At 38.0% G+C, this 72,089-nt stretch overlaps 4 protein-coding genes across 4 annotated transcripts; 2 read left to right on the forward strand and 2 right to left on the reverse strand.

Moving 5' to 3' along the window:
- Nucleotides 1-28,684: 28,684 nt before the first annotated feature.
- Nucleotides 28,685-29,604, reverse strand: LOC130470725 (uncharacterized). The gene is made up of 2 exons (XM_056841245.1): nucleotides 28,998-29,604; nucleotides 28,685-28,908 (listed from the first exon to the last, which is right to left on the reverse strand). The coding sequence occupies exons 1-2, from the start codon at nucleotides 29,602-29,604 to the stop codon at nucleotides 28,892-28,894; spliced, it is 624 nt and encodes a 207-aa protein (XP_056697223.1). The 3' UTR covers nucleotides 28,685-28,891.
- Nucleotides 29,605-39,410: 9,806 nt separating this feature from the next.
- On the forward strand, nucleotides 39,411-48,994 carry LOC110791187 (uncharacterized). Its single transcript, XM_021995936.2, has 10 exons — nucleotides 39,411-39,838; nucleotides 40,708-40,769; nucleotides 43,397-43,451; nucleotides 44,113-44,211; nucleotides 44,500-44,586; nucleotides 45,922-46,038; nucleotides 47,067-47,159; nucleotides 47,671-47,701; nucleotides 48,282-48,468; nucleotides 48,591-48,994. Exons 1-9 carry the CDS (start codon nucleotides 39,743-39,745, stop codon nucleotides 48,458-48,460), a joined length of 819 nt encoding a protein of 272 aa, XP_021851628.2. The 5' UTR covers nucleotides 39,411-39,742; the 3' UTR covers nucleotides 48,461-48,468; nucleotides 48,591-48,994.
- Nucleotides 48,995-50,625: 1,631 nt separating this feature from the next.
- LOC110791176 (uncharacterized) lies at nucleotides 50,626-50,961 on the forward strand. The gene has a single exon (XM_021995924.2). It carries the CDS (start codon nucleotides 50,626-50,628, stop codon nucleotides 50,959-50,961), a length of 336 nt encoding a protein of 111 aa, XP_021851616.2.
- A 13,378-nt stretch (nucleotides 50,962-64,339) lies between these two features.
- On the reverse strand, nucleotides 64,340-66,935 carry LOC110791177 (nudix hydrolase 1). Its single transcript, XM_021995925.2, has 2 exons — nucleotides 66,671-66,935; nucleotides 64,340-64,798 (listed from the first exon to the last, which is right to left on the reverse strand). Exons 1-2 carry the CDS (start codon nucleotides 66,831-66,833, stop codon nucleotides 64,491-64,493), a joined length of 471 nt encoding a protein of 156 aa, XP_021851617.2. The 5' UTR covers nucleotides 66,834-66,935; the 3' UTR covers nucleotides 64,340-64,490.
- Between the last annotated feature and the right edge of the window lie 5,154 nt (nucleotides 66,936-72,089).

Consider the following 72,089-nt stretch of genomic DNA (forward strand, 5'->3'; position numbering starts at 1 on the left):
TAAAGTACATTTATACAAGATTATCAAGCCACCAGGTACAAGTTGTTAAGCAGAAAAACAAAAAAAACAAAAAAAAACATTAAAACTTAGTGCTTTTGAGTTTTATAAATCGCCAGTTCCAGTACATCAAATTTGAAAAAACATTAGACTTTGTACCAGTTGCAGTCTTTTTGACAATGAAAAATCTGCTTCAATCACATTGAACTTTAGTCCTTTCAGAACCTCTAGGAACTTGTTAATACAACTGCTTCTCTCAAGGTCTCTCTCTTAACGTACTTCCCTAGAAATCGCACTTTCCTCCAATAGTTTAGAAACTTCCTACGAAGTAAGAGAAGCAGTATAAGATAAGGACATAACACTTATCTTTGAAAAGAATTAAGCTAAATCAACTAAATTGAAACCACGTACTGATCAACATATCGTCTTTCCAAAAATAGGAGGAATAAAAACTTCTAACCTGGATTTGATCATCAAGAGATTCTGCTTTACCTTAACTGCCATTTTCACCATCTGAATGTTGAGCTTTCTAACAACAATCACAGTTCATGTCAATGTTGAATAACAAGTCACTATGGATAAGAAAATTGACAAAAGAAATACAAACCTTTAGCTCATCAAATTGGCATGAAAGAAGAAAGCATAGTGACCCCCTCAATTGATCATAAAAATATGTATAAGTTTGCAATTCTGGTAAGATCTCAGATTGTTTCTGGAGCAATATTCACCAGAATAGCAGTGGTCAACTACTCTCCAACTCCATTTTCTAATTCCGAGCCTTTAAATTCCCAGGAACCGTCATCCCAGTCTTTATCTACTTCCAATGAATTTGTACCGTTACTTGGGTGGGAATACTCCTCATTTTCAGCAGGTTTAACAGCAGAATCAACTGAAGATGTGTGCTGCGCTTGACTACAAATTTGATATTAGACCGTTAATAAATATTGCTGAACCTTGAAGCTATTTGTAGGACTAAGGATAGGAAAATGTACCACCTCATTATGAAGATTCAAGCAATCTTTGGATTTCTCTGTACCATCACTGAAGAGGGACAGGGGCAAGGCTCCTTTTGAATGTCCTGTTTGGGTTTGCTTCTCCTATAAATTGTCATAATATATAACTGATAAGAAGAAATTATATTCTAGGCAAAGTTTACAAACCAAGTTTATTATGTTAGATGGTCAGTTAGAAAGTAACGAATGCCATCACAAAATCAAACATGAAACAAAGAGAAATCTTCAGCAAAATAGAGAATGCATTCAAGCTAATAAACCATTAAATTCTACCTAACACCGACATTCCTCACTTGTATTCACGTAGCAAGAGAATTTAATATGAGCACAAAAAGGTGATGTTAGTGGTTAAATGAACGATAGTTGGAAATAAATTAGAAACTTAAATTATTTATGGTGCCAAAAAGGTGTACGTACTTCATACATGAAAGTGCTGATCATATGTTTGTTGCTATTAGTAATGACAATTTGATTGCATTACGTGTTCAAATTTCCTTGCGTTACATGTTCAAATTTCATTCTTTCATTGAGGTTCGTTGATCTGTTGAAGAAAATGTTTGAGCACCGACTGACCTTAATCTTGATCATGATTCCCTCCGACTTCCTTGGTTTGACTGAAAAAGGGCTACGAGCCCTGATCGAGTTCAAACTATGTTTTGTCTTCTTTTCTTAGTGTTGATATCTCTTTAGAGTTAGACACAAGGTTAAAATTGTTCATGATGCTATTACAGGTTTCCCACCTTTCTTCCTATCTCCTGGGGGGTCAGACGGTTCTTTTACGCATTTCTCACGGGAAAGTGTAATGTTCATCAATGATTAGGTTTAAGACTTGATATATGCACCTACCTACATCTTGGTAATTTCAAGTTTAACGCTGTGATTTTGTACTTAACATTGGACATAGAAGGTCACTGATTAACTATCACAACAAAGTTGTGAATAAAATGAAGATGGATCCGCAATTGACTGAAGGCAATTGGACCATAAAGGCAACACTAAAAATTGACCTAAAACAGCAAAATCATGAGCATAACCACCGTAAAGGAACCAATTGTGCTGAATACGAAAATCAAACTTCCCAATCAAACAAAAAATTGAAAAACAACCAATATTACAAATGCAAATTAAAAGCTGCCAAACCCATCAAATCTATCAAATTAAAACGTATTAATTCCAAAATAACTAATAATTAACAAACAAAGTTAAACTCAAAACCCTAACTTCAAAATGAGATTAAAACCCTAACTTCAAATTGATTAACTCACCTCATTGCGAAGCCAGAGGAAGACGAAGACTGCATAAATTAACAACAGAATAATGGAGGATTTAATGCACCTTGAGAAGTGATTTCTGGGGAGAGCTTGAGAAGTGATTTTTGGGGAGAGCAAGGGCGGAGAGAGAGCCCCGATCGAACAACAAAAGTAAAAGGAAAACAAAGGTAAGAGCAGGGAAAGGAAAAGAGGAAGCAGGGGGTTAATTCGTATTTACACTATCTGTAAGGAAGATGACAACAAAATTGTGCATGAAAATTGGGGCAATCCGATAATTACACTATTACGTGAATAGTAAATGCAAGTTCTCTCTTTTATAAGTGTTAGGATCGATCTATCTCATTTCAGACCTTAGGGGTGATAAAATCTTTAAAATTTATATTTTCTTGAATTTCATTCTCAATCTATGGCTTATGTGGCGCTAAATTGTATTTTAGTCCACATGTAATCTTTTTTCAATGTGATTCCTGAAAAATGGGTGAATGCATGTCTATGGTATATTAGCATGTTAATACTTTTTTGGAGAATCCGGGAGCAAATTGAGTAGTTGAATTTTGAAGGTTAAAACTTGTATAAATATGAAAAGTTACTCATACATATAAAAGTTTTGATTTAAGTTTTAAATTCTCACCGAGATGCATTCTTATGCAAATTTAGTATATATGCATGTGGCCACAAGTATTATAATGGACAATAAAAATTTGAGGGTTAAAAGTGAAACATTAAACATACTAAATACGGAGTAGTAAGTAAATCTAAAGTTTGATAATTTTTTTATGAAAACAAACCTTGATTGTATGGAGAATTATATCTGCACGTAATTTATTACTTAACAATGAACGAAAAAATGATACGGAGTACTAATTTTTTTGGAATTTGCTAAAAAGACCTTTTATAGTCCTTTGCGAGAACGAATCTTTTAAATTTTTTTTTTTGTGAAAACACACCTTAACGTAAAAATTATTTGCGAAAGACAAAAAAATGAGACTTCCGGCGTTGACTCATCTTTTCCGGTGGTTGACTATCACGTGAGCATCACGTGTTCCATCTGATTGCTATATACACCCATTCCCCTCAAAAATTGGAGGCTTTAAACACCAAACCTTAAAAAAACCGGACATTTCTTTCTTCCCCCCTCTGTTCTTCTTCCTCCCCAAACCCAACACTCGAAAAAATTTAGATTCCCTCTGCAAATTAAATTGAACAGGGAATCACTATAATCAACGTAATTATAATTCGAGTCTGCTCGCGAAGTATTGGGTAAGATTTTGTTGTAATTTTGTTGAATTTAAATGTCAAAAAATTAGGGGTCCCCCCCCCCAGTTTTGTGATTCAATTGAATTGGATGTTATTTATTACTTGTTGCAGTAACTATGACTCGAATGAAAGAAGTGAAATGTGGATGTGGGTTTCTTGTTGCCAAGAGGACTGCTTGGACTCATGAAATCCCGGGAAGAAAGTTCATTGCGTGTAAATTCTACAATCCTGAAACTGGGCAAAGGGGGTGCAAAAAATTTGATTGGTATGATGAAGGTATAGTTGATTGGGAAAGAGATGTTACTAATGTGCTTTTAGCAGAAAAACATAGGTTGTCCACTGATCTTGCCATTATGAGGAACAAATTTGCTTGCATTAAGCTAAAAGAAGATTAGGCGATATATTAACGAAGAACAAGGGCATAATGAAGGATGCTTGGGGGTCTGAGAAGGCTGACTTGGGTCAGAATAAACTAATGGGGATGATTTGTGTGTGTGTGCAATTGTGTATGTGTTATTCAGTTTCAATGTAATCAAGCTATTTGGGTAGATGGTAGGATGAAATTAATAGGTGTGTTAGGCAACTGAGAAGTTAGGTTGGGTTTAATTCTTTGTTGTAATGCCTTTAGGTTTAATTCCTTCGTTGTAATCAAACCATTGTGGTTTAGAATGAATGGAAAATTTGCCCCGTTATTTTTGCCAAAATGAGTCGGACTTGTAAATGTTGTCATTTTTTTTGAAGGAAATGTTGTCGTGTTTTATTGATGCTACATTTTAATAAACGTTGTCCTGTTTTATTAATACTTTAGTTAACGTGATGTTTATTTTGGTAGTTCTCGATTTTAATATATTGTGTCGTGTTTAAGGGAATCTGTTTCGTTTCTAAAACATGCTCGTTTTCACAAGTGAACAAGTATAAATAAGATATCTTAGCGCGATCTTCCAAAATAAATCGACTAAATTGGAGAGAAACAAACTTATATAAGATGCCAAATTGACTGAAATTTACAAAAGTTGTCAAAATGACTAATGTTGACTTACACATGCCAAAGTTGACTTCGGTTTTATGAGAAAAATAAAAGAATCAGACAAGCAGCCACTGCATTCATTAAACTGCAGACAACAAAATAATCAGTAACATAACTAACAAGCTAATCTTGCTTCTGACTTGGGTTAACTTGAGGAGCATTTTGGGAAAATTGAACCACAATAAGTTCTTGAGTTGAAGACCAACAACATTCTGAACCACATCAGAGGTTAAAGTGGCTATGGTTTCACCAGGTAGTGCAAGCATATGACACTTAGGTTTGTAATGTCCAAAACCACCACATCCGCTGCACTTGTTCTGCCTCTTTGCTCTCTTGACAGACTGCTTGTCTTCATCCTTTCCAACTCCCTTTTTTCTCTTGTGTTTGCTTTGCCTATCAGGTATTTTTCTATAACGAGGTGGCAATGGATCTGGGTATGGTGTTTGATCCCATTAGTGCTGACAGGGCATACCTTTGAATGGTGGGGCATAAGACTTAGCAGGTTTGAACATGATAGTGAAGGAAATAATTCCCTTCGTCCAAGTTTACATTTAATGAGCTTAATGCTAAGTCTAATAAATGCGGTTCATTATTAATTAACAAGTTAATAATTCAGTGAGATCAAGTGATATCAATGCCTAGCTAGAGGCTACTTCAGTTGAAGTGGAATTAATTTATAATATTAATCCACAACTTACTCTTGATTGAACCCGTATGGTCACACAAATAGTGCGTAAACGGATCAAGTATTTAAATGAATATAATATTCATTAAGTACTCTATTTATGGTCATTCGGAAATGATGGATCTTGGCTCCGGTGGGAGCTAAAATCATCATAAGGCAAATAAAGGATATTTGCCGGAAATGAAGATATTATCGGAAACGGAAATATGGTTCATAAAGGAAATATAAATATTATCCAAGACGAAGATATTACCGGAAACGGAAATATGGTTTGTATCGGAAAATATTGTCGGATATAAAAATATTGCCGGAATCGGAAATATTGATGGAAACAGAAATATTACCGGAATCGGAAATATTACCGGAAACGTAAATATTGTTCGAATCGGAAATAAATTCCGGAATTGGAAAACTAATCGGAAGCACGACGAGCGACTTCTTGACAAGCAAGGCCCAGCGCAAGCGCCAGGCCCAGCGCCCAACAGGATTGCGCGCGCCAAGCAGCGCCCAACGATGGGCCTGCGCATGCGTGCAGTGCATGGGTGTACGCTGCGAGCAGCAACGTGGGCCTCAAGCCACGCGTGTTGCATCGCTCCCCAGCCCGTGCACTTGGCTTGTACACCAAGTAAACTTAGGCTCCGAGTCTACTTGCACGGCAAGTAGCTTGGGCCTTAAGCCTTTGTTTTTCTAATCCTACGATTGTTGGAATTCTAGTGTAAGTAGGGTTTAATTATTTCTAGAATTCTAAAGAGTTTGCGTTCAACGAAAAACCTAAAAGCTTTAGATATTCGATTCCTAGTAGGATTGCAATTCTCTATTTCCACCCTATAAATATACGGTTCATGATCACAATTTATATAACACAATACAACATTGAATACATTTAATTAAGCACATAATTCATAATCTTTGCCTATCACATTTGTGAGTTTCCCGAGTGCATAAAACCTTAGAGAATATAATTTCCAGTTGGTTGAATCTAAGGCGGATCCGGACGTGTTGTGGACTTTCTACGAAGGGGCGACATTTGGAGTCCTTTACTTGTTCTTGTTCGGTTCGGGAGCAGCTAGGGAAGGTACACATCACACCATATGTATACTAAATTATGCTAATATATTTATGTGGCAATTAATTTGGATTCCTAGCTTTATTGTTTTTCCGCATGAATTATATTGTTCATAACCTTACAGTGGTATCACGAGCCTCTAATTAATTCTATAATCAATTATAGTTAACATGGATTAAATTTTATAAATTTGCAAAGAATTAAAGGGGTAATTAATTCCGTGGATGTAATTAATTGCAAATTCGTGCGATTATTTAATTATATGTTTGCAGGATTTTCGGCAGTTTTGTCAATAATGGTCGAAATCTTATGTTTTTATAATGAATTTCGCATGTAAACGACGTTTTAAAATTTTGACAAAAATCCAAGATTTATGGCCGAACCATAATTCCCAAATTCGAAGCCTAACTATGATTTTTTTGGAGGTTTTAGTTTTTCGGATGCAAAATTTGTAACTTTTATGATGTTAAATTAAATTTGTGAATCTTGTATGTAAATCTTGAATTTATAATTGAACTAATGCATATGTTTAACAATTTTAAGGTCTAAATTTGTTAATTATGCAACCTAATTTGTAATTATAATTAATTTGTTGAATTTCAAATAAATTGGGATTCGTTTTGATTTTCATAATTAATTGATAATTTAATTAGGATCCTATGATTAAAAACCACCATAAATTTGTTAAAGTTTGGAAAACTTAAAATTTTATGATCTAGATTTTGATCCCAAGAAATCATGCAATCGGAAATTATTTTAGTTAATAAATTTTCTATTTTTTCGCCTAAATTTATGAAATTAATATGGATTATTAATTTGTCATTAAATTTAATTATGGGCATTTGAAGTTGGGATTGGAGCTAGATTTTTGAAGGGTTTTGAATAAAAATTTGGAATTTGAAAATCCGGCATTACGCCATCATGGATTTGAACTTGGGATTTTGGACATAGGAGTTGTACTTGAAAGGTTGACTTGAAAATATGGTATTACAATGCCGTTTGGATTTTTTTGAAAACTTGGATTTGGAAATTTGACTCGAAAATCCGGCATTATGACGCCGTTGGATTTTTTGGAATTTGACTCGTAAATCCGGCATTATAACGCCGTTGGAATGGATTTTTAAATTTGCATTCGTGCGTGAGGCGTGTTTAGGGGTTTTGAATCAAATGGAGTGGCACTCCTAGAAGACCCTAAATCGGCGATTTTAGATGCATGAGGTTTGAATGATGCTCCTGGGGATTAGGTTTCCTAGTTGTTGGCTAATGGTTTTGGCAAAGCTAGAACTCGGGGTTAGTCATTCACGCGTGCAAAGACGCCCACACAATGCACAAATAGCACGTTGTCACACTAGCATGAATATGAATACGACATGCAAAGTTCTCAACCTAAGGTCGGTCTAAGTTTTATATGATGCAAGTGGTTGACTTATGAGGCAAAAAGGTCCTTGACTGAGAGGAGGTTCCGGTAAAAAAAACACCTCCACTCAAGGGATGTGTTTGTTGGCGGACGACCTCAATGCAAGATATCAGGAACATCAAAAAAATGTCAAGGTTCGGTGGGCTCGGAAGTGGTCAAACACTTAGGTCGGGAACCGTATGGAGAGTGACCACTCCTTTACCCCCGGGGCTAGCCCGAATGTAGAACACATTCGTATGGGCGAAGGTAGATATTCATTTTGCATAAATAGTATTTTCGAAAACATGCATGAGATGCCTATAATCACAATTGTATTTGAATTTTGTATTTGAAAAAGCCTACCTTTCGGCGTAAGTTCTCGAAGTTTGGGAGCGCTCTTTCGAAGTTCAAGATTTGAGCTAAACTCCTATTCGTACTTTGGGAAGAATGGGAAAAGGGCCATTGTGAGCAATTACGCCAAGTGCAGACAACAGCGCCAGGTGTTGTACCAACGCCTAGTGCCCCTGCCAGCGCCCACCGCTTGAGCGTAGCAGTGGCAGTTTGCTCAAAATTGCTTGTTGTTCGAATATGAAGTTTAGGACTCCCCAATGGAGTCGCCAGATTGTAGGGGTTTTTTTTTCGTACATTGTACTTTTCTTTTTGTAAAATTGTATATTTTGAAATGCAAGTTAGGGGAATTTGATGAACCCCGATTAGGACACATCAAAGACCTAATCTTTGCCCGGTTTATCGAAGAGGAAAACTCGTAGTCTTGACTTGGTTTTTTACAACCCCACCCGATCAAAGGGAGCCAAAATCTAGAGTTGTCCTAATGACATTAACCGATTTTGAACATTTGAAATATCAAAACTCAATACATAAAAGTCTACGTAAAGACCCCTATGACTTTCAAATATTGAACTATCACGGAGTCGCCACCAAACATATTAAGGGTCCCATTTGGAAGGACCAAAGTTGACTCTTTTTTTGGACAAGGCATTGAGTCTTGAAACCGAATGTGTGAGATTCGGGTACGGGAATGAACCACTTATTTTGGTAGGCTTTATAAAAATTCGAATAAAAGACAAGGATTTTCTTGCGAAATCCTAATCATGGCACTAGGTTGGTTGAATCATGCATTTTATAATCATTTAAATTGCTACTTGTACGTGGTCACTTTGCTTTAAAGTTAATTTAAGGAACCTAAGGCCGGTTTGTCCAAAAATTATCTTCGTTAAGCGTGATGTAACCTTTTGTATTTTGTTGTATTTAGCATGTTGGGTGATGAATGCAATAAACAAGTAAAGCATCATTACAAATAGAAAAGGAATTATTGAAATGTGTACAACACCGTTTAGGTGCAAAACCACATCGCCTTGAAAATGGCGAGTAAAGGGTGCGATATTGAAATTGCAATCATAGTAATAATAAGAGCAGTAATAATAGCAATCATCACTTAAGCAAATTAAGCGGATAGAGGTGCGTTATTGAAATTGCAATAGCACTATTGTATTTGAAATCCGAACGCCAAGCAACTTCTTAATAATAAGTGTGCCCGACACGAATTCAATTCTCTAAAAATATTAACTTTAGATGAGTTGCTCATCTTAAAGTGTAATTGATTTTGAACATTGAAATAGAACGTGAAAGAGAAATTGAAATAGAACTTGAACTTGAAAAGGGAGGTTCAACATCAAAGATTAAGAGATTTTATGCTAGAAAAGTCCCATATTTAACATATTCCATGATTTGAAATGTTCTAGTTTAAAGAGAGTTTGCTCTCATTTAAACATCATTGAACTTGAACATTGAATTTTGTATTATGAATTTAAATGTTCATATGTTCTAGTTTAGAAAAGGGATTGCACTTTTCATAAACATCCTTGAACTTTTGAAAAGGTTTGGATTTTGTAAGATTGTATGATGATTGTTGTAAAGAGAAAATCTTTCAAGAGTGAAAGTTCCTCATTTTACTAATCATTTTTTAAAACAAAGCTTGAAACTTGCATTTGAATATTGAAATGGTGCTTGGAAAATCGTTTGAGAGAGATTTCATGAATGAAAGTCTCCCAAAGATTACACCGTTGTATATTTTTCCTAGTTTGTCATGAGTATGAACTCAAACACAAAAATCATTGGAGTTTTGATATTGGATTAGAAAGGTAAAAGATTAGAATAGATCATAGTAATTTATAATAGGGATTCGGGTTACCTTGTTAGGGTTAGGTTATGCCTCTGATTTGAACTCCCAATTGCTCTTGATATTAGGAAAATTGTAGGAATCTTGAAGTTTTGAAGATGGAATTTTATTTTGTATTGATTTGTGTTGAGAGGAAATTTTTGGATTACGACCTTGTATTAAAGATTTCTCCTCCTTTTCCGGTGCAAATGAGGGGTTTATATAGGAGATTAGCTACAGGACAAGCAGGCCAGCGCCTGGCGCCTGGACAGTGCTAATGACGTGTGGCTGAACGCGACAAAAAAGGACGATGACATCGTCTTTTTGATAGTTGGCATCGTACCTTTTATACTATTTGGCTTTTAGCGCTTTTCTTTGAGATTAAGGCAAAGGTTTGCGGCTAAAAAAGCACCTTATTGTATTCTGGATTTGAATTTGGACTCTGTTTTACGGGACGGGGCGCAGCATGTTCGGTTTTGTGGGTTGGCGCCCGTTTTTGGATTTTTAATGGCATTTTGATTGGAAATGGCCTTGTAAAACCAATGGAGAGGTCCATTGGGTGAGATTGTGTTTGGATTTTGAACTTGGATTTTGGAAATTGAATTTTGTACCGAGTTCTGAAATGGAAAAGGGCTCCGGAGTTGGACTTTGGGTATTGGATTTTGGAATATATCTTAGCAATTGGGACTTTCGCACGGAGTTTCACAACCCACCTAGAAAGGATAATGGTTTCGTCATCATCCCATTAGGGGAGACACGAATTAGGTGTCTACACCAGGATGTTTCATATGCACTCAGTGCTACGAGTAGATACCAGTCAGACCCAAGAGAGGCACATTGGACTGCTGTCAAGAACATTCTGAAGCACCTGAAAAAGCACAAAAATTTATTTCCTGGTCTATGGTGGAGATGATGAATTAATTGTTAAAGGATATACGAATGCAAGCTTCCAAACCGACAAAGATGATTTCAAATCATAGTCTGGGTTTTTCTTCTGCCTCACAGAGGTGCGGTAATCTGGAAAAGTGCTAAGAAAATCACTATTGCGGATTCTACAACTGCAGCGGAGTACATTGTTGTACATGAAGCAGCAAAGGAAGCCATTTGGCTAAGGAAGTTTGTAACACCCTAATAATTCCTTGCTTTTTATAAAACATTTTTCGACTTAAAACACAGGAATTACCAAGATATTGCCGCCACCGTGATAACGGCTAAGGCTATTTACCAGAATTACGCAGCTGAATTAACTAACTTTCAAAACATATTAAATAAATAGTTAATGGTAATTAAAACAAGTTGGAACCGTTGAGGCCCAAACTAAACAAACCGTTTGAAATCCATTAACTGAAAATAGTAGTATTAGTCATGACTATAAATAGAAATAGAGTTTATAAAATTACGGAAGCATAAAACTCTCAACTCGAATCCCATGATAACTTCTCCCGCAAGTTATCTCTACAAACCTGCTTATTTAAAAATCTACTCCCCAACAACGCAAATGCAATTGATGGATCATCATAGGGTCATTAAGGCAAAGGCCATGACCAGAAGACATGAAGCACGAAGTCAGCAAAAGCTGAGTACGAACAAGCTATAATAACATTCTATCCTAACATGCTTCACTTGACAATTAAATAATCCACATGAAAAAGCCATAAAATGAACAAGTAAACATGGAGACAAGCCTCGACACGAGACACGACTCTTGACTAACAGTTTAATAAAAAAGTAGCTTCGAACGGGTAAAGTAAAGTATCCTCAAAAGGAAAGAAAGGGTGATGGGAGCCAACCATACACCAAAATAAGTCGGGATACTACCGACAGTCGGGCCATACCGACAGGAATTCCAATGCACAACGGCATAAAAGAGAATGAAACAACGTCTTGTATCATTCTAGGAGTACAAGTTTTCCGGCAAGACTCCCCCCATTGTTCATACTCAAGGTATATACGTTCCAAGAGTTTTGAAGCTCTTTGGGTTACACTTTACGTTAATTAGTATATTATGTTCAAGGCGACTCAAGACACAACATACAAACAATTGAACAATTAAACCATTCAACAATGACTCTTTAATATTTTACTTCTTTAGGACTTGTGATCAAACAAGACTCAAGTGAAATTACTCCCATTGTTCCTTCTCAAAAACACTGTTCGAGATAACCCGACATTGCCTATTAACAAGCGGGGTGTGCCCTTAGCACGAATTGTCCTTAATTCAATTCACATAGACTCCCTAACATATTCTACCCCTTGGTAGAATATATATTGTTCACTGGCAATATTCGACTGGCTCAATAATTATGCTAGACATCCTGTACTATAGCATAATAATAATAACAACTTGCATGCGCACTACTCATACATGCAAACCAACTTGAACAACATGCTTGACATAATTCAACGATTATAAAAGTCCATAACATGATAGTTCAACAGAATCTATAAAGCATAATTCAATTCATAACATGCCCGTTCACATAGATTCAACAATAATAATCACATGCTCGTTCTCAACATTAAACATAAATTCATAATAACATATTCATTCCCAATCATCAAATATGAATTCATAACAACATATAAGTTCACATGATTCGCATTCAATACACTTCATAAAGTCCTCAAGGGATGGGTGGTCACCCTAGTCTTGTACGTACCTGGAATACCTAAGTACGGGGGCCACTGTGCGAATCACGACTCACTAGAAATCAACTCCTATAAAACAAAATAAGAGAACTAAATTATTATCCATGTTTATTAAATTTCCAACAACTATTTAAGAAACTAAAACCCTTAGTTTAATTAGAAATCATTCATTAATTGGTAATTTAATAGTCTTAAATAGTCAACTCAAGTCCTAGCATAAAAACATTGACTTTTTCGCTTTAAAACCCTTACAAACCAACTTTTTAAAGCTTATAACCAATCTGAAAATTTTGATTGACTCCCATAATTTAAATTGACATTAAATTATGTAAATCAATTGCTTAATCAATTTGAAACCAAAACCCTAGCAATAATTTAATCCGAAAACATGTTTTGACTTCAAAAATCCACACTTTATAACATATAAAATCTGAAAATCATAATTTAAATCATCAAAACCAATCTCTTTAATTAAAACACAATACTAACCCAATACGGTGTTCATAACCGTTTTAATTAATTTAAACAACCCAAATATTTAAATTAATCACAATAATTAAATCAATTTAAAACTGAAAATTAATAATTTTGAAAACAAAATTTGATTTTAAACAATTGATCAACACACACACACACAACGATTAATTGCTCGTGTGTGTGTGTGCCGACCAACGCAACACAACAAGCAACAACAACACGCAGCAGCGCAACGCACCACACCAGGGCGCGCGCGCGCGAGGGACAGGCGACGAGTGGGCGCTGGGCACAGGCGAGACGCGCACACACAGCAGGGGCGCTGTGCTGCGACGCGACGCGAGACGGGGCGAGGGACGCGTGGGCGCTGGCGAGCACGACCACACACAGCGCGCAGGCACACTCGTGCTACGCTGCGGCTGTGACGCGGGCGAGCTGGGCGAGACGGCGAGGCGGGTTGCCTTGCGCCGCAAGCAAGGGCGCACGAAGAAGAGAGGGGCGTGGGTGGAGTGTGCCGCAAGGAGAGAAAAAGAGGAGAGAGAGAGATTTCTGAATTTTTGATCTTGGGGGTTTGATATGAGGTCTATTTATAGGTTTTCTCTCCCTTGTGGGCTAGGTTAGGGTAATTTTGAGTTGGGCTTGCTTTCGGGCTTAGTTCATTAATTTCCTTGCAAGCTTTGTTGGGTTTAATTAAAACAAAACGACCGGGCATTAAGTTTATTAAATTCGTTTTCGAAATACGACCCAACAATTCCCGATTAAATAAATTCCTTGAACTTATTTAATAAAAATACGGTTTTTGAAATAATTAATATTTAAATTAATTAAAAATAAAAGTGCATTTAATTCTCATTAAATGAAATTAATTTATAAAAATACAACGAAATGCTTTATAAATATAATAAAATATATTTATAATTATAGAAAAATACGAGGTATTACAGTCTACCCTCCTTAAAAGAAGTTTCGTCTCGAAACTTGGGCACGGAAATCACGATTTTAAAACTAAACTTGAGACTATTTTGAGACTTTAGTGCGTTTTCTTTGCAAAAAGTTTTAGTTGTTGTACTCTTTAAGTAATTCAACATGACAATAAACAGTGAAACTTCACTGGAAACAACGATTCAAGCATATCCTTAAGGGTAAATTGGGTAAATAAGGTAAAAAGCGCGAAATTCTACCGCACTCTACCCCCCTTAAAGAAAACGAGTTACGGTCCCGTAACTCAACTAACCTAGGGAAAAAGCTCGGGATATTTCTTTCTCATTTCCTCCTCCGCTTCCCAGGTAGCTTCCTCAGACTCTTGGTTCGAGTGCTACACACTTTGCTATCAAGTATCTTGACAGGTCTTTCCTCAAAGGTCAAACTTTGGTCTAACTCTATGGTCTCCGGTTGCAGTACATGAGACTTATTTGGAACATACTTCCTCAATTGGGACACATGAAACACATTATGCACTCTATGCAAATCCATGGGCAAGGCTAGTCTATACGCTACCTTCCCTATCCGTTCTAAGATTTCATATGGGCCTATATATTTTGGGCTAAGCTTTTCCTTCTTCCCAAATCTCATCACTCCTTTCATTGGTGAAACCTTTAACAACACTTTGTCACCTACTTGGAACTCTTCATCCCTACGCTTTAAATCTGCGTAGCTCTTTTGGCGATCTTGCGTGGCTTGGATTTTGGATTGAATAGTTCTAACTTGATTCATAGTGTCCTCTATCAATTGGGTACCTAGTACAACGGTTTCACTAATGTCACTCCAACATAGTGGACTTCTACATTTTCGTCCATACAGGGCTTCGAATGGTGCCATTCCAATACTGGCATGATAGCTATTGTTGTATGAAAACTCAATTAAATCTAGGCTATCTTCCCATCCTCCTTGGAAATCAATCACACAAGCTCTTAGCATATCTTCTAAGGTTTGAATAGTTCTTTCGATTTGTCTATCTGTGGCTGGGTAGAACGCTGTACTCATTTTCAATATGGTACCAAAGTTCTTCTGCACACTTTTCCAGAAATTCGAAAGGAACCTAGAATCTCTATCTGATACGATATCCTTAGGAACTCCTTGTAATATCACTACATGTTTGATGTAAGCTTTGGCAAGTTGTTCCATTTTCCAGGTTTCTTTCATTGGTATGAACACTGCTGACTTAGTCAACCTATCGACCACTACCCAAATGGTGTCATTTCCACATTTCGACTTGGGTAAACAAGTGACAAAGTCCATTGAGATACAGTCCCACTTCCAACTCGGAATTTCTAAAGGTTGGAAATTTCCCTGAGGTCTCCTATGCTCAATTTTAACCTTCTGACAAGTCAAACACCTTGCCACGAATTCAGCCACTTCGTTCTTCATCCTTGGTCACCAATAGACCTTTTTCAGATCCTTATACAGCTTGTCACCTCCCGGGTGAACAGAATATGGCGTATTGTGACCTTCTATCATCAACTTCTCATTTAGTTCATCACAATTTTGAGGTACGCACCATCGTCCTTTATACCTCAAACTTCCATCCTCGTGGATCTTAAAATCAACCTCCTTTCCTTGCGAAATCTTTTCCTTGATCCGCTCTAGCTTAACATCACCAGCCTGATTCTCCCTGATTTCATCAAATACTGATGACTGGATGTCTAAGGCATTCATCATACTCTCAAGGCATTCTCCACTCACTATTTTTAGATTCATTCGCTGCATGTCCTTACACAGCTCGTTAGCAACTACTAACGCATTCACACCATGACTTGATTTCCTACTCAAGGCATCTGCAACTACATTGGCTTTTCCCTCATGGTACTGAATATCCAGATCATAGTCCTTGATCAATTCCAACCACCTTCGTTGGCGCATATTTAAGTCCTTATGTGTGAAAATGTACTTTAAGCTCTTATGATCCATAAATATCCTACATTTCACACCATACAGATAGTGTCTTCATATCTTCAATGCAAACACTATAGCTGCTAACTCTAAATCATGGGTAGGGTAATTGGATTCATATGGCTTCAACTGCCTCGATGCATACGCAATCACTTTCCCGTTCTGCATTAACACATACCCTAAACCATTCTTAGAGGCATCACTATACACATCATAAGTACGCTCTCATCTGGAAAAGTTAAGACTGGCGCGGTTGTCAATCGCGTCTTTAAGGCTTGGAACGCTTCCTCACACTGGTCATTCCATTCAAACTTCGCTTCTTTCTTCATCAAGGTTGTCATTGGTTTGGCGATTCTAGAAAAGTCTTGCACAATGCGTCTATAATAACCCGCTAAACCAAGAAAACTTCGAATATCGGTGACACTCTTAGGTGTAGGCCACTCACTGACAGCTTTTATCTTTGCAGGGTCCACTGCGACTCCTTCCTTAGATACAAAATGTCCTAAGAACGCAACTCTTTCTAGCCAGAATTCACACTTCGAGAATTTGGCATACAACTGATTATCTCTAAGGCTACTCAACACTGACCTTAAGTGTTCCGCATGATCCTCCTCATTCTTAGAGTAGACCAGGATATCATCTATGAAAACCACTACAAACTTGTCTAAGAATGCATGGAATACTCGGTTCATTAAGTCCATAAAGATTGCAGGTGCATTGGTTAACCCAAAAGGCATAACAGTGAACTCATAATGACCGTATCTAGTCCTAAATGCAGTCTTTGGTATATCGTGCTCTTCGATTCTCAATTGATGATAACCTGACCTCAAGTCAATCTTCGAAAACATTCCTGCTCCTTTCAACTGGTCAAATAGATCATCTATCCAAGGCAAAGGATACTTATTCTTGATTGTGACCTTATTGAGTTCCCTGTAGTCTATACAGAGTCTCATGCTACCGTCCTTCTTCTTCACAAACAAGACTGGCGCTCCCCAAGGCGATGCACTTGGTCTAATATAACCTTTCTCTAGCAATTCCTCAAGTTGACCTTTCAACTCACTCATTGCTGCCGGAGCCATTCGGTATGTGGCTTTCGAGATAGGTGCAGTTCTGGGTGCTAAATCTCTGGTAAAATCGATTGGTCGATTGGGCGACATTCCCGGGATCTCCTCCGGAAACACATCCAAGAATTCACTCACCACTGCAATATCCCCTGGTTGCTCTTTCATTACATGGTCTAGGTCTTTCACATTGCATAAGATGACAGGGTTCCCTTTGTGTATTAATTTCACAAGCTCCATTGCCGTGACGATTCCTACACTCCTAGGTTTCCCAAAACGGCGATACGATACCACCTTTCCCAGACTAGACTTCAAGTGAATCTTTTGCTTCTCACAGTCAATCTTAGCTTTAAACATGGCCAACCAGTCCATTCCCAAAATCACATATAAACCTCCTAACCCAAACTCAATTAGGCTAGACAAGAATATGGTCTTGGCTACGGTTAGAGGTACATTCCTATGGATCTTAGTGCATTTCACGATCTCACCTGTTGGTATCACTATGGGTACTTCTATTTCTTCAGGTTCTTTCAATTCTAACTTCTCTAAGATACCCTTTGATATAAACGAGTAAGTTGCACCAGAATCAAATAGTACTTTAACTAAAACGGAGTTAATAGAAAAAGTACCAGCTATGACGTCAGACGAGTTTTCGGCTTCCTGCCTAGTGATCACATTCAGCTTCCCTTGGGCAACTCCCTTGTTATAGCCAATTCCATTGGCATTTCCATTGGCATTTCGGTTCCCATTTTGCTGATAGTTCCCTCCGGGATTTCCATTACCCTGGCCATTATTGCCATTGTTACCATGCTGGTTACCCCTTTGGTTTCCACCATTATTTCCTCCACTCCGGTTTTGGTTATTCCGGTTGTTGTTCTGGCGGTTGCCTTGGTTACCTTGGTTGGGTTTCCCATTCTTGGCCCAACACTCAAATTCTCTATGGCCTAGCTTCTCACAAAACCTACAGACAACTTGGTTTCCATTACAGTCTCGACCTGGGTGATTAGTATGGCAACGTCTACACTCATAGACTCTCGTTCCATTCCCTGCAGACTGATTCTTATCTCCATTGTTATTGTGGAAATTGTTCCTATTTCCACCATGGTTTCCCTTGAACTGGAAATGGTTGTTTCCCTTGTTTTTCTTAAAATTCCCTTGGTTTTTCTGACCACCACCTTGGTTATGGTTGCCAACATCCTTCCTCTTTTCACCAATCCCATTCTTTCTTTGCTGCAGGCCATACAGATGGGCAGCTTTTCTATATAGGGTGTCAAGAGATGTAAAGGTTTCTCCAGCAAGCATTAGTTGCAAGTCCATAGTCAATCCACTCTCAAATCTCTGGGCTCTAAGCTCCTCCGTTGCCACCACTTCCGGTGCAAACCTAGACAACTCGATGAACTTCGAATAATACTCTGTTACAGACATACCATCCATTTTCAACTCGATGAACTCTTGAGCTTTCTGCTTCTTCAGATATGGTGGGTAAAACTTGTTTCTTAAGGCTACTTTGAATGATTCCCATCCAAATCCAGGTGTAGCTCTCAAAGCATTCTCACATCTTTGCCACCATAGATCGGCTTCTCCCCTAAGGTAATAAACAACACTATTAACCCTAAGGTTCTCTGGGAAATTGACAGCTACGATAAGCTTATCAAACTCCCTTAGCCAGTTCTCAAGTACAGTTGGGTCTATCTCCCCTTGGTACAAAAGAGGCTTACTTTGGGCCACCTTCTTAAACATCTCACCAGGTGGATCAACTCCCTGGTTATTCCTATTCCTGTGTTAAGTTCTGCACTACTTCAGCTAGTTGCCTGACCATGTCAGCAATTCCTTGGGTAGTCATTTCCCTTCTCCTGGATAAAACAAAAGACTAACTTTAACAACTGAGGTTGGACACTGCCTTACTAACACATTGCACTAGCTAGTCATTCAATTGGTGCACATACACAAAAATTTCGGACCCTAGACCGGATAGGCGCCTGTTTATGGGTCGCTTTTCCCTTAGTCCGCATCACAAAATTCAGGTGGTGAAGGATTGGACCACCTTGCAAGTACAATTTCATTGAAGAAATGCATAAAATTCCTTTCGCGATAATCGCTCAAAGATAGTATAGACTTAGAATTAAGGATATAAGAAGGAATTCTAGATTTTATTGCTTCAATGGAAAAATAATACATCCTTCGGATCGTACTTTATTCGGAAAACCACAACACTGAACTACTAAAACCATAAATAGTAGTGTACTACTTTATTGCTTCTCTAAATCTAGGCACTAGCTATTACAAAGCTTAAAATGCTACTCAACTATCCAACCACCCTTACAAACAGGTGAAGAGGGCTCATGGTCTTCAAAGTCATCAAAGTCTTCCTCTGGATCAGACTCATACTCCATATCCTCATTGTTTTGCTGTTGCACACTGTTTACCTCATCATTGTCGACTTCAGGTTCAATTTTTGTGTCACTGGAGATCTCAATAGTGGGTTCAGGAATGATAGGATTAGGGTTCTCAATCTCAACAACATCATCATCATAGTCCTCATCCATGTGAGTCTCTGTATCATAGTATACTCCTACATTGTGAACACTTGACACTATCTTGCCATCCACAAAACATTCCTCCGCTAACTCTATAACTGTAGTCATAATCTCCAAATCATATCTCCATCTACCATCTGGAGTACCATACTTGTAGTAATTAGGGATACCATTTTCCATATGCATATCCCGAAATTGGTTCTTAAGCTCTATGTATGGGTTCTTGGAAGGTAAGCAATGAATAACCATCTCTGCCATAACATCTTTCCTTCTCAACTCAGGTAGGTTCTGCACTGAAGCAAAGTAATTGCAGGCAAACTCAATCTTCTTGACATAAATGTGTGGGGTCTCACAGTCTAGATTCTCTAGGTTTCCTAGATTTGTGTACTTTGAAATCAACATCTTAATCCTGAAAGTTAACAACTACAAAGTCTTACTAAAAGTGTTCCAAAACAAAGTAAGTTCGTTGAGCCATACAATTTTCAATGCACAAGTACATGCTTAATCATGATTCGTGATGCAATTAATCACATAAAGCAACCAAAACATGATCAAACTTTAATTAAAAGAATCATAACATCAAGGCATAAACACATAAACACTTGATTAGAAAGGCATACTTAGACAACACATACTTAGACTAATTAACCCTTCTTATTCTACCCATTCCTCACTTAGAAAAGAATTTAAAAATTTTCGAAATTAATTTAAATAAATAACTTCAAATATACGCGAAATTATTAGAAATTAAAATCGAAAATTTAAAATAATTAATCGAATAATTTAATTAATTCGATTATTTTCAAAAATACTTTAAAAGAATTAAATAAATAATTAAATAATTAATTCGGAATTTTCGAAAGAATACATTATTTTTTTATTTTTTTCGAAAATTGGGAAAATCCGAAAGAAAACTAAGATTTTTTTTTTTTTTTTTTGAAAAATCCGGAAATTCCGAAAGAGAGAGAATTTTTTTTCGGAATTTCGAAAATATAATTCGAATTTATTCGAATTTAGTAAATTCGAACCATTTAAAATAAAATCGATAAATTTCAAATACTTAAAATAATTAGTATTTAACCTTTCGAAATATTGAGTACTCAAAATAGCACTTTGACTTTAGGAAAACGATTTTCAAAAATCCTAAGTTCCGCATTAGTCTCCGATTACCACTTTGTAGTATTGCTTACTACAAAGAAGGAATGAAACTAAGCTCTAGTATACCACTTTGTAACACCCTAATAATTCCTTGCTTTTTATAAAACATTTTCCGACTCAAAACACAGGAATTACCAAGATATTACCGCCATCGTGATAACGGCTAAGGCTATTTACCAGAATTACGCAGCGGAATTAACTAACTTTCAAAACATATTAAATAAATAGTTAATGGTAATTAAAACAAGTTGGAACCATTGAGGCCCAAACTAAACAAACCGTTTGAAATCCATTAACTGAAAATAGTAGTATTAGTCATGACTATAAATAGAAATAGAGTTTATAAAATTACGGAAGCGTAAAACTCTCAACTCGAATCCCATGATAACTTCTCCGGCAAGTTATCTCTACAAACCTGCTTATTTAAAAATCTACTCCCCAACAACGCAAATGCAATTGATGGATCATCATAGGGTCATTAAGGCAAAGGCCATGACCAGAAGACATGAAGCACGAAGTCAGCAAAAGCTGAGTACGAACAAGCTAGAATAACATTCTATCCTAACATGCTTCACTCGAAAATTAAATAATCCACATGAAAAAGCCATAAAATGAACAAGTAAACATGGATACACCACTCGACACGAGACACGACTCTTGACTCACAGTTTAATAAAAAAGTAGCTTCGAACGGGGAAAGTAAAGTATCCTCAAAAGGAAAGAAAGGGTGATGGGAGCCAACCATACACCAAAATAAGTCGGGCTACTATCGACAGTCGGGCCATACCGACAGGAATTCCAATGCACAACGGCATAAAAGAGAATGAAACAACGTCTTGTATCATTCTAGGAGTACAAGTTTTCCGGCAAGACTCCCCCCATTGTTCATACTCAAGGTATATACGTTCCAAGAGTTTTGAAGCTCTTTGGGTTACACTTTACGTTAATTAGTATATTATGTTCAAGGCGACTCAAGACACAACATACAAACAATTGAACAATTAAACCATTCAACAATGACTCTTTAATATTTTACTTCTTTAGGACTTGTGATCAAACAAGACTCAAGTGAAATTACTCCCATTGTTCCTTCTCAAAAACACTGTTTGAGATAACCCGACATTGCCTATTAACAAGCGGGGTGTGCCCTTAGCACGAATTGTCCTTAATTCAATTCACATAGACTCCCTAACATATTCTACCCCTTGGTAGAATATATATTGTTCACTGGCAATATTCGACTGGCTCAATAATTATGCTAGACATCCTGTACTATAGCATAATAATAATAACAACTTGCATGCGCACTACTCATACATGCAAACCAACTTGAACAACAAGCTTGACATAATTCAACGATTATAAAAGTCCATAACATGATAGTTCAACAGAATCTATAAAGCATAATTCAATTCATAACATGCTCGTTCACATAGATTCAACAATAATAATCACATGCTTGTTCTCAACATTAAACATGAATTCATAATAACATATTCATTCCCAATCATCAAATATGAATTCATAACAACATATAAGTTCACATGATTCGCATTCAATACACTTCATAAAGTCCTCAAGGGATGGGTGGTCACCCTAGTCTTGTACGTACCTGGAATACCTAAGTACGGGGGCCACTGTGCGAATCACGACTCACTAGAAATCAACTCCTATAAAACAAAATAAGAGAACTTAATTATTATCCATGTTTACTAAATTTCCAGCAACTATTTAAGAAACTAAAACCTTTAGTTTATTTAGAAATCATTCATTAATTGGTAATTTAATAGTCTCAAATAGTCAACTCAAGTCCTAGCATAAAAACATTGACTTTTTCGCTTTAAAACCCTTAAAAACCAACTTTTTAAAGCTTATAACCAATCTGAAAATTTTGATTGACTCCCATAATTTAAATTGACATTAACTTATGTAAATCAATTGCTTAATCAATTTGAAACCAAAACCCTTGCAATAGTTTAATCCGAAAACATGTTTTGACTTCAAAAATCCACACTTTATAACATATAAAATCTGAAAATCATAATTTAAATCATCAAAACCAATCTCTTTAATTAAAACACAATACTAACCCAATACGGTGTTCATAACCGTTTTAATTAATTTAAACAACCCAAATATTTAAATTAATCACAATAATTAAATCAATTTAAAACTGAAAATTAATAGTTTTGAAAACAAAATTTGATTTTAAACAATTGATCAACACACACACACACAACGATTAATTGCTCGTGTGTGTGTGTGTGCCGACCAACGCAACACAACAAGCAACAACAACACGCAGCAGCGCAACGCACCACACCAGGGCGCGCGCGCGCGAGGGACAGGCGACGAGTGGGCGCTGGGCACAGGCGAGACGCGCACACACAGCAGGGGTGCTGTGCTGCGATGCGACGCGAGACGCGGCGAGGGACGCGTGGGCGCTGGCGAGCATGACCACACACAGCGCGCAGGCACACTCGTGCTACGCTTCGGCTGTGAGGCGGGCGAGCTGGGCGAGACGGCGAGGCGGGTTGCCTTGCGCCGCAAGCAAGGGCGCACGAAGAAGAGAGGGGTGTGGGTGGAGTGTGCCGCAAGGAGAGAAAAAGAGGAGAGAGAGAGATTTCTGAATTTTTGATCTTGGGGGTTTGATATGAGGTCTATTTATAGGTTTTCTCTCCCTTGTGGGCTAGGTTAGTGTAATTTTGAGTTGGGCTTGATTTCGGGCTTAGTTCATTAATTTCCTTGCAAGCTTTGTTGGGTTTAATTAAAACAAAACGACCGGGCTTTAAGTTTATTAAATTTGTTTTCGAAATACGACCCAACAATTCCCGATTAAATAAATTCCTTGAACTTATTTAATAAAAATACGGTTTTTGAAATAATTAATATTTAAATTAATTAAAAATAAAAGTGCATTTAATTCTCATTAAATGAAATTAATTTTATAAAAATACAACGAAATGCTTTATAAATATAATAAAATATATTTATAATTATAGAAAAATACGAGGTATTACAAAGTCCCCTCCATTAAAGAACCAATAGCTTTATATTGTGACAATAATGGAGCTAAAGCACAGGCAAAGGAGCCTAGACACCACCAGAGAGTCAAACATGTACTTTGTAGATTTCACCTTCTACGAGAATTCGTGGAGAGGAAATAAGTCGAGATAAGCAAGATTGGAATGTAGGAACATATAGATGCATAAAGCGGAATTTCAGGAAACAATTTCCTAACATCTATCACCAGTGGCGGTGCCAGAAATTTTTTGTTAAGGGTTCGAAATTAAAATATAAGTCATATTTTTTGTACAGAGCGTACATTAGCAGATTTTTTTGAATACAAATAACAGGTTGCATACGTACTATAGTATATAAGATAAATAATTAAAGAATTTATTTTTAAGAAAATGAATAAAAACAAAATCCAATTTTTTCTAGGGCGTTGGATAATTTTCAGAATTTCAAATACATTTTGTAATAAAAAAATTATTTATTAAAAGTTCAAAACTATAGCTACTAAGAAAGAAAAGAAAGAAAAATTCAAAAAAGAAAGAAAAGAAAGAAAAATCAAAAATCTTAGAATTCCCCTTGCGAAGAGTCGAACCCGCGACCATATGGGGAAAACAGTTCCCGCTCCAACCAGTGTTCCAGCCTCTATCTTGTGTATATTTTGAGCGCTAAATTCTATATAAACTTAAATTTGGTATGTTCAGAAACTCGCGAACTTCTTCTATGTTTTTGCCAGTACGGGTTCAGTTGAACCCACTAAACCCGTACTGGCACCGCCACTGTCTATCACAGGATCTCATGCATAACAATAGTATAGATCAGATTAAGTCGAAAGAATAATCACCTTTGAAGCATGTTCTCCCGTTCGTATGCAAGCTTCGAAGATCTTAGAGCCCCACTTGTTGCTCCTCTACTCAGTCCACAAGCACGAATTGAATCCCACGTATGCTAGTACGGAAGAGAACGATCACAATCTGTCTCTTGCTTTGTTTGGGATGTACGGCGTTTAGAGAATGACAGTTAGGGTTTTTGTGTTTTCTTTTTGTGTCAGATATTCAATTAACGTAGTTCCTGAATCCCTGACATTATAACTATTATAATGTTTAGGGCTTTTAAGTTAACACAAAGCCCAACCTTATTTCTCTTAGCAGGCCGGTTGCCATAGGACCTTTTGGGCCCATTCCAATTAGTGCTTATATGTGTGACCTTATAGGATTAATATATTTTAGTTGTATGTCCAATCAATATTGTCCTACTAATCACATTTATTCTCTAGCAAGCAAATATGATTACTAAAATAATTAATTTATTATCTTCATAATTAATTCCTATTTATATTTAGTAATTGCCGGAAATGTCTAAGGACATAATTCCTTCAATCTCCCACTTGTCCGAAGACAAGAACGCAATGCTAAATTCCTTAAGTCTCTTAATGCCAAAATTTGATAACACACTGTTATTCTCAAATTCTTGTTTCTTGATCGCCGAGTTCGAACTGTTCAAATAAAGATTAACTTTTAATCCCATTCCGCATGGCCATGCAATTTTCAGTTCTTGCTCATCAAGAGGCCCAGACACCATTCCTATCAAATAGGAGGACTTATTCACTCTTGTATGACCATAACTCCCACTCAATTCTTAGCCCACCTGATCACTGCCTTTATAACCTCCTTTTACGGCGCGGCGTTTAACAGCGTCAAAGTTAAACTAATTGTCTCGTGGTTATTAAGACATACTCATGTCTAAGGAATCCACTAAATATAGAATTTTGATTCTACTTTTAGAATCTAGTTAGGTCAAGTCTCAATGCATCAAGTATACATCCATATAATCAATTAGACATCCCTATGTCTCCATAGCCCATGGAACTGCACTATCAATTAATTACATGCTAGTCTTCTCATAAATCACTTATGTCCAATTTAGTGATTCAGACTAGGGACTTAATAAGTTGTGATTTCAGTTCACTTTATAGGGTTCCATTATCAAAACGTTTTCGATAATCCTATTTGAAAACACAAGTTATTTGGACATTTTATTTAATACTAAACCAAACAATTAAATAAGAATGAACTTTTATTGATAAACATTCAAAGCATAATAAATGTCTTTACAATTGTAAACATAAAGTAAACAAACTAAAGCCATTCTCCCATATGCCTAAGCCCCATAGACCTAGTATGACTCTCATGCTTAGGTTGAGCAAGCGGTTTAGTCAGAGGATCAGCCACGTTATCCTCAGTATGAACCTTGCTTACTTTCACATCCCCTCTTTCAACGATCTCTCGAATAAGATGGAATCTCCTGAGCACATGTTTGGATTTTTGGTGCGATCTGGGTTCCTTGGACTGAGAAATGGCACCATTGTTGTCACAATATAACTCAATGCCATTTTCAATGCTAGGAACTACACCAAGTTCACTAATGAACTTTTTTATCCAAACAGCTTCTTTTGCTGCATCACTTGCTGCAATATACTCAGCCTCTGTTGTAGAATCTGCGATGGTACTCTGCTTAGAACTCTTCCAGCTCACAGCCCCTCCATTTAGACAAAACATGAAACCAGATTGTGATCGGAAATCATCTTTGTCACTTTGGAAGCTTGCATCGGTGTATCCAGTGGCAACCAACTCATTATCTCCACCATAGACCAAGAAATTATCCTTAGTCCTTCTTAAGTACTTAAGGATATTCTTTGCTGCCATCCAGTGCGCCTCTCCTGGGTTTGACTGGTATCTGCTGCACATACTCAAAGCATATGCAACATCCAGTCGAGTGCATACCATGGCATACATAATGGACCCTACTGCAGAAGCACAAGGGACATTACTCATGCGCTTGACCTCATCAGGTGTCGAAGGACACTGAGTCTTGCCAAGTGAAATGCCATGTTGCATGGGAATGAAACCTCTTTTGGAGTTTTCCAGCTTGAACCTTGCAAGAACCTTATCAATATAAGTCTCTTGGCTAAGTCCAATCAGACTTTTGGATCTATCTCTATGGATCCTTATTCCCAAGATGTACTCAGCTTCTCCTAGGTCTTTCATGGAAAAACAACTTTTAAGCCATTCCTTGACTGACTCAAGCATGGTCTTGTCGTTTCCTATGAGAAGTATGTCATCCACATACAAGACCAGGAAAGCAATACTACTCCCACTCAACTTCTTGTATATACAAGATTCCTCTTCATTTCTAAGGAAGCCAAAAGATTTGACTGCCTCATCAAATCTGAGGTTCCAACTCCGGGATGCTTGCTTAAGCCCATAAATGGACTTCTTAAGCTTGCGAACTTTTCTTGGACTGTTTGGATCTTCAAAACCTTGTGGTTGTGTCATGTACACATCCTCTTTTAAGAACCCATTCAAGAAAGCGGTTTTGACGTCCATCTGCCAGATCTCATAGTCATGAAAGGCAGCAATCGCAAGAATTATCCTAATGGATTTCAGCATGGCTACTGGTGAGAAGGTTTCATCATAGTCAATACCATGAATTTGTCTAAAACCTTTTGCCACTAGTCTTTCCTTAAAGACATCAATGTTTCCATCTTTGTCCTTTTTCAGTTTGAAAATCCATTTGCAACCTATGGGTTTAACCCCATCAGGCAAAGCAACCAAGTCCCATACTTGATTTTCAAACATCGAATCCATTTCGGATCTCATGGCTTCAAGCCATTTCTCGGAGTCTTGACTCGTCAAAGCATTTGTGTAGCTAGTAGGTTCCTCATGTTCTAAAATCTCTATTTCAGAACTTTCAGTCAAAAGGAAATCAATATATCTCTTTGACGGAATGACGGCCCTACTAGACCTACGTTGGGGAACAACAGGAGAAGTTTCCACCTCATTAGGTTGAGGGACTTCGCATGGATTATCTCCAAGTGGGACGGTAGAAGGAGCATGAATGGAATGCACCGCCTCCTGAGCATTTTCATGCTGGGTCGTCTCTGACGAGGTGTGAACCTCATCCATTTGTTGCTCATCTCGAATTTCTTCGAGATATACATTACTCCCACTTGTTTTTCTGGAAATAAACTCCTTTTCCAAAAAGACACCATCGCGAGCAACAAACACTTTGTTTTCGCTTTGGTTGTAGAAGTAGTATCCCTTAGTCTGTTTTGGGTAACCCACAAAAAGACACTTATCGGACTTGGGTGAAAGCTTATCAGAAAGTAAACGTTTTACATAAACTTCACAACCCCATGTCCTTAGAAAAGACAATTTTGGAACTTTTCTAGTCCACATCTCATATGGCATCTTTTCTACTGCTTTGGACGGAGCTCTGTTGAGTGTGAATGCCGCTGTTTCAAGCGCAAATCCCCAAAATGAGGCAGGAAGGTTAGCAAGACTCATCATGGACCGAACCATATCTAATAGAGTTCGGTTCCTTCTTTCGGAAACCCCATTCAATTGTGGTGTCCCTGGTGGAGTCAATTGCGAAAGTATTCCACAATCTTTCAAATGATCACCAAACTCTTGAGATAAATATTCACCACCACGATCGGATCGCAATGCTTTAATTTTCTTTCCAAGTTGGTTTTGTACTTCATTTTGGAATTCCTTGAACTTTTCAAAGGATTCCGACTTATGCCGCATGAGGTAAACATATCCAAATCTGCTCACATCATCAGTAAAAGTAATGAAATACCCGCACCTTCCCCTAGCCAAAGTACTCATAGGTCCGCACACATCAGTATGTATGAGGGCTAAAAGATCATTGGCCCTTTCACTTGAGCCTGTGAAAGGAGACTTTGTCATTTTCCCCATTAAGCAAAACTCACATACTTCAAATGATTCAAAATCAAATGATTTGAGAATTCCATCCTTATGAAGTTTCTCTATGCGTTTTGAGCTTATGTGGCCTAATCGACAATGCCATAGGTAAGTAGGGTTCAAATCATTTGGTTTGTGTTTCTTGTTTTCTATGTGATAGTTATGGTTTTGTAAGTCTAGTACATACAAACCATTTGATAATTTAGCAGAGACATAGAACATGCCATTCAAATATGCTGAACAACAATTATTCATAATTTGAAATGAAAAACCTTCCGAATCCAAAATCGGAATAGAAATTATGTTCTTGGTAATAACTGGAACGTAATAACAATTATAAAGTTCTAATATTAAACCAGAAGGCAAGCGTAAACTATAATCTCCTACAGCTAAAGCAGCAACTCTTGCTCCATTGCCTACTCGGAGATCCACTTCGCCTTTGCTCAAGCTCCTACTTCTTTTTAGTCCCTGCACATTACCAATAATGTGAGATCCACAAGCGGTATCAAATACCCAAGAAGCAGTTGTAGCTAAATTAACTTCTATGACATAGATACCTGAAATTGAAGCACCAGTCTTCTTTTCCTCCAGATACTTGGGGCAGTTCCTCTTCCAATGACCAATCTTGTGGCAGTGGTAGCACTCATGTTGAGCAGCTACCTTAGCCTTTGGAGTGGCCTTTGTCTTGGTTGAAGAGTTCTCATTGGCAACTACCTTGCCCTTGTTCTTCTTCATGGGAGCCCCTTTCTTCTTGAACTGCTTACCTTTACTAACCATTAGAACATCCTTATGTTTAGGTTTACTTGGTAAGTTTCTCTCAGCCTGAATTAGTGAACCATGCAACTCTTGCAGGGTAGCCTCCCCTCCTTGCATGTAGAAGTTCAACTTAAAGTTATGAGAATCTTCAGGAAAGGATCTGATGACTATGTCAGTTGCAAGGTCCTTAGGATAAGGGAAGCCCAATTTCTCCATGGTCTGAAAATGTCCAATCAAATCGAACACATGCGGACCAACGGGCTTCCCCTCTTCCAACTTGGAATCCAGAAGTTTGCAGTTTGCTTCAAATCTCTCCAATCTAGCATTTTTCTGAAACAAAGTTTTCAGTTGTTGGATTATGCTGTAGGCATCCAGACCATCAAAACGTTTTTGATACTCTGGTTCCATGCAAGCAAGCATCAAGCATGTTACTTGCAGGGAGTTATCCTCTAGAGTTTGTCTAGTTCGCCTTTGAGTTGCAGTAGCATTTTCTGGCAGGGGTTCAGGGAGAGGATTGTCAAGAACACTTTCTTTTCCTTCCGCTCTGAGAACAATTCTCACAGCCATTTGCCATTGTAGGAAGTTTGTAGCATTCAGTTTGTCTTTTTCAATTAGAGGGCGCAAGTTAAAAGTAGAGTTGTTTGCACCAGACATGATAACTACAATAAAAAGTAAAGCAAGATTCAATATAATGTTTATCAAAAGTAGCAATTAAACAAATTCAATTCACTACTACCCTTTATTCAAAATTAGAAGTCCCCATTGAATAAAGAATTAACCAAAATCCCCTCCCACTACAATCAAACGGACTTTGGCCCTGCTACTTTAATTTATAGTATTCGAGGTAAGTAAATATTTTACTAATTATAACTAATTATAACTCTTGGTAGACAGGTTAACAACTCTTTGTATTTTCCTATCTCTTAGCTTCAAAACCCAAAACTTTGTCTTTTGATAGTTTTGTTGAGTTAAACCAAACATTAACATGTAAGTTTCAAAAAACCTACCCTACTATCCCCGGAATTATAAGCAACACCCTGCTTTGGCAGAACCTATTACTCATGATCTAAGGCTTTATAGGTGTTGTATGGAAAAGCACTTAAACTCAATATTATTTTGGGACCTAAATTTACTATGTTGGTTAATTAAAAGTGAACACATCGCTTTAAATAACCACATACATAAACTCAATAAGCATTTTAAGGCAATATAAAATACATAAAAATTAAATGTGATCCTAGTATGGCCCCTAAAAAATAAGCTCAAATCTTCTTGGGTTCCTATTCATCTTTCTTGGATCTCCATCCTTGAATTTCGGATTGAACCTGCTTACTCCATCGAGCTCATAATACGAACTTTATAATCTAATTTAAACTTTTAAATTAAATTACAATAATACAGAACGATGCGCAGATCGTATTTCAAAACTTACAAGAATACAAAACGATACGCAGATCGTATTTTCTATCCTATTTTGGGTCATACTAGTCACTTGCCTGTAACAAAATATCATATATATTCCATACACGCATATAATATCAAACTATATTAAACACAAATTATTTACTTATTAATTGTTAATAAGCAAATAGCATTTCCAAAATAATTTTAAAAACTTAAACAATTTAAGTTTAACATTATTTATGAAACTTTATTATTTTAATTCAATTACTATTTAAATATGGCTAGAATAATCGTATTAATCAAGAATTTGCATTTAAAGAAACATATTAATTTATGCTCAACTTAGAAAATCATATTTTCCAAAAAAAAATATTTCCAAAATTACCAAAACTGATTTTTGGGAAATTTATTCAATTTATAAAGGTTGATTTGGGAAACTTTTCCAATTTGGACCTTGATTAGGAAAATCAGATTTTCCTTTTAATGCACTGTGAAAACGATTTTCAAAATTCCCTTTTCTTTTTTTTTTTTTCTTTTTTTTTTTAATTTGAATGAAGAACAAAGCAGGAACAGTAACATTTCAAAACAGCTTCATCGCCGGCCAGCAGCCACCAGGGCCGCCGACCAGCTTCCACAGGAAGGACCCAGCCACGCCGCCCGACCCATCTACCAGCAACTGCCGGCAGCAAGACCGGCGTCGGCGTCGTGGCCAGCACAGCAGCAACCGAACAGCAGCGATGCTGGCTGCTCTTCCGCCGCGACGATAATCGACTGCCGCCCTGATAACCGCCGGAACACGGCCCTAATTCACCCCCCACCGTGGCTCCATCATCGGAGGTGGGCCACCCAGCCATGGGGTTTGTTCTTTTAATTTGTGTAACAATTACCTAAATTAAATTAATCTTTAATCAACTTTTGTTAAAGATTAACAAAATTAATTAGGTGAGATAATCCGAAAATTATGGCAGAAAATTTGAATAATTTAACAAAATTAAAACTGAATTTTAGGTTTGTTAAAAGTTAGATTTCAAGTAGAATCTTTATTCAAATTAAATCTAACAAGAACTCAAAATTTAGGGCATAATTATCTCATTTTATTCAAATAATTCAGAAAAATAACAATTATAATCTAAAAAATTCGAATTAAATTATTAGGCGGTTCTATTGAATTTTCTTAACAAATAAAATCAAAAATTTTAATTGTTATCCTTAAATTTTATGATTAATCGAATTAAACATAAAAATTAACCAAATTCAATAATTAATATACAAAAATTCCGAAAGTTAGTTAAAAAATTACCAAAAACTTTCGGCTGTTGTATAAAAATTAGGGGATAATCAGTAGATTTATTTAACTAATTAAAAATAAAATCTTTAATTGTTAACAAATTATTTCCATGATTAATCTTATTAACCAATAAATAATTTAAAATCTGACGAATTTAATTTTAAAAAATCCGAAATTTTTTATGTGATATTAACTGTTAATTTTGACCCTGTGATAAAAATTTCGGAATTTTATAAATTTATTTTGAGCAAAAAATAATTAAATCACGATTTAATGATTCCAATCAATTAATATCATATATTAATTTTGCAAATTCAAGCCATAAATAAATCTTCCCTTAATTGAATCAAAATAATAATGTTGCATACAATCATGATCATAAAATATTATGCAAGAGGCTAAAACTGATACCACTGTAGGAACATATAGATGCATAAAGCGGAATTTCAGGAAACAATTTCCTAACATCTATCACAGGATCTCATGCATAACAATAGTATAGATCAGATTAAGTCGAAAGAATAATCACCTTTGAAGCGTGTTCTCCCGTTCGTATGCAAGCTTCGAAGATCTTAGAGCCCCACTTGTTGCTCCTCTACTCAGTCCACAAGCACGAATTGAATCCCACGTATGCTAGTACGGAAGAGAACGATCACAATCTGTCTCTTGCTTTGTTTGGGATGTACGGCGTTTAGAGAATGACAGTTAGGGTTTTTGTGTTTTCTTTTTGTGTCAGATATTCAATTAACGTAGTTCCTGAATCCCTGACATTATAACTATTATAATGTTTAGGGCTTTTAAGTTAACACAAAGCCCAACCTTATTTCTCTTAGCAGGTCGGTTGCCATAGGACCTTTTGGGCCCATTCCAATTAGTGCTTATATGTGTGACCTTATAGGGTTAATATATTTTAGTTGTAGGTCCAATCAATATTGTCCTACTAATCACATTTATTCTCTAGCAAGCAAATATGATTACTAAAATAATTAATTTATTATCTTCATAATTAATTCCTATTTATATTTAGTAATTGCCGGAAATGTCTAAGGACATAATTCCTTCATGGAACTGACGACAACATCTCAGATCCATTAACTAAAGCGAAGCACAACTTGCACACTGCAGCTATGCGAATCAAGCATGTTGGAGAATGGCTTTGATGTCCTTATTAAATGTTTAACAGTTTTAGATTTTAATACTTTGTAAAACATATTTGGTTAACCATTCATAGAAAGGAATAAAAATTCATTTTTCTATTTAATTTTGTGGTTTATTAAATGATGAGTCCTTTCAATTTGACAAATATTCAAGACATACTGTCAGGACCAGTCCTATGACTAAGAAATTTCTATCAAGTGAACTTGAATGTAAAAAGTTGAAAATGGTCCCTGGTCTGAAGTTTTCTATAAAGGTGGACGTATATAAAACGCTAGACGACTAGAATGCAAGATGACTAGTAGTTCTGTTTCTTGAACTATGTGGACATGGCAATGTCGCAATCATTTGCATAGATACTTACTTGATAAGATTAGTATCGGACATACCTATGATAATTTACTGTAAAAGATGAAAATCTGTCGTAAGTAAGTAAATTTCATTATATTATTAGACACTAATCCTCAATACCTGAGTGATTTGAGATTACTTGTTTGAGAACTGGTTACTTTGACGACGTCAAACGTCGCACCGTAAAAGGAGTCTATAACGGCAATGCTCAGGTAATCACCTATCAAATGAAGTCTAACCTCAAGATCACAATATTGGGATTGTCCTCCCATAAATCGGGATGAGATGTCAAAAGTTGTACAAGGCCACTGAGAGAGCTAGAAACTGTAAAATGCATGGTCGTGCTCAGATGAATCATAGGCTATGATTATATGTTTATTTGATCAGTTGAACTCTGACACCAAGAAATACCTATGGACATAATAAGGATGACTACTCTTACCTTATGTTCATGAGCAGGGATCAAGCGACAAAGGAATTAGGAAATGCACACTTGTCCCTAAGGACAAGTGGGAGACTGAAGGAAATAATGCCCTTGGTCCAAGTTTGCATTTAATGCATCTAATGTTAAGTCTAATAAATAAGGTTCAGTATTAATTAACAAATTAATAATTCAATGAGATCAAGTGATATGAATGCCTAGCTAGAGGTCGCTTCAGTTCAAGTGGAATTAATGATATTAATCCACAACTTACTCTTGACTGAACCCGTAGGGTCACACAAATAGTGCGTGAACGGATCAAGTATTTAAGTGAATATAATATTCATTAAGTACTCTATTTATGGTCATTCGAAAATGATGGATCTTGCTTCCAGTGGGAGCTAAAATCATCAAAAGGCAAAGAAAGAATATTTTTCGGAAATGAAGGTATTACCGGAAACGGAAATATGGTTCATAACGGAAATATAAATATTATCCAAGACGAAGATATTGCCGGAAATGGAAATATGGTTTGTATCGAAAAATATTAACGGAAATAGAAATATTACCGGAATCGGAAATATTGCCGGAACCGGAAATATTACCGGAATCGGAAATATTGTCGAAATCGGAAATATTGGCGGAATCGGAAATATTATCGGAAACGTAAATAATGTTCGAATCGGAAATAAATTCCGGAATCGGAATAGGAATCGGAAGCACGACGAGTGACTTCTCGACGAGCAAGCCCGCGAGACGCAAGCTCCGGGCCCCGCACCAAGAAACGCCCAGCGATGGGCCTGCGTGCAGTGCATGGGCGCAGGCTGCAAGCAGTAGCGTGGGCCTCAAGCCACGCGTGCTACAGCGCTGCCCAGCTCGTGTGTTTGGCTTGTGCGCCAAGCAAGCTTAGGCGCCAAGTCTGCTTGCGCGACAAGTAGCTTGGGCCTCAAGCCTTTGTTTTCCTAATCCTACAATTTTCGGAATTCTATCATAATCAGAGTTTAATTATTTATAGAATACTAAAGAGTTTGCGTTTAACTAAAAGCCTAAAAGCTATAGTTATTCGGTTCCTAGTAGGATTGCAATTCCTTATTTTCACTCTATAAATACGTGGTTCATAATCACAATTTATACAACATTGAATGCATTGAATTAAGCACACAATTCATAATCTTTGCCTATCACATTTGTGAGTTTCCCGAGTGCATAAAACCTTAGAGAATATTCTAGTTGGTTGAATCTAAGGCGGATCTGAACATGTTGTGGACTTTCTACGGAGGGGCGACATTTGGAGTCCTTTACTTTTTCTTATTCGGTTCAGGATCAGCTAGGGAAGGCACACATCATATAGCATGTATACTAAATTATGCTAATTGACTATGTGGAAATTAATTTTGATTCCTGGCTTTATGGTGTTTCCGCATGAATTATATTGTTCATAACCTAACAGGGTGATCCTCCATACTTGTCTTACGCCAAGAATTATATGAAGTTAGGCTTTAACTTAAACGTTTGAGCCTCAATTTTAGGGCACAAAATGCTTGATGAAGCGGTAACCTCATTTGGTCGCACCATTGGCACAAGGTGTAATTTTGGTTCTCCATGTTCAATTGACTCTCAAGAAACCTCCTTCTTATTCTACCGTTACTTTTTCTTGTCATTGCTTCTATCTCGTGGTTGTGAGGTGTCAAAGTGCTACGTTTTGTCCTAGCTTGCATTCACAAAACAAAAGTGTAGACAAGAGTTAGTGCCTTGAAGCAGAAAGGAAATGCACACAAGAATACTAATGCTAGAAATAAGTAAAGCTACAACTAATGACTACACATATACTAATGTAAAAATCCGTTGATCCCCGACAATGGTGCCAAAAACTTGATGAGCTCCCACTAGTCGTTAATCATGGGAGCTCACCGGAGTGATGATATTTTTCTCCACTTGACTCAATCATATGGCACTACACTAAGTATAGTAGCACGGGGGTATGTAAGGGGTCGAACTCTCGGGGATCAAGCGTTTTCTACACTAGCAAGGGACATGCACTCACTAGACACTTTACTTGGTCACAAGAAATCAACAATTGAGTTGTTTGCACAACTTATCACTAATTGTACAAAGGAGAGCTGTAATCAATATAAAGGGATAAGATTAGGGAAGAGGCTTTTCACCTAGTATGGATATGGAAAGTCAAGGTCTCTCTACTCTACTCAAGCATAATCATCTGGAGAGTTACAAGTAAGTCTAGGGATCATTGTACACTACTACAAACTATTCTCACCCGATGGTCACGGTGTGTGGTTCAAGAATCTAGCGTTGTGTTTTCAATTTTCTACCTAGGTTCTCGGGGTCATGGTGGAAACTAGGTATATATAAATGAGGCTCAACACACACTATAGCCACACTCCTAGGGTCGACACGAAGAACATGCGCTTTCACGTGTCAATAGGTCCTCCGTTGTCAACGGCTCCACGCTCAATGCCTATCTAGAAGAACAACTATAGCACATGAATCACACTTTTCCTTGGGTTTGGAAAAAGGAAACAAAAAAGAAAGGCATAATCCTAGGACATCTAAAATTCAAGCTAAGATCAACCTAAGGTATCTAGCAAGCATGAGTCCACTTAGGCACCTAATGCTCACACGCCCATATCAAGCAAGGACATAATCTCACAACAACCAGCAACGCCAAAGTAACACCAAACTAACACACACAATTAAAGATAAACACCAATCATGCCATAATTCTACTAGGGGTCACCCTACCCCTAGGCACAAGCTAACTACTCACACATATCTACACTTAAACCAAGTATATCTAAGTAAACTACACATGAAAACATGATGTTACTATTTCGGGTAAAGAACTTTAACCTAGAATATGGAACTAGGGATGAACACCAAGAACATACCACTTCGGGTAAATTAAGAACTTCAACCAACAATCATGAACTAAAAACACTATGAAATTGAAACTAAAGAGAAGTAATAAAAGCTGTAAAGAAATCAAGCATGCAAGCAAAAACAATTACTTGAAATGAAAATTGATGATCTTGCTCCAAGAATTCAGAAATTAAAGACAAGAAAGCACTAAAGGTTGGTGAGAGTGTGTCGCTAAGAGAAATAAATAAACTACTGAAAATAAATTTAAAGACACACTCCACACTTTACACTTGAGGGGTAGCCTTATATTTATACTAAGGGGAACATGTGCGCAAAAAGTAGGGTTGTCGTCGACTGTTGCATGGGGCTCTCCAGCTCTGCACGGCCCGTACATGGGTTTGGGAATCAGCGGTTGCACGACCCGTGCCAATTGTGCATGACCCATGCCAGGGTCGTGCACCAGAACTGCACGACCTTAGCCGCCTCGTGCACGACTCGTACTTGGCTGCTTCCCATGGTGTTTTTTCCTTCCCAATGCAATGTGAGGGATGCATCACCTATGTGTGGATGATTCCCATAGATTTCGTTCTTCTCTTCTTCACATTTCCCGTTGTATGAACATCGTGCTACTTCAAATGCATAGGCTCGACTTGGTGGAAGCTTTCCACCCATACTTCTCCTTCTCTTCGTAGGAACCTTCAATGGTAGTGATGAGATGGGATGACGAGGATGTCATGAAGCTTGCTCCCGTGCCCTATTATGTGGTCAATCTCTCGTTTGGATTAGAGGGACATTCATACTTCGTGCGTCGCTTTGGCTTGGCCCAGAAAACGGGGAGAGAGAAGCTCTCCATAGAAAACAAGAAAAGAAAGGAAATAGAGTAGGAATAGATCTAAATGCACCTATATGAATCTAATCTAAGCTAATATGTGCGCAAAAGAGATCATAAATGGCTCCTAAAGATGTGCTAATTACAAGCACATCAAGTAGTTCTTTGCGCCCTATGGCAAAAAGTTGTCTGTTTATGAAAAAGAACTCATAACCGTTGTCTTTGCAGTTCAAAAGTAGGAACAATATCCCATGAGTAATCATTTTTTCATAAAAACAAATAAAAAGAGCCTTAAATGGTTGTTTCAACAGAAAGTATCCACTCCATCCCAACAGTTCTAGCTCTCTGAGCTCATGGGGTTTCATTACGCGATTAAATATAAAAGTGGTAAATAATACATTGCTGCAGATGCTTTATCAAAAGTTCAGGGAGCAACAATTTTGCCATACCTGTTGTGTCTTTTGACTTGACAGAACTTATAAAAGCAAGTTATGCTATTGATGACATCTTACTCAAAGTTTTGCAGTCATTACAACAATTTGAAGCAGTGAATCATTATACTCTCCAAGATGAGTTATTAACAAGGAAGGGAAAGATGGTTCTAGCTAGGGTCTGACAACAACATAAGAGCTAAAGTGATACCTTGGATTCATTTAGAACCCGAAAATGATAATGTTGGTAGAGATCTCACCTTAAAAAGAGTGAAGTGCTTGTTTTATAGGAAGGGACTTACAAGAGATGTCAAAAACTTTGGTAGAGTTCTTCCTTAAACTTGTGGTAAAGTTTTTATAAGAGGGAATACATGTTATGGCAAGATTGTTAAATATTGACTTTTAAGACAATGATTGAATTTTTGAAGTTGTTAGTTTTAGCGCCAAATTCATTACAACCGAATTTGGAATATGTTAGTTTAGCTGATAGTTTGTTAACAACTTTGCTTGATTTTTTAGAAATATAAATAAGTTGTAAGGATAATTTGAGATCATCATTCAAATCATTAATACTTCTTTTCTCTCTACAATTCTCTCTCCCTAATTCTTCTCTAAGTTATCTTTCTCTCTTTCTTTTATATTACGTTTCATCATTGTTGAGTGATCAAGCAGTCGAGCAGTGAGCTCCTACTTTATATATTTCATTAAATTAATATTCCAATAGTTTTGACATTGAAAAGGTTTATATACCAAATCCCCCCCCCCTATGTTCCAATCATGCAATGCACATTTTCGAAAAACCAATATTTCCCAATACATTTTTTAGCAAAAGATCTTGCACGCATTACGTGCAAAATAAATTTATTGTTGTCGTAGTAACCTTATACAAAGTACATTTATTTGGTAATTTTTAACATGTTTTGATTAACTTATATTAACTTTTTTTTTTTTTTTTTATGGATTTAACATTTTAAAGGGTTAAATGTGCATGACTTTGTAGGGATAATTTTTATTAAAACGAAAAAAATTTATTACTAAAAAATAGATAAATTTTAATTTATACCGGAATAACTTTTAAACATTTCGGCAACTTTTGTGTAAGACCGCCTTACCGGAAAGACCATTTTGGTTGCTTAACTAATTGGTTCTATTTCCTAACTAATTGGTTACATTGCTTAATTAATTGATTCAATTGCTTAACTAATTAATTTCAGTGCTTAACTAATTGGTTTCAGTGCTTAACTAATTGGTTTCAGTGCTTAACTTATATGATACCAAGGTGGTCTTTTGTGTAAAACCGCCTTATAGAAAAATTTGTATAAACATTTTGACTTAACTTTTATATATTTATTCCAGGCCACCTGTGATTAAGAAATTGTGTTTTTTAAAAAAAAACACATACAAAGCGAGTAGAATTCGTTTGACAAAATTTACTTGAAAATAAAATACATAAAACATTCCCATCCTTACTCCCTACGAAACCCGACAAGCAGTAACGACAATGACTCAATGAGTCGACACGGAATACCAAACCAAAAATGGTGTTAAGTAACGCAACCCGTTCCTTATTCATCTTCATCTTCATCTTCATATAGGAGAGAGAAATTCCAAATTAGCCGGAAATTTCTGCTGCACTTTCCGATCTCCATTCCCAAAAAAATCAGCTTATAATTCTGAAAGAGATGTTTGACTTTTGATGGGGTCGAATCTTCTTGCTATTACATTTTCAACCCAAAATTGTTGAGAAGATTTGTAGGGTTTGTTTAGGGGATTTCTGGGTTTTCATTTTCATGGAGTTTTCATGGCTAAATTGTTTTCGAATTACCCTTTTTCTTCTCCTTATTGCCGCCATTGCCACAGCTTGTTTCACCCTTCCTGTTGAAAAGGTTGATTATTTTTTGACCCCCTTTTCAAATTTTACCCAAATTTATGTAGTTTGATTTGATTTGATTTGATTTGATTTGGGCTTGAATAGTTTGGTATGTGTATTGCATGTTTCGTCATTTCCATGTACAGTATATGATGTTTGATTTTGACCCGCTAATGGAGTGATTAACTTATGAACTCTGCCCCCCTAAAAAAATATGAACTTTGCTTTGAAATTCTATTGTAAATGTTGCTGTAATTTAATTGCAATTGCGTTTTGGTTGATTTGTTTTCATGCTTGGGCATTGATGAAATGAAGAGAAAAAAGTAGTGTTTTGAGTTTTATTGACATTTTAAGACAGAAGTATGGATTATTCTCCTAATTGATTCGATTAAAGATGACGGTTTTAGTATCGAGAATTAAAGGATGCCTGTGTTATTTGTTGTGCTATTACTTCTGTCATTACAAAATAGGAAAAAAAGAAATTTTGTTGACCTGAATTGGTGAAAGCTTTACCATAAACTGTCGCAATATGTATCAAATTATGATGTGAAATCAACATTCTTAGATTTATCTTAACTCTACTTATTACAATACTAAGATTATTATTTGTAGTTTTTACTTTGGCATTGTGATAGTGATAGAATTAATAGTAAACTTGATAAGAATTGGTCACAAAAGTCGATCGTAGATTATCATTCTGTTTTTGCTTTGATCAAGAGATGGAGGGTTCTCTAGGCTGTGTAAGTGTGTAAGCTATAAGAACAGTTGAAGTTTGGGCTCCTTAGTTCTTCTGTTTTTGTTATCTTATTGGTTTTGTAACTGTTGAACCTTTTGTTCATGTCATTTGAAATAACTATTGTGCTGTCTCGTTGTCTTTTCTTGTAGATATTAAGGGATTTCCTGTTGTGGGTGGACCAAAATCTTGGCAGTTGGGGACCTCTAGTTCTGTAAGTCACTTAACTTGTTTTTCTAAAAGAAATTTTGCCTGAATTTTACATTTTATTGTATTTGTTTTTCCTTCAAGATATACTACTCTTTACACCTTGAAGTGTATTTTAATGTTTTTGACTTCCTTTTGCTCTTTTCTTTTCAATAATTAAAGTCCCATGTTTATTGTGGTACTTATGAGTTATAATAGATTGTGTGATTTGGAAATCATCTAGTGCTTTCTTCTGGACTGTGTTATTGACTCACTTGATTTATCATAGAATGTTATTTGGATAGTATTTGGTTGATGGGAATTTTGGGAACCAGGGATATCTGAAACCTATATCTGCTTTGTTATACTTGTGTATGAAACTTCTTTTCTTGGCTCGCCAGCTCCATCCCCAGTTCTGCCCCTGAGGGCACATAACTATATTTTCTGCTTACATTATGAGCTCTGTAAGCGTGGTTACTTCAGCGGTGTTCAGAATTTCAGAAGGAAAGATAGTTCTGTTACACTTCCTCACTTGTACGATATATTGATGTGGATCCTAACCCCTAGTGTAGTGAAGCATTTAGAAATCTGCATATCATTGGAAAAAGAGATTGTTAAGTTTCAATGTAGAAAATAACCAATATTTGTCCAACAACAAAGTAATGAACACTCTTGAAAGTTGTCTTCAAATCTTCAAACCTTCAAACCTTCAAACCTATTAGCCTACTCCTACAGTCCTACTCTCCTAGAACTAATTATTCGAACACTTAACGCTTTTATCCACTCCTGGACTTCGGACCTAGCAAGGAAGAATTTATACTCACAAATTCAAAGCAAAGCTTCAATTTAATTCTAACAAGATAGGCGTCTCTATTTATAAGCTTGGAAGGAGTTTCCAAAATAGGACAAGGAAACTAAAATAAATTCTAAACAACTGAGTTTCACAGTCATGTCTACTCAGTGAGCCCTTAAAACTAAACACACACTATTTGGATCTAAGGACAAACCTCTTAGCCCAAATTACAACATGCCATGTAAAACTCAAAGCCTTATGGGCTATGGTAAACCCATGGGTTTATTCTCTGAAGTAGAAAACATACTAAAACTCAGATCAAGCCCACTAGACATACAAAGATGGCGCTTGGGCTGTGGGGATGGTGGCAGTCGTGGCACTTGGCCCAGTACTCCCGAAAGAGCACGCATGTGGCCCATTAGTCATCAGGGGTGGCACCTAAGCCCACATATCCATTCCAAGTTCGGTTTATGACCCAACCTTGCCTTTCATAGCCTAAGTTGAAACCCATTGGATCCAGTAACAAGATGACTGGGTCAGTGGGTCTTCAAAACAATGTCCCCTTGAACTTTCATGATATAATTGTTGCATTTAGCTGGTTCTTTGTTATTTGATTTTCAGGGTCATAACGACAATATAAAAGGAAATTCCCACTCGATGGTTTCCATTAGTAGCTCTAGTGCTTTTAATCTGAGGTGTTTTGGGAGGTTCTTATTTCTTCCTTTCTGACCATGTCCTATACTCTAGTAAGAGTTTCTTACCCTTTCAACTAAATGCTAAAACATTTTGAAATTTGTCCTCTGCTGGCAAATGAAATGCATTTATTCTTTCTCACTTTCTGTGAATCAAGAGGCTGGGCCATGCTGTTGTTTGACGTTCTTGCTTCATATCCTAGAAAGAAGGTTAAGGTTAGGGATGATCTGCAGTGAACCACCTTAGACTTGCTGTAATGCTCACATATCCTAGAAAGAAGGTCAAGGTTAGGGATGTAATTACACAAACAACATAGTTAGTTATGGGATTGGAGGAATGGTAATTTGTAATAGTGAGTTAGTTAGAGCCTTGAGTATTTTGCAAGGAAGGAAATAAGCGACGTAATAAAAGGCTAGAGCGGGTGATTGGAGGATCGTCGTGAAGAGTATGTACAAAGAAACACCTTGAAGAGTACCAGCCTCTCAAAAGTTGGCATAGTCTGTAAACGGTGATTCAGTGATATTACCTCGAGTTCATCAATAACAGTCATATCTTTATCGATTTTGCCTAATTCTTCTCATTTCAGCTTAATTTTGTTTGAACCCAAATTCTGCCTTGTGTGAGGTTTGAGCTAAGGATAAACTTGATTCTTAGCATGTTCATGCGGATAGATTGTATTATGTGGTAGATATAGGTACTTTGATCACAAGGGGACTTGATTATGATAACTAAGCTTGTATTTTTTAACATATTCTTGAAACTTCAGTCGGTTTTTTACTCTTGGACCTGTTTGCCAATGATTTTCTTGACTATGGAGTACTCTGTACTACTTTAGCAAAAGTGAACTTCTGTTTCCTTGTATTCATGCTATTTGGTAAGGTGTTAGAAATGGTCCATTATGTCTTGAAGTCTTAGTATATGCCGCATAGTTGTGCATGGAATGGATGTGATACCTTATTCTCTATACTAGCATATGATTGGAGCTGAAGTTCTGTTAATTCATGTTGTTTCTGCATAAGTTGTTGGATTTGTTCATTATATATATCTTTTACGCCACATATTTGTGCTTAGAATGACACAAAATGCATTGTTCTTCGTACTAGTATATGATTGGTGCTTGATCCTTATGTTAACTTTTGACTGATTGTTTGCACCTTGGATAATTACAGGGCTGTTGCATACATACCTCTTACTATTCTGGCAGTTCCAGCTTCAGTGCTCACGGTACGTATTGACTGATGATATCGGTTAGTAGCTTCTCCATGATCTGACTTGTTTCTCCTTAGTCGGATAGTGTTTTGACTTCTGAACACGCCATTAACGTATTCTGTTTCTGTTGTGGCCTCATCAACACGTCTTCGTGATAGATTGGAATGTATTTGTAAACCTTCTCCTAGTAAAAGCATCATTTCTTTAACCTAATGTGCTAATGTCACGGGAGCCTGACCGATCATTGTATTAAGCCTACTACCTTCTGTCGATAGAGGTTTAAAAAAGGCCATCTGTGAGGTTTTTGACAGATTTCAAGGGTCCATAGGACTCATGAAGTGAAGCTGAGAAGGATTTTGCATGAAGCTGAGTGTGAAACTCACTTAAAGTATCAAAGCTCATTTAACATTTATTTGGTTTACCTCCCATGCCTTAAATGCTTGCTAAAGTTAAAACAACACAAATGGCTGAGCTAGGTGCTAATTGTCTCTTGTAAAGTTGTAATCTACCGTTAGACATCAATCATTCCTACTAACCTTTATACTTTGCGATGTGTGTGTTTCTGCCCTCTGAATAAAACTGTCTGTAAGTCTCATCTGATTAATGGTTCTGCTCAGTCATGTCACTGATTCACCATTTAGATGCTACTGCACTGATTAGACTTTCCATTTTGCAGCTTGGTGGTGGCTATCTTTATGGTTTGCTTCTGGGCTTTGTGGCTGATTCTATAGGTGCTACATTGGGGGCAACTGCGGCTTTTCTTTTGGGAAGAACCGTGAGTTGTTATCTTATTATTTTTATTGGAATTTCATATGGGAGTGTAGTGTTTCTGTTTCTGCATGTATTTTTTTCTTTGCTGCAACATTCAACTTTAATCCTGTATCTGGTCAAATTTGACTTGTCATTGTGGCCTTGTGGGTTTTATTATGGAGCTTATGTGATGATGGTACCTCATGGCACACTTCCATATGTAATTAGATTTTTCTTTGCTCTGCCTTTATGCAAGAGTAGTGTCGTGACTCCTGTATACATGGTTGATATACCTTTGAACCTTGTTGTGCAGATTGGAAGGTCATTTGTTATTTCCAAAATAAAGGATTACCCTAAGTTTCGAGCTGTTGCTATTGCTATACAGAGATCTGGCTTTAAGGTACGTGTACTTGAGAACTTTCATTTGCTTGCCGAAAACCATTCAACTACAATTCATTATTCTTTTACCAAGCTCCTTAGTCTCGTTTATTTTGTTATTAGAGAACTTACTGATAGAGTAATAGGTTTGTAAAGTGTTAGCTGACACATCTCTTGTGGCCTCGGAAAGTGCTAGAAGATTCTTTTTGTAAATCTAACCAAACAAAATATATGCAAGTCCTTGCTTGAGAATCATGAGGTATGAGGTGAGACGTGGACATATTGGTTGATCCGAGACTGTCCTGTTGCTAGAAGTGCACATATAGCTTGAATCACAATCAATTCTAAGGGGTAATACTTCTTAAGTAGTCACCTGACTGACTTGATGAATTGAGTTGCAACTGATTTGGAATACCACCAGGTCGTTTAGCTATTACTTCGTATTTGTCTCAGATGATTGAAGACCAGGGTCATTAAAAGAAGAGAAGAACTCAAAGTTTATCAGTAATTCTAGCCTATTTATTTGTTAGAACAGGCTGGACCAGGTTTTGTATTTTTACCCAAGGTTTTGTAACTTACCCAGAAAATTTCTCAAAATATATTTTCTGAGATTCATTTACCACTGACCACACCTCTGTTATTCATTATCATTAGTAACAATAATTTACGCAGAAATAAGAACTAATACTACTGTTTCTGTTGTTGTCTTATTGTGGAGACTGCCAATTTCGTGATAAATTGGAATTCGGGAATCTGTACATAGAATTTACTTCTTGAAAAGTGAAGATAGAAAGACAGAAATCATTTGGATTGGGGAAATTATCAAGAATCAGTTAAGTAGGGAAATCTACATAAATAGTACACTGAATTTTAGAAGGTAGCTCTAGAGACTTCAGCTCATTTCATCGAAGCATGACTGATCATTGACTGATCATTCATTTTACTTGATATAGAAAAGGGGATACAATTATTCAAAGGTTTCCTGGTTATAATAGGGATCCATGGTCGTAGATTACTTCATCTATGTGCAAGATGAAGATTGATGATTCACAAAGGGTATAAATGAGAAGGAAGAAAATGAAAAAGGATTATGTATTTTAAGTGATGAGAGAAAGTTGCTTGGATGTTGGTTCTAGATAGTTTCTACTTGGGTGAAGGGGAAGAAATGGACAGTTAACATTTCAATCTTGCAAATAATTGCACATCTTCTCTGTAGGCTCTAGGTAGATTCTTCTTGGGGGAAGGGGGAGTTATGGACAATGGGTGGCTGCTTGCCCTCTTAAGGAGTTCACTGTTTCTTTAGATTCTTTTATGATATGCTTCCATCATATGTTGATGTGCTTTTTTTCGTTGACAGATTGTCTTTCTTCTGCGGCTTGTTCCTCTACTTCCATTTAATATATTGAACTACCTCCTGTCTGTAACTCCTGTTTCGCTGTGGGAATATATCCTGGCTTCTTGGTTGGGGATGCTGGTAATTTCTCTACTCTTTTTTTTTTGAACTTGCTTGGATGTTTTATTTAGTTCTTGATTTTTCATTTGTAATTCAGATTGCACTTTTGTGTTTCATCTTTATAGCAGTTTTGTAAGTGTGCAAAGGTATCATACTTGTATTTGTTTGTCTTCTATATTTGAAGAGAAAGACAAGACTAAGAAACAATTCATTTGGAATGAGTGCTTTGCATTCGGCTTATATGCATGAATGGAATAAAATTGGGCTTTCTTTTTTTTTTGTCTTGTTTTTCCATCTGTACTCTTGCATTCTCTATCTCTAGACTGTATTCCCTTGTAAAATCAGTCTGGTTCTCCCTCATAAGTTTTCATGGTCAAAGTAATATTCTATTACTGCCTCACTGGTTAAAGGCTTGAAAATGAATCTACTGTCTTTGACCCTTATTATTTTGAGAAATGTTGGTTGTTCTACAGGATGGTCTTTATGCTAGCTACCTGTTTGAAATCTGCTACCTATGTGGCCTTTAGAATACCAAGTGATCCATTAGAAGGCAGAGTGCTTACAACATAGTCGGTTTTTTTTGTAGAAGCAACTTCTGTGATGCTTTATGCAGTTAGTTGGATTATTGTCTAATATATCTCCTATGCTTGAAAAATCAGCAGTGACATCATGTGATGCATGCATGTTATATAAGCTTGGTTAGTCTGATGAGACATTGCCCTTGACAAAGTGAAGATCCCTCCAACTGACCGACACCATGTTCTCTGCAAAAATGTTGATTTTGTGACATAGTTCTGACATTAAGTGGGACTATTCTCAATTTGCAAAAGCTTTGATTTCTGAACATGTGTGTCTTACCTTATGTTCTGAGAACACTGTTGTTCAGTTTGTCTATGAAAGTAGTTAGCATTCTTGTTTAAAATGTGTTACAACCTAAAAAGTTATGTTAACTCATTTAAACTTGTTGAGCCAAACACGTTTACATCGACCTTTTTTTTCTTCTTCAGGGAGTTCGATTCATAAATGTTCTTTTTTGGTTTTGATTACAGCCTATAACACTTGCATTGGTGTATGCTGGAACAACTCTCAAGGATCTTTCAGATATCACGCATGGATGGCATGAGTTTTCCCCCTCCCATTGGGTAAGAGCTGTTGTCTGTTGTCTGTTGTCTGGTCTCTGCTGCCACTACAACAATAGACCAAGATGCATCCAGTTGGACCCGTAATTATCCATTTACAATGTCGTATTGAATGAAAGCCAAATAGGGTTTTAAAATTGAATAGTGAGAATCATTAAGGGAGACCACAGCTATGACTTTGTGGTTCGCATATGATCTTCAGGCTATTGGGTTGATGTTTCAATTACATTGGATAAATATAACTTAAAGTATCATGACATAGAGCTCTTTCCTTAGGTTGCAGGTATTTGGTATGTTTGATTTTCCTCGAGTACTTGGTTATTTCAACATGTCAGAAAGTGAAGTTACCTGTTGCTTCGAGCTGTTATGTTCCAAGTGCAATAGCATTTTTGAGCTAAAAGTCTGATCTCATAAGGCAATTGAGAATTTTGTTTAAAATATGACCTGTACTTTGGCTGCTATCCCCCCTCTTCCTGCATGGCATTTAAACTAACTCATGTTATCGTGGATGCAGGTATTTCTTGTAGCAAGTGTTGTGGTTTCAGGTATGTTGTTGTAGATGCTTCTTTTGCTTTTTAGAAGCCTAAGCTTATTCTATTTTAGTGGTATCTTGATGCATAGACAAGTAAGACAACTGTGCAAAGCAATACAATAAACCTATGTTGTTAATTTATTCATGTTGTATGTTGGAGGGGCATTAAGTTCTGAAGACGTATCTACTATGAATTTTGATAGCCTGTTATAAGCCTTTACTTGTACGGAGTACATTGCATTACTACAGCAAATATATGTGCACATCAAACAGTCTTATCAGGATCTCCAATTCAGAATGAGATGTATGGTATTGTACTAGCATGATAAGGACAAGTCTTGTTCCATCTTTGGAATATGATTATGGCAATGGGTTCCGTGTTATTTATATTATTTCATTCATCAATTTTCTATTTAGATTATTTGGTGGCTATGCTATTCGTGTCAAATAGTTTTTTTACCCTGCAATTCCAGATCTGGGAAGTTTAAAATGAAGTTGATTTGCAAATTGACTAGTTTCCTTGGATGGTAAATTATAAAATAAAAAAAGTTGTTTGCTTTTTGCATCATCTTAATAGTTGGTGTTGCTTGCAGTGATATTGATGATTTGTGTAACTAAAGTCGCAAAAAGTGCTTTAGAGAAAGCACTGGCTGAAAATGAGAATGAAGATGACCTGTCCTGCTCCGAGCTGCCCATCTCAGGTGAACAGCTTGGGGATCTTCAACAGCCTCTCATTGTTAAGACAGATTCGTCCATGGATAACCTTCATTAGTGAAATAGGTAGGGTTTTCTAAATACCCTTCATTCATTCTGTTCCTTGAAGGCTCGTGCATTTTGAGATTTTATTTTTGTTGATTCACTTTGACATGAAAAACGCTTGTCCTTTTTTCGTTTGTGTGCAGCTGCATTTGACGTTCCTACACTTTGTACAGCCTTAAGTTTACATTTCCCTTCAGCAATATCTTCGTTTGTGTATAGCGTTTTCATTAATGCTGAAATCAGAATTACTAATTTGAGATGGTAAGGATTTTGCTGGACCAGTCATGCTATTTGCTCGCGATTGACGAAAATGAAAGATGAGGTTAATCAAGATATTGCTGAAAGTGACCATTTTCTTCGAACTAGGGTATTAGCTAATTGTTAGTTGGTTATTAACACTATCTGATGTCAAACGTTTCCTTACCCTTCCCTTTTTCTCCTACTGTAACACACACACACACACACACATTTTTCTCTTTTTACTTCGTAATTCTGCTGACTATTGTAATTAACACTTTGCTATTAAAAGAAATGTTCAAAAGAAAAATTGGTTATACAAATTTTTATTCCGTTCGGAGTGAGATTATTTCTACTGTATCTCTTTTTTCTGTATGTGTAAGTATGTATATGGTATTTCTTCCATTGTAATCGTACACATCTATGTACCATTCATTTTATTTGTTTTCTGTATGTGTAAGTATGTATATGGTATTTCTTCCATTGTAATCGTACACATCTATGTACCATTCATTTTATTTGCCTCAAAATAGTCATTTTTATCCAGTGGTGGATTATTTATTTATTTATTTATTATTATTTATATAAATGACAGTTTCATAAAATTGTTCTTATATGGAACCAAGCCCAGGTTACTGGAGCTACTCAAATTGACAACAATCTCACTAAATCCACGACTTGGTCTCGACCACAATCCTACATCTTGATAAATCCAACTACACATACAATCTTACGTCGGTTGCTCATGAATCTCACAATTTTATATTCAAGTTGGTGAAGAAATGAACTTGTGACTTGGAGGTTACAAAGTCGAACCTCGCAGCTGCAATACCCGGAAGTGGTTCAAGCGTGACATGTAAAGGTGAGCTGACTAACTTGAGATAAATGCTAATTTAGTAGGGCCTTTCTCCTACTAGAAAAATGTACCAAAAAAGAAACCCGAACTTCAAATTAACATGGTCTGGTTCGGACATTGGATTTAATCCGAATAACTTACACTCCAAGGAGAAGGGCCGGGGTACGTAAAAGACTTAGAGCATGTACATTGGTTGACTCTTCAAAAGAGCTCTTGAAGGGTTCTCCACTCTCTCTCTACCACTATTTCTCTACAAGACACACTCAAAAATTCATTCCTAAAAACACCCAACATTGGTTGGTTTCTCAAATGAGCTCTCCATTATCATTTTTACCATTTGGTGGTCCACAATTAATTGTCTTTTAACCAAAGTTACTATCCACTTTTCAAAGTTACTCCCCATTTTTCAACAAGAATCAATTGTTGAAAGGCTCTTGGGCAAGAGCTACCTTGAAGCAGCTCTCCATGAAGAGCTACTCAGATCAAGAGCCCCTCAAGAACTCCAATGTTGGCCAAGAGATAGTTCTTGTTGGAGAACTACTTGGAGAGCTACTTGAAGAGCCACTCCAAGGGTTTTTTTTATCTGTCCATAGATATGATTAAAGAAAAAAAAAGTTAACCCATGTTTTGTAACAAATTTCTACAATTATCAACAAACAAAGATAAAGTTGTCTAAAGGTTCATCTTCTCCCTGAAGCGACCCATCAAGTCATACCAACTGTATAGTACATTAACTTCAAAATTTTAGATATATCGTCACTTTCCTTTTTGGTACATAAAGCAAGCATGTTTGTTCCAAACTTACACAACACAAAAGCAACAATGAAAAAGTTTACACAAACATCATAGTAATAACACTTAGTTATTTCGCTTAATTATTCTTTTGTTGCAATTCATATTGGGATTTTCCTTGTTTGTTTCATCACAACAATTAAATCACAATGCCTAAAAAATCAAACATATTTGGTCTTCTTGATTGCATAAACACATGCCAAGATAACACCAATGGCGGTTCGAGGCTCGGGACAAGGGTATGGAACTTAAGTGATAGTTCTATTGAGCTACAAATAAGGGTAGGATCAATAATGAAGAAGGTACATACCTTGAAGCCGGGGTCATCGAAGCGACTTAAGAGCAAGAGTATTTATAAAGCTTATATGCCTCAATTAGCTAATGATCAAAATGGTGATCATATGTATAACAATAATAATATAGTGGTTAAAAGGTATGCATATTATTATGATGAGACATGTGTGCCATATATATGGATACATGATGCAGGATTAAGTTTTTCAAGGAAAGTTAACCAGCAATATATTAGCCTTGAAGATCTTAGAGATTGTTCTGAAATCAAGATTTTTAGAGACCATCAAAAAGGGTGTATTGGTGTTCGAAAAAAGTTTAAGGCTGATTTCTGCTAAACATAAATAATTTAGGTTTTCTTGTGTGCTATGATTTCATGTTTTTTTCTAGGGAATATGATTTTATGTTTTTAGATTTGCTTAAGATTTGATCTAGCTATATTTGTATGTATATCAGTATATGGTGTGACAAACTGTTCAAGATTTGAGACTAATATATATTAATGTGCTTAATTCTATCGATCCGCACAATATATGCTTGATTGTACTCAGGCAAAAGTTTTTTTTTGTTTATTATGGAAAATTAGTTAAATACAACACAACTCTGTAAAGTTGTTTTTTGTGTAACCTCAAATTTTCAAATTTGTAAATTATTCCGTACAACCTTAAACTTACATATCCACTTTAAATTACAACCCTCAACAATTTTCCGAGGAAATCAATCGAAATATAATGTAATTAATCTTATTAAAACATAATAACACAATATCCTAAAAAAAACTAAACAAAAAAAAATTACGAATAATTTCTGATAATTTGTTTTCATTTTTCTTTAGAATTATTTAATTTCTGTTTAGAGCTATTTTGGAACCTTTTTTTTATTATTATTTCGGGATTATTACTCCCCCTGTTCAATAATAATATTCCAATTTAGAATTTTGATACTATTCACAATTGAAGTGAATTTTAATTATTAATTATTTCAAATACTCCATCTGTCCCAAATTACTTGTTACACTTACCTTTGCACAAAGTTTTAGGTGATAAGTGGTTGTTTGGTTATCAATTGTTATTTTATTGAAAAAGTAGTTGTAATCTATAGGAGTTAGTGTGGTATTTTTTTAATTGAATGAGAGAGTTTGTGGGAGGGGGGGGGGGGGGGGGGAAATTTAGTTGGAAGAGAGAAAATATAAAAATTGTGAGTCATTTCTAATTTAGTAGTGTAATAACTAATCTGGAACAGACGAAACAGGAAAGTGTAACAACTAATCTGAGACAGAGGGAGTATAAAAAACATACTATGGAGGGAGTATAAAAATAAAGTGTGTCAGGACCTGTTCTGCATGAAATGAAGGTCGTTTAACTATTGGATGAGCCTTTCATTCACGAGTAGTAAGAGAGGAAGAGCGCCAAGGACGACCAAAATGTTGTTGAAGTGCTAATACTCCCTTTTGCAGCTAAGTTTTGTAAAAGTAGAATTCAAAAAATTTAGGAGTCTGGATCCTCTAGAGTTTTAATAAACCTCTACGAGGTAGAGTTGTATCTAAACCATACATTTTCAAATCAATGGCTCATATTAGTGGGAAATGGAATCAGATGATGGATATTGATGAGAAAAAATAAGGATGATTTCGGAAAGATAATATACGAGCCATAGCTCAACTCTAGAGTTTTAATAAAACTCTATCTTCTAGAGTTATTTTAGAACTCTAGAGGATCCAAAACCATTACTATTCACTCAGAAATAATATCAGCATTTGCTTTAAAGGAATCAAAAGTCTAAGACTTGAGCAAAAAAAAGAGTATAATTTTGCTGAATCTTTCATTACAGATACTCCACACTTCCACAGTACAAACTAGATTTCAAGGTCAGGAAATAAGTGTGTTGAATTGGCAGATAATAGTTGAGTGTTTAGTTCAATAATCCATCACTTGTTTTTGCATTCTTAACTGGATTCATTCTTTTGCAATCAACTCTTTCATCATGGTAGTGTTGTTTCCGATTTATATTGAATACGGAGTAGTATCAATCCGATCATATGATAATTAGTTGATAAGGAGCAATGTCATGCATGCTCAATTGCTCAGGCTAGTTTACCAATAAAACATCCATTATTTTGCACCTTTAATCACTAGACGTAGTGTTCCGGTGTTGTAAAGGTGGAAACAATGGGATTCGAATGAAGGCCCCTTTCGTATGTGTTGAAGATCTTGCTTGCTTGAATGAGTCGAGTCCGAATTCACCTGCACAAGAGTAAAGTCACTAGCCACGGGGGTGTTTCCGAGGAAAGTCCCTCCGATGCCTAAGTAAGAACGATGCTCGGATTCTAGAGAGAAGTTCTCTAGAAGAGTAGTCTTAAGGCGATAAATTGGACGTCCCTTGAGGTGTGAGCCTTGGCGGCCTATTTATAGTGCTTGCATAATAAATGCCCATAGGTCATTTATTGCTATTGGGCCTTGGGCCTTAATGGATGGCTGAACAACCATTGTGGTAGGTTTGATGCTGTTATTGAGAGCCATTGGGCTTTGGACTTAGTGGCCCAATTGAATATCAATTGGGAGCCCAAACAACATGCCCTCCAGACCCGGTCCATTTAGAATTAAATGGGTGGGTTTCCAGCTGTCAGAAGTCCAAAAGTTCCCTCTCTTTTTTAAAAAGGGATGATTTGCATTGATGACAAGTGTTGGGACTTGTATTGTGTTGTGGAGATCGTGGGTTGAAAAGAAGTTGGTGCGCCTTTTCTCTCTATAAATACTGGGCGCAAAGCTTCCTTCAAACCTTTACTTTCTCTCTCTTTTACACAAACTTCCTCTCTTTTTCTGGTGATCGCAGTTTTCGAGTTTCTTCAGATCTACGGAATTCAGTCAGCTTTAAACTTCGGGAACTTGTGTCGTTCGCTTTGTCGGCGAATTCCGCTTCGTAAAAAAGGTAACTTGTTTCTGAATTTTCCTTACTTTTTCGTTCTTTCCTCTACTCCTCAATCTAAACCCTAGACCGAGATTTTGCAACCATGGCGAAGAATAAGGGCAAGAGTAAGTTCGTCGTTGGCTCTTCTAGTGAGAGGGAGGATGTGCCTTCGGGAAGGGTACAGAAAACTTCGAGGGGTTGGCCTTCGGAGAAGCTGGTGGAGAAACTTCGAGGGTCTGGTGTGTCTGAACGCGCTGCTTCTGGTAAGAAGGCTGGTTCTTCGGGTGTCCGCCGTCCTTACCCTGAGTTTCCAGTTCATTGGACTGAAGCTGATCCGAAGGGTAAGTATGCTCCGATTTTGCATGAGACCACCAAGATTGATGGTCCGTTGGAGAAATCAGTCAGTGGTGACTGGTTAGTGGAGGCGAAGCTGGGGAACTATCATCGGAAGGCCGAGGAGCTATACGGAATCCAGCATGCCTTGGGGTACTGGTGTGAACTTCCCGATCAGGAGCGTCCTCGGGTGACTCATCCGCCGAAGGGGTTCATCTCTGTGTACACTCATCACTTGGAGAATGGCCTCCGCTTTCCCTTGGATCCGTTCATTTCCGAGCTCCTGGTGTCGTACAACATCAGTTTGGCCCAACTTACACCCAAGTCTATGAGGCACATCATCGGATTTAGATGGGTGTGCGACTTCGTTAACTTTCCCTGTTCTGTCTCCGTTTTTAGGGATCTCCACGATCTGTCTTTCAATCATGCTTCCAAGGGTGATGGGTATGGTTGGTGGACCATCATCAACAAAAAGTCCCGAAGGAGAGGGGAGCCGAACTACATTACGGCATACCCTTACCTCAGCTCCGACCATAAATGGAAGACGGAGTGGTTGCTTGTTCGCGTGCCGACGGATCCGAAGCACCCCAATTTCTATCGCCCTCCAAAGTGGTTCGTGAGTCCTGATCCTGATATGGTGGGGGTGGCTGCTCCGGATCGTAACCATCAGCACTACGTGGATCTCCTCCAGTGGTTTTTGGCTCGGGAGGATAACTATAAACTGCCGTCTAGCTGGCTCCCGAACCTTAACTACATCTTGCGGGAGGACATTCTTGCTGTCGCCGGTTTCAGCAGGATTTTTGACAGGGGTAGGTGTCTTTCGGCTGGGACCGTGTTTCAGTGAGTTTGTCCTCCTCTTTTTCCTTCGTTTTATTGATTCGTTTTGTAATTTGTTTTTGCAGAGTACGGCTTTAGCTGTCTTGATCCTGAGATTTTGGGCATTTCTTTGGATCTGCGAACTATTCACGACTCGGCTCCTGATTACAAGTTCGGGAAAGAGAATCCTCGTAATCCTCGTCTGAATGATTACGTGTTGTCTCCTTCCGGCGTTGCTCGGATATTCGAAGTTCGAGCCGATCCGTGGGATTCTGCCTCCTCTCCCGAAGTTGTTCCAGTGAAGGTCGTGCTTCCTCTTTTAAGGACAACTTCGGATCCAGTGAGTGTTTCTATCGGCTTGGTTTTTATTTGTCTTTACTTCTTCTTTGGTTGGTCGTCGGTTAACGTCTTGGTCCTGGACCATCTTTTTAGGGTCCTGGGACTGACGCTGTGCCGCGTGCCGTTCCTTCGGTTTCATCCCCGGCTCGGATAGATATCTCTTTATCTAGGAACCGGGTACTTCGCCTTTTTTCTTTATTTCCTCTTTTGTCTTCCTCTGAATTTATTGATCCTTGGTCTTCTTTTCTTAAGATCAAAGGAAAAGGAAGGGTAGCACTCTTTTGAAGTCTTCTGCGCATCCGAAGAAGGCGAAGGTTTCTCAGCCCTCGAAAAAGGTATTTGCTCTGACTTAGGAGCTTTCTTGTAGTCCGTCTTTTTCTTTTCCGAAGTTGATCCTTAATGCTTGTTTTGTAGGAAACGGCTTTGGAAGACATGCCTCCTCCTAAGAACCTTCTTCACTTCATGCCCTTGCCAAGGCAGAAGTTAAAGAGTGTGGTGGTTGCGGAACCGCCGCCCGTGGATCAACCATTGGCTGAGGAAGATACCATCCCCTCTCCGCTGAAGCCGTCTACTGCTTTAGGGGTCGAGATCCAGGATATCACCAAGGTGATGGAGGCGATCGAGACCGACTCTGTTCCTAGCTCGGATGTCCCTATCGTGGCCGGGGAGAAAGAGGAATCTGCTGACGTTCCTCTCGAAAGAGAGAGAAGTCCAGATAAGGAGACGGTGGATCTTACGGGCCCTGATGTTGAGATCCCCGAGGCTGAGAAGGATGTCCCTTCTGCTGAGGAAGAGCAGCCCGAACAGGGTCTGACGAGGAAGAGGCGCCACTCCACTTTGGGTTCTACTTCGACCTCGGCCCTGGATAGGTTGATCCATGCTGACCCTTACTCGGATGTTCCGCTGAAACGAATCCCCGAGGAAGTAAGGGAGGCGATGGCTCGCTTTGCCAGGGCTCCGGTTTTGGGGGAGGATCCCCTGGCTCACGTGGGTTCTTTGGTGGGTCCCGAAGCTGCTCGGGAGAATCTACTTCGGGCCAATCCGTAGTGGAGGGTTCCTGGAGCTGAAGAGAGGAATCCGGCTATGATGGCCCAATACTACCTGAATGAGGTAAGTGTTGGATTTCTTTTTGATTTGTCTCTTTGTTTTATGCTTTTCCTACTTTTGCTTATCCTTTCTTCGCTCCCAGGCTGTCTTCTGGTCCTCGTTCGCTTCCGAGTGCAGCTCGGTTGAGGAGAGACAACTGAAGAAATATCAGGAGGCTTATGCTCGTGATATTCCTATCTTGGACCAGAAGGCTGGGCAGCTCTTCTCCGAGCTTGTGGAAGTCAAGCAACTGTATCTTAAGTACAGTCGCGAGGCTAGAGTTATTGCTGAGGAGATCGGGACCGAAGTTGGTAAGCTCACCTTCCGAGTCGAGGAGGATGCTGAAAAAATAGCTTCCTTCGACAAGGAGAAGAAGGACATGGCTCAAGGAGATGACGTCTAAATTTAAGGCGGCTGATAAGGAGAGCAAGGATGAGGAGGCGAGGCTTCAGCAGTTTGTCAAGAATCGGGAGATGATTCAGAATCAAGCTGACAAGGTGCCTGTTCTTCAGCTTAAGATCCGAGAGAAGGATAAGACCATTCGGAAGCTGGAGCAAGACCGAGCTGACCTCTATACTGCTGATCAGTGTAGAGAGCGGTATTGGAATGGTATCCTGGGTGCTCGGCGCATGTTTGCGAAGCACATGCCTCATTTCCCTTGGAATGAGAAAGTTCCTCTCTGGATGCGGGCTCAGGATCACTTGGTGGAATGTCAGGCTGATCGAGACGAAGCTGAAGCTGAACGCCAAGCTGCTCTTGCAGAGGCTCGGGCCCAGAAGGCGATTTCCGAAGGTGATACTACTTCTGGAGGTTCTTCGAAGGATGATCCCCTAGGGGCTGTTCCTGAGACTCCCAAGAGTTAGGGATTCGGGCAGTCGTCTTTTTCAGAGTCGGTCGGTTCTAGTTGAGGACTTCCGAATGTGTGCTTGCCCTTCCCCCTTTTGCCTCGGCGCTGCGCTGTACTTGTTTCTTTTTGCTTTTTAGTACTTCGGTAGGCCGGTATCGTCTGTTGATGGCTGCCGATTTTAACTGTTTCATTTTGTTTTCAATTTTTGAGGGTCCTCGGGTGTGTCCCGAGTTGTTTGATGTATTTGTACTTCCCCCGAATATTGAATAAAAAATGAATGTTCGTTACTTGGCCGCTTCTTTTCAACTTTTTGCACTTTCCGAAGTTTTAAGTCTGCCTTTGATTCTGTAATTCTCGAGCTTTTCTTTTCTTCGTGGACTTGTTGAGAAATCCTTTGATTTCTGTGAGTTCTTCAAATCCGTAGGTCTGCTAAGAGACTCTTCAATTTTACGAGTTCTTCAAATCCGTAGATCTGCTAAGAGACTCTTTAATTTTGTGAGTTCTTCAAATCCGTAGATCTGCTAAGAGACTCTTTAATTTTACGAGTTCTTCAAATCCGTAGATCTGCTAAGAGACTCTTTAATTTTGTGAGTTCTTCAAATCCGTAGATCTGCTAAGAGACTCTTTAATTTTCAGACTCTTCAGATCCGTCGATCTGCTAAGAGGTCTGAATTGTTCTTCCGATCTCTTGTGGTTCGGAAACCTGGGCAAGAGATCGCTAGCCTGCCTCTTAGTTATGACTTTGGCGATCCGGGGATCTGAGCCGAAGTTTTATAACTTGATTTGAGCGACTGTTTGTTGCGAACAAGTTTTATCGAGGTATCGCGAATCCGAGGATTCTGGACGATTCCCCGAAGTGCGTGATTTGGTCATTTCTTGCATTTTATCAAGGAATGGGCAAAGTCAACCTGTTTTTAGTCTCGGATTGATCAGATCCGAGGCAGCATGCATATAAAAGGACAATGAATTTTAAAATATAGAGATAGGTTTAATGAAACGCATGGTGCCATAAAAGGCTTTCCTCTTCTCATTAAACAACTTACTTGGATTACAGAGAGGTTATACAAAATATTTCTTGAGAACATCGGTATTCCAATGGTTCTTCAAGATTGTTCCATCTAACTGTTTCAGCATAAAAGTGTCTGGCCTTTTTTCAGAATGGATGATGTATGGTCCTTCCCAGGTGGCTGAGAGTTTGCCATGGATCCGTCCTTTCTGAACCGAGGCGGCGTTTCTGAGTACTAGATCTCCGACTTTTAGGGGTCTGGCGTTGACTCTTTGATTGTAATGCTTGTTGACCCTCTGCAAATAAGCTGCGTTGAGTGTCCTTGCATCATTCCGAGCTTCATCTAGTAGGTCGAGAGCTTCAGACAGAAGTTGATCGTTGCTTTCTCCTTGGAGTCCATCATATCTGTTGTATGCCTGGATCCTCAAGCTTTCTGTTCCGATTTCCACAGGGATGACAGCCTCGGATCCGTATACTAGGTGGAACGGTGTTTGCCCAGTAGCTTCTCTCTCGGTGGTCCGAAGGGACCATAACGTTCCGGGTAGCTCTTCTAACCACTTGTTTTTGTCATCCTCGACTCTTTTCTTGAGTGCGTTGAGGATGAGTTTGTTTGCAGCTTCAGCTTGCCCGTTGCTTTGTGGGTGGCAAACCGCCGAGTAAGCTAAGTGTATGCCGAATTGTTTGCACCATTTTTGCAGCGGGGTGTTGTCGAACTGTTTCCCGTGGTCGAAGACCATTAGTCTTGGTATGCCGAACCTTGTGATGATGTTCTGCCATATGAACTTGCGGACCTGAGGTTCGGTGATGGAGGAGACAGCTTCGGCTTCGATCCATTTGCTAAAGTAGTCGACTTCTACAATCAACCACTTCTTCTGGTTTGTAACTGAGGGGAAGGGACCAATGATGTCTAACCCCCACTGTGCGAATGGTAAGGGATATAGTGTTGATTGTAGGGTTTGAGCTGGTTGATGGATAGCTGGTGCGAACTTTTGGCATTTCTCGCATTTCTTTGCCATCTGCTTTGCTTCGGAAACCATAGTGGGCCACCAGTATCCGGCCCGAAGGGCTTTGTGTGCCAACGTCCTGCCTCCGATGTGGTTTCCGCATATTCCGAGGTGAATTTCCCTTAGGATATAGTCAGCGTCGGTTGGACCCACACATTTTAGCAGTGGAGCGGAGAATGATTTCCTCATGAGCTCTCCTTCGGCGTCGATGATGAACCACTTGTTGAATCTCTTCAGCTTTCTCGCCTGTAGCTTATCTTCGGGAAGTTCTCCCCTTTCTTTGTATGCAATTACTGCGTCCATCCAGCTAGGTTCGGTACGTAAACTGCATACTGTGGGGGGTGGCAAGTCAATGCTTCTCTCTTGGTGAACCTCCACGTGGACCGACCTATTTAGGTCGATGAGTGTTGAGCTTGCGAGTTTTGACAGTGCGTCAGCTTGCGTGTTTTGTCCTCGGGGAATGAGGATGACTTCAAAGGATCTTAACTTTAACGTTAAGGATTTAATTTTCGCTAAGTAAGCTGTCATGCTGGGCCACTTGGCCTCATACTCCCCTCGGATCTGGTTGGCTACAAGCTAGGAATCAGTTTTGAGACAAACATGCTCGGCCTCCAGGGATAAGCAAAGCTCTATCCCTGCGATTGCGGCCTCATATTCGGCCTCGTTGTTAGTTGCTTTGAATCCGAACTTCAATGCATACTCTATGCTTTTTCCTGTTGGGGGGATTAATACAACTCCTGCTCCTGAGCCGTTTACTGTGGAAGATCCGTCAGTGAAGACCTCCCAAGTGCTTTTCGTATCATCCAGCATTTCTTGGTATGAGCACTCGGCCAAGAAGTCTGCCAGTGCCTGTGCCTTGATGGCTGTCATCGGCTGATATTTGATGCTGAACTCTGATAGCTCGAAGGCCCAGGCAGCCAATCTTCCTGACCTCTCTATTTTGTCGAGTACTTTCTCGAGTGGTTGGTCGGTCAGTACTGTGATCTGATGGGATTCGAAGTATGGCCTCAGTTTTCGTGCAGCTACCACCACTGCATATGCAACTTTCTCGATGAGCGGGTACCGAGTTTCGGCCCCTGTGAGTGTTCGGCTGGTGAAGTAGATTGGCTGTTGCTTCTTCTCTTCCTCCCGAAGAAGCACTGCACTGACGGTTCCAGGGCTGACTGCAACATATAGATATAGGGTTTCCCCTTCCTTTGGTCTGGCCAGTGTCGGCAGTTGGGCTAGGTGGGCTCTGAGCTGTTGAAAAGCCTCTTTTTGCTTTTGCTCCCATATCAGCTTGGGGTCCACTTTCCTAGGGACCCCCTTTTTCTTGATTGGTTATGCTTCTCCCCCGGGGAGGCTCTTTGGTTTTAGCGCTTTGAAGAAAGGGGCTCCCTTATCCGAGGCTTTTGATATGAACCTTGTTAGTGCGGCTAACCTACCGGTTAGCCTCTGCACGTCTCTCTTGGTCCTCGGCTCGGGTAGATCCAATGCTGCTTGGACTTTGTCCGGGTTTGCATCGATTCCTCTTTCGCTCACCATGAATCCGAGGAACTTCCCTGACTTCACCCCGAAGACACATTTTTTCGGGTTCAGCTTCATGCTGTATTTCCTCAGATTTCCGAAGGTCTCGGCCAAGTCCTTGACATGGTCTTCCTCGATGCTTTTTACGATGGAGTCATCCACATAGACCTCGACGTTCCTCCCTTTCTGGTCGGCGAAGACGTGATCAACTAGCCTCTGGTAGGTAGCGCCGGCATTTTTCAAGCCGAAGGGCATCATTTTGTAGTTGAACACTCCTGCACTCGTGATGAATGTTGTCTTCGCCCTGTCGTCGGGGTGCATGAACACTTGATGGTAACCTGAGAAGGCATCCATGAAGCTGAGCAGTGCATGGCCGCTGGTAGAGTCGACCAATTGGTCTATCCTCGGCAGGGGATAGCAGTCTTTGGGGCATGCTCGGTTCAGATCTGTGAAATCCACGCACATTCGCCAAGAGCCGTTTGCTTTCTTGACCATCACCACGTTGGCCAACCATTTTGGGTACATGCATGGCTCGATGAATCCAGCTTCCTGCAACTTTTTCACCTCTTCGGCGATGGCTTTGTTTTTCTCCGAGGAGTAATTCCTCTTCTTCTGTTTGACTGGCCGAGCTTCAGCGTTGACGTCCAGCTTGTGACAAATCAACTTCGGATTTATCCCTGGCATATCTGCTGCTGACCATGCAAAAATGTCTTTGTGATCCCTGAGCAGTTGGATTAAATCGATTCGGAGCCCCAAGCTTAGGCCCTTGCCTATTCGGACGCTCCTGTCTGAATCCTCTTCGAGGAAGATATCCTCCATTTCTTGATCTGGCTCGGGAGATAGGGTTTCGGGGCGGACATCAACCTCCGCGGGAGATAAGCTGCTCGTGCCTGCTTTTCTCCTCTTTGCCTCGTTCTCCTCTCCTGGGGCATCTTTCTTTTCTCCCTCAGGCTCGGAACCGTCTCCTAATTTAGGCTTTCGGATGGCGGTGTGGCAGGTTCTTCTTGCAACCTCTTGATCACCTCTAATTCGTTCGGAGAATCCTGCGTCCGAGACGTATATCATCAGCTGATGGTACGTGGATGGGACTGCTTGCATCTTGTGAATCATGGTTCTTCCCATGATTACGTTGTATACTGAGTCGCAATCCATCACTAAGAATTCGTCTCGAAGGAATTTTGCTGCTTGACCTTCGCCTACTGTGACTGGTAGGGTGATCTTTCCGCGAGGGATAGCTGCGGATCCGTTGAATCCGATCAGGGGGTAGCTGACTTTCGCCAATGCTTCCTCTGACTCCTCGAGGATCAGTTGCTCGAAGCAATTTCTGAAGATGATGTTGACGGCACTTCCTCCGTCGACCAACAATCGGTGTACCTTGTGGTTATTGAGGTCCATGGAAATGACCAAAGGATCGTCATGTTTGTACTGGACCCCGAAGCAATCATCGGCAGTGAAGGTCATGTTTGGGGGGTGTGGTTGGTTATCTCCCACTGCGCTGAAGTTGACTCGATGGGAGAGAGCTCTTAGGTGTTTCTTGCTGGCCTGGTCAGACCTCTGTCCCCCGAACATCACTAGGATGTCATTCTTCTTGTGCCATGTTGCTTCGTAAACCCTTTTCTGGGGTTGCTCGTTTTGTTTGCCGCTTGCGGCCTTTTCTTTTTCCTCCCTTCGGTCTAACAAGTATTGTTTCAGGTAACCTCGGCGAACGAGGTCCTCAATGTTGTCTTTCAGCGAGTTGCATTCTTCAGTGTGATGACCGAAGTCATCATGAAACTCGCACCATTTGTTCTTGTTTCTCTGAGCTGGGTTGGACTTGAGCTTCCCTGGTAGCTTCCACTTCTCATCATTTCTGTTGAGGCTAAAGATTTCCTTTCGGGGCAGAGTTAGTGGATTGTAGTTAGCGTATTTGGGTTGAAGTTCACCCCTTCTCCCGTCTTTCTTCGGGCTCATATCCCTAACTCCTACTTTCTCCTTCCCTTTCCTTGAGCTTCCCTCGGGCTTGCTCTGGACATTTTTTGTGTCTCTCGGATCCGACGATCCTTTCAACCTTGCAGCAGCTTTGTTGAACTCTTCGGTTCTGATGAATGCATCAGCCATTTGGAGCACGTCGGCTATTTTGGAGGGGTTTTTCATTGAGAGTTTGTCACGGAATTTCCCTTCCTGGAGCGCGTGCTTCAAAGCGAAAATGGCCACGTCTGGCTGCAAGTTTGGTATGTTTGTTGATTCCTTCATGAATCTGGCCATGAATTCTCTTAGATTTTCGTCTCTTTCTTGTTGGATTGAGGTTAGTTCTGCGGTGGTTCGTTCAGGGCGATTGTTGCTCACGAACTGCGTGCAGAATCTCTTTTTCAACTTCTTCCAGCTTTTGATCGATCCCTTCGGCAGCGATCTAAACCACTCTCCCGCCACTCCGGTTAGCGTGGTTGGGAAATACTTACACCAACATGCTTCGGAGTAGGGGCTCAAGAACATTTGCTGCTCGTAGGAGATGATATGATCCCTCGGATCTGTGGTTCCGCTATATGTCAGGTGTGCTGGCAGCCTCACCTTAGGGATTTCTTCCATGATCAGCTCGTCCGAGAAAGGGGATGACGTGGGAGTCATGATTCTTTTCCCGAGTCTAGCCCTGATGCCTTCGTTTGCCGAGGTTCTGTGATTAGAACGCTCGGGCGTACGATGGGGGCTAGGGGTTCGATCATGCCTCCTGTCTCTTCTTCTTTCTCGGCTACTGACCTCGGGCCGTTCGCCGGATCTACTTGATTCGCCTACCCCGAGTCTCGTATGGATCGAAGGTCTTAACCTTGAATGGACCGAGGGCCTCAACCTGCTGAGTACCGAGCTTCGGATCCGAGTGTTACGAGTAGTCGATTCGCTCTGGAGAGCTGTTGGAGTAGGCGTTGGTCTTGCAAACCAATCTGGTTGTTGTTGTGCTCTTTTTTTGGTGTCCCACGTGCTTTCCATCCATCTCGACGTCAGGTGTGTTCCTGTCAAGGGTGGGAGCTCTCGTTCGGGTCTGGACACCTCTACACTGGGTGGCTCATTCAGCCGTCGCCTGGTCCTCCTCTCCTCTCTACGGTCTTTTGCCAATCCTTGCTGCTTCTCATTGAAGAGGAAGTTTTGCATGATGGTCATGGCCGCAGTGAGTTCTTCCCTAGTTGGAATCGGAGGTCCTGCGTTTGTGGCGGTCGTAGCTCTGCTTGGCTGTGACCTCGCCACTGATTGAGGGTGCCCTTCTTCGTCGGATTCTGAATCTGACCGCACTATCATATCGTCATCATTGTTGTTGACAGCATCATTAACCATTTTGCAGAAAGAGGTGGTTAATGTCTTTCAAAGGCTTTGAAGTGTTCTTCCCCACAGACGGCGCCAAATTGTTCCGGTGGTGTAAAGGTGGAAACAATGGCTTCGAATGAAGGCCCCTTTCGTATGTGTTGAAGATCTTGCTTGCTTGAATGAGTCGAGTCCGAATTCACCTACACAAGAGTAAAGTCACTAGCCTCGGGGGTGTTTCCGAGGAAAGCCCTTCCGATGCCTAAGTAAGAACGATGCTCGGATTCTAGAGAGAAGTTCTCTAGAAGAGTAGTCTTAAGGCGATAAATTGGACGTCCCTTGAGGTGTGAGCCTTGGCGGCATATTTATAGTGTTTGCATAATAAATGCCCATAGGTCATTTATTGCTATTGGACCTTGGGCCTTAATGGATGGCTGAACAGCCATTGTGGTAGGTTTGATGCTGTTATTGAGAGCCATTGGGCTTTGGACTTAGTGGCCCAATTGAATATCAATTGGGAGCCCAAACACGTAGTATAAACTACAAAATAAAATGTTGAATACAAAATTTGATTTCAATTTCAATTTCAATTTCAATTTCAATTTCAATTTCAATATACTAAAACTTTATTTAATTTTTGATGTTTTTGGAACAAACTGTAAAACAATGAAATCAAGCACAGATACTAGTCTCTAATCTGAACTGTGTTTGCTAGTACCATTTCCATGTAAGAACATACACGTAATATCATCTCTAGTCTAGATGGGTGTTGGGGAAGGGATTAAAGCCACTATGAACCATTTTCTCAAGGGGCGAAAACAGTGGCTGAGGAAGAATATCCCAATCATACCAATCCCATCCATGACATTTCTCAGGCTCTAAATTTTGTGGAAGTTGATCAGGATTTGCTAGTGATGAACGCATGAAGATGGTAACATAATGCAAAGGCTTTGGCCCTTCAATCAAGAGGTTGTTCGTCACAGTTAGTAACTCAATTGCTTCAATATCTAACCCAGTTTCTTCCTTCACTTCCCTTGCAGCACATTCTTCGAAGCTTTCACCTGCAAAATTTTGTATTTTCTTTTTACACTTAAGTATCAAATCCATTAAAGATTAGTCGTGATTGAGTTTAAATATATTGTACTGAATTTGGCACACACACTAGTTAAGTACCATGTCAATTGGGAGTTGATATTTTTAATTCGGATTGAGACTAATCAATTTATCATATGCCACTATGCCAGTATGCCACATAAAGAATACAAATTTTGTCAATTCCCAATTTCTATTGCGCCGTACTTTTTTTTTTTTTTTTTTAATTGTACAAAATTTGTTTGATTAAGGAATTGCATAAATAAAATTAAACACACTCACTCCGTTTCCCAAATATCGCACTATTCTCATTTTAGATTCATGATATATATTTTATCAAAAAAAGATTCATGATATATATTTTTTAAATATTAATTTTTTTATAATTTTTATTTATGCATAATTTAAATATAAGAGTCAAATCATAAGTTGACAAAACGTAAAATGCAATCGGTTATAAATTTAAGCGATGAGTACTGTTTTATTTGGCGGGAGAAATCAAGATATGTTACGGAGTACTCCCTATATCCCAGAATAATAGCACCGATTCGAGTCGACACGTTTGTCAATGCACAACTTTGACCACCAATATCTTTAACTACATATTATAAAAACTTATGAAATATTATTAATTTGAAAATATATGTTAAGATGAAGCCAATAATATATTATATGCTAACTTTTATTTTCATATACTAGAAATAAAATAGGGTTAAAGTGAGCAAAAAGTCAAATCGATACGTGTATTCCGGGACGGAAGAAGTATGTCACAAAGAAATGTGTGCTATACTGCTACGGTTGTACGGTGTATTATATTATGCTAACCTTACCACTAGTTAATTTCAAATTCCAATTGGTACTATAAAAAGAATTGACATGGTTAAAAATTATAAAAAATCAATATATATCGATACGAATCTAACGTGACCACTAAAATTTTCCATGTAAACTTGAGTGAGCTAAATCGAACCTTGTACCTCCTTGTACCTCCAATTTTAGAGGAAAATAACAACTTGAGCTATACTAGACATGTGCTTTTATAGTGCATATACTTCCTCCGTCTTTTAATACTCGCAACGTTTGTTAGTTTTACGCATGCCGATAAACAACTTTGATCATTTATATCTTAAATTCTCTTTATGCAAAAATTATAAAAAGTTGATATTTTGAGAATACACATTCAGACGAATCTAACAAGATCCCACATGACTATGTTTTATCTTATACTCCCTCCGTCCCGGAATACTTGAAACGCTTTCCTTATCGGGCCGTCCCGAATTACTTAAAACGCTTCTAAAAATGGAAACTTTACGTAATATTTTATTATTTTCTCACCTTACCTAAGGGTCCACCAACAATCCTACTACCCCAAATAAACATTAACAAATTCATGACCCCCACACATATCCCACTATCTATATTAAAAAAATACCCCACTACTAACTACCTTTCAATTAAATAAGAAGTCAATTATAATGAATTAAACTCCGTGCCGGTCAAACGGTTTCAAGTATTCTGGGACGGAGGGAGTATAAAAAACTCTACGAATAGTCAAAGTAGATTATATAAATAGTGGCAAAAGTCCAAACGTTGCGAATATTAAAACTATAATACATAACATATCATAGGGGCCATGGCCCCCTCCAGCCCCTAATTCCGCCCTTGTACGTACGAATCACAAAAAATAGCAAGTCGTGGTGGGAAGTGTAAAAAACAAATAGTATAATATTTTTAAAACGGATGAAGTATTAAGTTATTAAAAAACACAAAAATAAAAGGAAAAATAAAAGGCAGAACTTCAGGAGAAACCGAGAAAGCAAGAGAGTGATGAGGAGACAAACCAAACTCAAGATTTCCGCCGGGAAGAGCAAAGGAGGAGTTGCCAACAGCAGATCGACGCCGTCCCAAAAGTACCGTATTCCCCTTCAATAAGTATACAACCACTGCCACTTTCGGTGTCGCCACCGGATCCCCGGTTGCTCCAATGCTTCCCGATTTGCTCATCTCTCAATCTGATTCCGTGCAGCTTTTTCACGGCGATTTTTGATTTTAGAGGGTGATTTTGAGGGAAAATGAAGACGAAGGGTTCCGACATCTGATATAACTTGGAAAAAGGATGTGAATGCGAGTTGAATTTTTTAATTTTTTTTAGGCAAAATTGTCAAAAAGTATCTTGTTTTTGCCTCAATTTGTGAGCTAGTACCTTGTAATTTTAATTTTGTCAAATAGTACTTTGTATTAAAAAATTGTTTTAAAAATGGGACCTTACTACAACATTCCGGGCAAAATTAACCTTTTCCGGCCATCCATTCCGTTTGCTGGCTCATTTTGGGAGGGAAATTAACGCGTGCACACACGCTTTTAACATCAAAACTCATTCAAACATCCAACGCCCTTTCATATTCTCATTTACTCCATTCTCTGCTCCAACACCGAATCCTCAACCACCATTTTCAGTCAACATTAAAACTCAACCACACCATTTTTCACTTTCATCTTTCTGGTTGCTGTCATTGATTCCAATTGCTGCTGTCATCTTCGTCCTTTCATGTGGTCCAAAAACTGACAGAGTGAGGTTGAAAGAGAAGGAAAAGGTGTGGTCCTTTGTACTTGGACAAAAGGAGAGAATCAATACTGGTACTTCTTACAAATTGGGGAATCTTTCAGGTTTAGGAGAGAATCTTTTAGATGAATGAGAATGGGAAGACATCTGTAATGGGAATCAATTACAAGCAATCAATTTCAGTTCATTGCAAAAGAAATCCAAAAGAATAAAAGATAGAAAATAATACTTTTGGATCTTGAATTCAGTTGGTTTTCCCCCCAATAAACCTGATGCTTCCCTCCAAAATAAAATGCTGCATGTAGATTTTAAAGTGTTGTCTAGGTGTTGTTATTGTTGTTCTTATAAGAGGAAAGAAAAGGCGCGTGAGTTTGCGGCTTGTTTGTTGCACACGCACAATAGTTTGGAGGGAAAATTGAAAAATTGGCCGGAAAAGGTTAATTTTGCCCGGAATATTGGAGTAAGGTCCCATTTTTGAAACAATTTTTTAATTCAAGGTACTATTTGACAAAATTAAAAATACAAGGTACTAGCTCACAAACTGAGGCAAAAACAAGGTACTTTTTGACAATTTTGCCTTTTTTTTAACAGCCAAGTGAGTTGAAACTTCAAAGTGAATTTTTGACGTGCTTGGTGAACAAGGAATTAATCGTTTGACTACCACTAGATATTTAGTCAACAAAATTCGAAATAATAATTACTCCCTCCGCCCCATATTTATAGTCTCGTTTGATTAAAAATACGGGTTTTTAAACAATTACTCCCTCCGTCTCTTTTTGTTTTTTACGTTGTCCCTTTTGGGTATTTCAAAATGTTCTTTACATTTCTTTTTATATTATCACATAAATGACTTATTATTCTATCAAAGTTTGTGTTCAATTATTATTTTAACCAATTAAATTCATTGGGACATTAAATTTTTCACACTTTTCAATTGGGACATTAAATTTTTCTCATTTCCCAATACCAGAATTTTGATAAAAGTGAAAACATTATAAATAAACGTAATTTATCTTGTTTAAATAAAAAAAATTGAGGAATCTCGATGCAAATTAATTAATCGTTAAAACGCGTGAAAAATACCAAATGTAAAAAACAAAAAGAGACGGAGGGAGTATAATACAAGGAAAAGTGAAATAAAATACAAATGTTGATTAAGTTGCATGGAAAAATAGAATAAGTATACGGGAAAGAGAATATAGTACATAGGAAAGTGGAATATAGTACATAGGTGAGGTTTTCAATGCACTTTTTAATTAATATAGTAGATGAGAAAGTGAGGACCTTAATAGCCAAAATTAGAAACATGAATATAATTTTGGAGCGCCTGATTTGGAAAACATGACCATAATTTTGGGACGAAGGGAGTAAAAGAGAACCGAAAGCGATCCAATCTATCTATACTACTCCGTGATATTTAATAAGAAAATTTATCAATTACTACTTAGGTCTTTAGGAACTTTGCGAATTATTACATAACTTGTTGAAAGTTGTTAATTACTATATTTTTAATTTTGGGTAATTTTTAGGATTTAATTTTTATTTATTTTGAGAATATTTTTTTGGATTTTAATTTTTATTAATTAATTAAAATGGTTAATTATAATTAAGTGTTAATTATGATGTCATTCGTTGACTAATTGGATTAAAGTATCAATTGACAACAATAACTAAACACCTACGTAATAATTGGCAACTTTTAACAAATTATGTAGTAATTCGCAAAGTCACTAAAGACCTAGGTATAATTGACAAATTTTCCTTTTAAATAGGAAAATTTGTAAGAAATATACAGTGTCACGTGTTCCTACTTGAAAACATCTTGCTATATTTATTTTCTTTAAATTTCATTCCCCTTCCTTTTCAAATTTCATGTCTATTCACCATACACAAAAAAAATGCATACCCTTTCACCTCCAATAATTAAATTACATGCTCTTTTATTGTTTAATTTTTCTATTAACTTCACGTAATATACCAGTTTATGCATCTATTTCACTGTTTTCTTACTTAATTACGAAATTAAATACATTTACTCTTTTTGATGAAATTAAAAAATTAAACTCACTTTTAAACATAAAAAAGTCGTGCATAGCACGAGGTCAACACTAGTTAGCGATCAATATTAGGATTGTTCGAGTTAAACTTCTTGATTAACCAAATGAGGATATCGAGTGGCATATCTCCAATCTCTATTGTTATGAAATAAACACAACTTAATTAAACCGAGTATAAGAATTGGAGTTTGGGGTCAAAGACTGTTTATTGTACGAGCCAAAACTACAAGCAAGGAGCATAGTGGGTTGCATAAGGGTGCGTGAAGCATTAAAAGTGTCATTGCATGACAATAACACCTTCACAACCAAGAAGCAACAAATCCTACACATGATGTATTTAATTATTATGGGAATAATTCCTTAGCTTAATATCTTGTCTAGTTTCCTAGTTTAATTAGAATTGTAATTAGGGAACTAGATAGTATTTTGGTATGTAACAATCTCTAGAATTATTTAGACTTGGGGAACAAGTATAATTCTAGTAGACGAGAGTTTCTAATTTAGCTTATAAAAGGGGATTTAGGCCTAACTAGAAGAAAAAAAAAAGGAAAAAAATACATTGGTAAGAAATCATCAATTTGAAGGTTATTATATTATTTTGTAGGAACTTAATAATACGATAATATTTGAGGGGAGGAAATCTAAATTTCCTCACAAACACTTGTGTCTTTTATTATTGTTTTTGTGATTTGTTCTACATTGTATTTAATTTGCAGGGTTTGCTCAATTGTTCGTGGCACGCGTTTGGTTATAACATCTATCTCTAACCTTTAAAATGCATCAACTTGCCTACACTATGCTTATCAATAGTGTTTTGAGTAATAAAAGGTTGAAATTCACTAGTTATAAGGAATGGAAAAAATGAGAAGGTTCCTAATTTTTTCATTTAAGCTGTGAATTTGGTTATGTTGCTGAGGATTAGTAAGGTTAAATTACACTCAAAAATTAAATTATAGGTTTCGTCATAGAAGCCCTGACTGTAGTAATGTAGTGGGCATAATGTTTTGAGGATTGTAACCTTGCCCATCAACGGTTAGCTATTGTTGATCCTGCTTCGGAAGATTATATCCACTTTATAGCGAGGACAAGACAATTGTTGTCCCAGCAAATAAACTTTCCTTTCTAACAAATCTAATTTTTTTTTATGCATGTATGTACTAGTTTTATATATACGTGATACGTGCGAGATTATATAAAAACTTAAAATTGTATCTATATAATATACGAAGTATTAAAAGAAAGGAAATCAATATGTTAATGACAAATGTCACTCATTGATTAACCTCTTTTTTAATAAAAAGAAATAATTAACATATTTCTATTTGGTAAGGAATAAAATTTTAATCATGTACGGAGTACATCCTAAAATAACATTGTGAATGCATAAAGTTCAATTATGTGGAGCACTATAAGCCGCCCCATATTACTCAAAACCGCCCTATTATTTTCCCTTATTTTCAATTAGTACCCCTTACTTAATCTTACTTTCCAATTCTCTCACACCACCCCACCACCTCCGGCCACCATCACCGGCCACTGCCTCCGGCCACCACCATCACGTCGTAGGCGCCTACGAAAAAATTGCCGAGTCTTCACAAGAGTTTTTTTTTTTGTCCGAATTTTTTTTTAGAAACTTATGCATTTTTAGCTTGTACCATGGTACATGCTTATGAATTTTAAGTTTGTACCATGGTACAGACTTATGAGTTTTTAGCTTCGACCATGGTATTGACTTATGCAATTTAAGCTTGTACCATGGAAGGAGCTTAAAATTTATAAGCCCGTACCATGGAAGGAGCTAAAAATTCATAAGTCTTTTTTTCGAGAATTGACCGAATGTTGAATGAATTGTTGTTTGCCATAGTTAAAACTACAATTGAAAAGAATAAACAAATAAATAACCATTCACAGTTTCTCTTAATAAACTTAAATTCTAGCATACATGCATAATTCAATGTTCATTAAGCATTTTATTCAAGTTATGTGTTCCGGCAGGTGTGAATAAAATGATTCCAAGATCCTAAAATCATTGAAGAATTAAGCACAGTTTGTCGACTTAATCCTAAAACATCTTAGGTAAGCAAAAGCCTTTTGCTAATAGTCTAGAAACTATTCTTGGTTGATAGGTACGTCTAAGAACTTATTAGGAAAACCTATCGATTTTGCCACGACATAAAAGGACTCCTTACTTATATCGTTGAGTTTCACCAAAACTAACATGTACTCACAATTATTTGTGTACCTTGCCCCTTTAGGACCAATAAGTAACACCTCGCTGAGCGAAAACTATTACTAGATTGATGTAAAGGATATCCAAGCAAGTGTATATTTTGGCATGGCACCTTATAACTCAATTTTTAAGTTTGGAACTTAAGGCTCTTACTATGTTGGTTAGATTTTAAGTGAACTAAAATCCTTAATCATGCAACATATTCAAGCTTTGATCTCATGCATATTTAAGACATATTTAAAAGCAATAAATAACTTAAAACATGCATAAGATAAATGTGATCTAGTATGGCCCGACTTCATCTTGAAGCTTCAACTTCAAAGTCCGTCTCGAAAATCTCCGTGGGAGGCATCATTTTCTTCAAATAGGATAAGCTATAATTAAAACTAATTACAACTATTTGATGGTAC

The sequence above is a fragment of the Spinacia oleracea genome, chromosome 3 (genome assembly GCF_020520425.1).
Source record: "Spinacia oleracea cultivar Varoflay chromosome 3, BTI_SOV_V1, whole genome shotgun sequence".
NCBI lineage: Eukaryota > Viridiplantae > Streptophyta > Magnoliopsida > Caryophyllales > Amaranthaceae > Spinacia > Spinacia oleracea.

What these genes read in the sequence shown, in the direction of transcription:
- LOC130470725 (XM_056841245.1), bottom strand. Translation starts at nt 29,604, where the DNA reads ATGGAACCAGAGTATCAAAAACGTTTTGATGGTCTGGATGCCTACAGC.
- LOC110791187 (XM_021995936.2), top strand. Translation starts at nt 39,743, where the DNA reads ATGGAGTTTTCATGGCTAAATTGTTTTCGAATTACCCTTTTTCTTCTC. An exon ending in TACAGAGATCTGGCTTTAAG is followed by an intron (nt 44,587 to 45,921) that starts GTACGTGTACTT and finishes TTTCGTTGACAG; the next exon opens with ATTGTCTTTCTTCTGCGGCT. An exon ending in AGCAAGTGTTGTGGTTTCAG is followed by an intron (nt 47,702 to 48,281) that starts GTATGTTGTTGT and finishes TGTTGCTTGCAG; the next exon opens with TGATATTGATGATTTGTGTA.
- LOC110791176 (XM_021995924.2), top strand. Translation starts at nt 50,626, where the DNA reads ATGAAGAAGGTACATACCTTGAAGCCGGGGTCATCGAAGCGACTTAAG.
- LOC110791177 (XM_021995925.2), bottom strand. Translation starts at nt 66,833, where the DNA reads ATGAGCAAATCGGGAAGCATTGGAGCAACCGGGGATCCGGTGGCGACA. An exon ending in CGGCGGAAATCTTGAGTTTG is followed by an intron (nt 64,799 to 66,670) that starts GTTTGTCTCCTC and finishes AAAATTTTGCAG; the next exon opens with GTGAAAGCTTCGAAGAATGT.